The sequence below is a fragment of the Vigna unguiculata genome, chromosome 11, assembly GCF_004118075.2.
Source record: "Vigna unguiculata cultivar IT97K-499-35 chromosome 11, ASM411807v1, whole genome shotgun sequence".
Lineage (NCBI taxonomy): Eukaryota > Viridiplantae > Streptophyta > Magnoliopsida > Fabales > Fabaceae > Vigna > Vigna unguiculata.
In genome coordinates, this window is record NC_040289.1 from 23,636,068 (window position 1) to 23,708,156 (window position 72,089).

Below are 72,089 nucleotides of genomic sequence, written 5' to 3' on the forward strand. Positions count from 1 at the left end.
CAATTTTTATGTTCAGTTTTCAATTGTTTTGCTGAATTTGTGTGTTGTTCTCTTTTAAAATATATTTCTGAAATGAGATTGACTAATATATTATTAGACACTTCATGTATTTGGACACGTATATTACTGATATACTTCCAGTGTTAATGAAGAATGTCAACTCCATTTACAATACTGCTTGCATCATTTCAGTATGAATTTTATGCTTAAGGTAATTCACTACTCAGTTTTTTCTTTTGCAAATGATTTATGATATTGTAGTTGCTTTGAAATTGAGAACACTATTCGTTTTCTCAAAAAAAGCTGTCCAAAATTGTTATGAATCTGTGACCAGTGTCATTTCCACTGGTTACTGTTGAGTCAATATAATGTTGACTTATTCTGACTATAGAAATTGTTGGTCCATATTCGTATCCTGGTAAAAAGTTTCTCAAATAAACCAAATTGTCCACTTTAGGCTTTTACATTACATCTAAACTTTGAAAAGAAAAAACGTAAATATAAAAAAATTTTAGAAAAGAATTTAACTTTTTACATTTATAGGAGAATTCTCATTTTAACCTTTATAAGAGACTCTTCCTTTAACCTTTATAGGGAAATCTTCTTTATTCCCTATGACATTTTAGATAAAAAAAAACTCATGAAAAGTACTGTTGTTCAACATTACAATCATGTGCTTTAGTTGCTAATAATTTGGTGTTGGACATGTAGAAAGAATGGATCGTAGCTGGATGTATAATATGGTTGATCCTTCAAGGAGACTTAGACAAGAATTTATTGTTGGAGTGACAAAATTTGTATCCAAAGCAATGGATGAACCTAGCTTCATTTTAGATGGAGGGATAAGGTGTCCGTGTGTAAATTGTAAATGTCAGAAAATTCATAAAGCACCATATGTGAGGGCTCATTTGTTACGAGTTGGATTTATGCCTAACTACAACATTTGGGTTAATCATGGAGAACAAGGATCAAATGTTCAAAGCTTAGACAATGCATCTAGTAGCTACGAAAACATGAAAATAACCTATTTCAGCTTCTATTTTTGTATTTCGTGGGCTTAACCCACGCATACCCCATGCAAAAGTCAGAACATTGCGTTGAAATCTTCCTATTGGCATCGTATTGACCGACAAAAATTATTTGAATTTCTTTTTCTTTTTAATTTTTCGTGGGCTTGACTCACGCACAGAAAATTATTATTATATTTGTTATTCATTGTCGTTGGTTAAGCCGACCAGAAATTCGCAAAAATCATGCGTTCCTGTTTAACCAACGCAAATGATCTTTGCATCCAGGAAATGGACGTGGGTCACGTTGCGACGCTTGACCGACGCCAAGTGCACATTATCATCGGCTTTTTCGTTGTAGCGTAGGTTTTTAGCCTACGAAAAAATCACAAATTCTTGTGGTGGATGTTAATTGTCTTTTGTACAAGATGATGTGGAATTCGAAGATAACTTTCTTCGATACTAGTGAAAGATAATATAATGGGATCAAATAATTTAATTGATCCAAATGGTAATATAGTTACTGTCACAATCTATAACAGTAACGTGCTTACCAAGTCATTTTGTTTTGGTATAGAAATTATTGACCATGTATATTTTGAAAAATAGTCATTTTATAGTTACTCCTTACATAGGAAACGGTCTGTTTGAATTTATAATTTACGATATGATGTGGGAAGAGATTATATATCCTATTGGTAAGGAAATTACATTCGTTTTGGCCATAGGTTTCTCGAATAAATTCTTCAACTATTTTGGTACTGCTCTTAAAGTGAAGAAGGTAAATTTATAGACTATTAATTAATTTAATGTTAAATACATTATTTCAATTTTTTTTTATCAGCAAATACATTATTTCAATTAACATATTTGATTATTTGCAGGATTACATCCATCTAAATGATCTGATTGTTTAGTTTTGGAAACATAAAATGGTGATAGGTCAAGCTAAATTGATAGATCCAATGAGCAAAGAGCAGTTTTTTATTCTTGAGGAAGATGAGTTTGGGTACCGGCAACTTTGTAAAGGTGTTATAAAATTAACGCATTATTATAAATTGCAGCATCCTTACATTCTGCATTTGAAGTTCATAAGAGACAATACATTTCAGTTTAGGATGTATTTTGATACATACAGAGATATCTTATACTCCAATTCACTAGAAGTTCAACGTCATTATTTCAACCTCGACCATAATCTTGTAAATTTTTACTTTTCAACTAATAAAATTGTGATGGCAAACGATGTGAAATCATCATCATTGGTAAAGAAGAATGCTAAATATTTTGCTTGTTCATATTATCTGATGACTAACTATAAATTTTTGCTCCTATTAGTAATTGAAAAGTGAGTTTGGTAGTGTAAGGTTTCCGCAAAGAGTGTTATCTTACGTGCGGATGGGAAGAGTTCTTCCATGCAAATGGATTTCAAAAAGGGAACAACCTCAGAATTTGGATTTCAGTAGAAAGAAATGGTTACATGACAATTATAAAAGTCAGTTGATTGAGGTCACCTTAGATATATTATTTTCTATTTAAAAAGTGGGCATTACTTTTTATTCAATGTATTACAAACATCCTTATGGTACTTCAGTAGAGATATGGCAAATAAACCTGTCCCCGTGGGTATTGTCCGAACCCGTCCCCGTTTTGACGGGGAATCCCCGCATTGACTGGGTATGGGTATGGGTATGGGGAATCCCCGACTTTTTCAGTTGGGTATGGGGATGGGTATGGGGATGTACATATCCCCGCCATATCTCCGTTCTCGTTTAAATTATTAAAATATTCACAATTAATTAAGTAACCCTATATATATATATATATATATATATATATATATATTATTTCTTTTAATTATTTGGTTTGTTATGAAACTCATTCGCATCTTCAATATATTTTTTATCTTATCATAATCTTTATGTAATTATGTTAAAATGATGTATGTTAATTAAAAAAATTTTATGCCTCACATTTGAATATTTCTATTATTTTTTAATATTTTTATTTATCATATATTTTCCTTTCACATGAGAATGTTTATACTCTCAATTTAAGGTAATATAAAAAAAAATTCTTTACTTATTATTATTATTATTATTATTATTATTATTAACTTTTGTTTAATTTGAAGAACTCTTTTGTTTCATTAAAATAATTTTCGTTATTTTTCAACCATCGAGTATATATGTTGATATTTGAAAAGTTTTTTTAGTTCTCTAAAGTATTTTTCATCTTATCATACCTTAATTATACATTTGATTTCCTTTGTGCGATTTCTTTCGATAGTCTCTCAAATTATTTCTAAAACACACATTTGTTAGGTTTTTAATATTTTTATTTATTGTTTATTTTCATCATGTAGAATAATATTTCGATATATTCTATCTAATTATTTTTTATTTTATAACTCATTATTAATCATACTATAATTTTTTTCACTTTAAATTATGTTTGAAGTGGTTAAAATTATATATATATATATATATATATATATATATATATATATATATATGGGAATAATATATGATAATTCACTACAAAAAAACATGAAATAGTGACTGATTTAGTCATTAACCCACATCAGTCACTATTTTTTGTCATTGGTGGTAGTAATTGATTTATTGTCTGAATCAGTGATTAAATTAGTGACCAATTCAATGATCGAATTTGTACTTGATTTAGTGACCAATTTAATTACTAATTTATTTGTAATTTAATGACAAATTTTATGGTCACTAATGATATTTCTATTTAATTTTAACCACTTCAAGCATAATTTAATAATTAGTTCTCTAAGGTATTTTTCATCTTATCATACCTAATTATACATTTGATTTCCTTTGTGCGATTTCTTTCAATAGTCTCTCAAATTATTTCTAAAACACACATTTGTTAGTTTTTTAATATTTTTATTTATTGTTTATTTTCATCATGTAGAATAATATTTCGATATATTCTATCTAATTATTTTTTATTTTATAACTCATTATTAATCATACTGTAATTTTTTCACTTTAATTGTATAAATGTTTTGGTTCTCATAAAATTTTATTTGGTATTCTAATTTAAAATGTAGACAAATATAATTTATTTTAAAGTATTTGATATGGAAGAAACAATCATCCTCCTAATATTGAATATTTGATAATATTATGTTTTTTTTACCGTAATTTTTTTTCTTTTATAAAAATTAATATTGAAGTTGTTAAAACACGGGTACGGGTATGTGTACGAGATTATATCCGTTACCCGATGGGGATGGGGATGAGACAAAAGTTTGATATCCGTTGGGTTTGGGTATGGGATGAGAATGAATTTTTTCTGCGGGAATGTGTATGGGATAGCGAAACCCGTCCCCGTCCCGTCCTGTTGCCATCCCTGTACTTCAGTGTGTTGTTTATTGAGTATTTTGATGTTTGACAATACTGTGGAATCAATATATACCATAACTTGACAGTACCTATATATTAATGCTTTTTTCGATTTCTATTAAATATTTTTGTTATATATATTTCATTGATTGCTTAATATAGTATATCGTATAAGCTTAATATTCAAAAAAAAAAATAATGTTGTGGAATTAATAAATGTTTTTATGGTAAATAACATAGATAGGAAATAAGTAATTGTATTTCATAAGTTATTATAATTATAAGCACAAATGTTACAAACATAATCATGTATGTAAACTTTATATATATATATATATATATATATATATATATATATATATATATATATATATATATGTATGTATGTAATCAATTGTATGGTTATACGTAGTAGAAAACCACTTAATGTATTCATCATTACACTTAAATATTTCATCTATATTAATTAATATTTTAAATTAAGCACCGGAGGTGTATCTACTATATGTGTGTAAGTAGTAATAGTGAAACGAAATTGTTCAGTGTGTAATTGGTTCTCAGTAAAGTTTATGATACAGTCCAATTTTGCATCTCGATCTTCACACGAGGTGCCATTCATAGTTTACCCAGATGTCGAACAAAAGAGTCACTCAATTATACATGTCTAAATCTATATACATTCTACTCTTTCACCTGTAATAAACATATTCATCATTGTTATTGATCAACGAATACATCAACAAATAAGGTAAGTTTGTTGGTGTAAATTAGAGCTCTCAAAACGGGTCACTCGATCCGACCCAACTCGGCCCACGACGGGTTAACCACTTAGTGGATCAATCCAATCCGGCTCACTTATTAGCGAGCCAACAAAATTAGAGTCTGACCCGACCCATCACGGGTTGGCGGGTTAAACGGGTTGCCTCACTGGCTCACTTAATTAAAACAAAAATCCACAATTTTTTTTCTTCAATCTCAAGAAAACTAAATTATAATTCCGATTAAAATCTAAATAAACTTCAATACAATCCAAATAAAATCCCAAATTATGTTAAACTCCAAATACAAACCAAAATCACAAAAATATAAATTACTATCTAACATCAAATCATTTTCGTCACTTATCAAACTATAGTATTAGAGTCTAGAATATAATATATATATATATATATATATATATATATATATATATTAATTTAATATTTAAAGTTTATTGGCGGGTTGGTGAGCTAACCCGGCTCATCACGGGTTTAACCCGAATGAGCCGGGTTTTTAGTGGGTTGGGTTCATTTATCTCGTACTGAAATTTGTAATTTTTTTTCAACCCAACCCGACGGTTGGGTTCATTTATCTCGTACTGAAATTTGTAATTTTTTTTCAACCCAACCCGACCCGCACTCATGATAAGCCGGGTTGGCTCGTGGGTTATAACCCATTTTGACGGCTCTAGTGTAAATATATTTAGTACTAACATATTCTGATCTGACATTCAATCAATTCAATTGTATTTACTTAATATATGGTATTATGTTTTAAAAGCAAATATTATTTCTCTATCTGTTATTACAATAAATTTAAACATTATTTCTGATACAAATTGTCGAATACTTCCTTAAAGACAACATTTGTTGTAGTCGACAAAGGTTTTTTCTCATCATCATGAATTAAGATCATTAGACCACTTTTACTTTAGACCCTAGAAACTGTCACATACAGTTGTCCATGGCTAAAGATAATTAAGATCATTAGACCACTTTTACTTTAGACCCTAGAAATTGTCACATACAGTTGTCCATGGCTAAAGATAGGTTTAAAACCCTATTGATGATAAGGATTTTCCTTGATTTGTTTATAGTCATTGCATAGGACAACATTATTGGGATTGTCTTCTAATTAGTGTAAATGGTCATGGTGACTGTGATGGTGACATAAACATTTTTGGGATATAAATTTTGTTCCCATCCTTATTGCTTGATATAACCTTTTCTCCAATCACATGTTTTGCAAGCTTTGTTACTATTAACCTGCTTTCATTGCATAACCCTTTTAGTTTGATTAATTTTCCTCAACAACATTATTGGTGCTCCAATCTTGAGTTTAATTTTGTGACTTGCAATTCCTGGCGTTGTCAAGGATCTTATAAATTCAGAAGTGAGAACATTATAAGAATCATTCTCATAAACTTCAAATTCAACAACTGAGTGAGAGCTACGATATTCTTTTGCTTCCCCTGGACTCAAAAAAATATTTTATTAGATCTACAGTCCTCCCTCCTAGTAATTAAAGTAATGATATTCCACTTGATGATATTGTTAGTAGAATTTGACCTTTTGATCTTAGGGTAGATGATATTGTTTTCAACATGAATGTCTTTCTTGTGCCACCATGTCCATACAAAAAGAATATGCCTCCCTCTTTTTATATATGTAACAACATTGTTGATCTTGTGAAATATTTGCCTTTGCTCACCTAAAAAATTGTTTTCAAATCAACATATACAAACATATATAAACATCTCAATAAGGTAGAAATAGGCAAATAAATAATTTACTTGTCATTAAATTCAAATTTGATAGAAATAAATTTTGTTCTTCTTCAATGTTATAGTCAAGTTTTGTATATATCAATCTATTTCCATAATGGGCATTAACAAAGCCATTGGGAATAGGGATGGATGAAAACATTTTTAATGTGCTTCTGTTTAGTTGCAACAATTTCTCTATCTCCAATAAAGTTAAATTTTGCAACACCTCATTGCTAAATTGTAATTCTGCATTATGAAACATTTATGTTAATCTTTGATTGCAGCATGACATTTAACAAACACTATTTTATGTATGTTACCTGAAAATCCAACTACTCGTCTTTCATTGTATATGATTCCATCAGCAAGCAATTCCCAGGTTTTGTTCCACTAGTCCTCTTGTTTGCTAACGTTATTAGACAATAAAATAGTTACAAAAAAGTTTCTTAAAGAATGACCTAAAATCCTTTGCCTCTTTTATAGCTTCGACATATTATGTATCTTCTGCTAAGATTCCTAAAGCTAAGCAAGCTTCCCTAAAATTAGGGTAAATTGTTTTTTAACTATCCTAATGTTTGTAAATGATAAAGAGCCTTTGATATGTTAGCCTTTTCCTCAAATAATACAATTTGTCAAAGCTTAGAGGAACCAAAATAAGCCTTCCAATAGTTTTCCCATTTTTCTAGGTTTCTAACATCTATCTTTTTTGGAATACACAAATTTGGAGACAATTTGTGAATATGTTAAAGACTTTGCTTCTTGGTATTTGTTGTTACACTTCATCCAACTTTTAAACATTGATTATGCAAACGTTGCCATCCCCACAATATCATCAATACAATCATCATCTTTAAAGTATACACATTGTTCACCCGAAAGATGGAAATATAGTCTTTCAGCTAAAGAATTTCGAACATGGATAGGAAAAGAAAAAATCCTCTAGCTTGCATCACATGGGGATATGTACCTTCAGTCCAAATATTTCTTGATTCTGTCTATAGATTCATTATTTGAAAAAGATTCATCTAGATTAGTAGCTGTAATTCTGTCATAACCCTTGCTTATGTATTTGAATAAGTACTTGATAGAAGAACTTTTGTTACACCATTAAACATTTGTACGAGCTTGGTATTTCACTAACAACAATGGATTATAAGGTACAACAGATTGATTATCAAAGTAGATACTTTTTTTTCATTATAGTACAATCATTGTTCCTTCTATGGTAGTAAGGATAACCATCATCAGATATGGTAGTAATAGGGTGAAATTTTATGGGAAAAAATCTAGAGCATTTACCTTTTTTCATACAAGGTAATGACTTGTTTACTATGCCACATGGACCATGTATCATGTGTTCTATCATTTATTGATGCAATTATGGGTCTGTTATAGGACAAGGAATTCTAGCTAATATAACTCTGTTAATATAATCTGAATTCGGGTATTTGATGTCTTGGTGTAAGAAAATCAACAAGTGTGCATGAGCTAGGCCACACTTTTTGAAATTCAATAGTGTACATGTTTGCAATAAAATATAATATTGTTAATTATAATATATGGGATAATAATACACAGATCGTTCTGTTATTAAGTGTCACTACAAGAAAATCATCATTTACCTACCGATTATTACATACAGATAAAAATTTGTAGGTAAATTAATCATTACATGCAAATATTACCTGCCAATTATAATTTGTAGATACATTGGACATTACATACAAATATTTATCTACTAATTTTGATTCGTACGTAATTCAACCTTACATACAGATCTTACCTATGGATCCAATAGTTACTTTCTTGCTTTCTCGCTTATTCTCCCTTGCATTTATTCCTTCTCTCTCATTTTTTATTTGCCTTCTTGTTTCCACTTCCATTATTATTTTCCACAATCCAAACCCCTATCATTTTCCTAAACTCACTCTGACCCATCAACTCTCACTTCATATGTTATCTTATTTTTCAACTATCACATTGCCCCTTTTTTTCATTGTTCTCTATTTATCTTGTTTTAGATTTTCCACATGGTATACTAGTAACACGACTAATCAAGGTGAGGGGCTAACATGATGGAAGCTATGGAGCCATTGCTTAATGCTACTAGCATGGGTTTAGTTCTCACAGGTCATGTGCATACTTGTGAATGCTCTGTATGGCTACTCGGTTTAGAATTTTGTTTCTCTTAAGTTTAATTATATTAGGATTTTAAACTATACTTTGTTTGGATGACAGAAACATCATATAGCAAAAGAGTTAACTCTTGTGGTTCAGTCCATATAACCATTGGTGATGGATGAAACGAAAAAGGCTTAGCTCATAGTTAAGTTTGATTCAACATAAACAAGAATTTTATGGTTTTAGTGGTCATATCATATCATTCTTTGTTGACAGATATATAAATCCACACATTAGTTGGGCTTGAGACAGTAGCTTCCCTTTTATTTTAAATTTTAATGTTTTTTTGATAGATACTTGTGTTCGGAGGTGGAGCCTACTATAATAAGCTGATTTTTTTAATTCATTAAGGTTGAAATAGGAAAACTAGACAAAATTCGACCCCAAAGTTTGACTAGAGTATTTCATGTCTATGTTTTATATGTTATAAAGACAATCTGATATTTTTATAATCATTGGTTTTAAATTTCCATCGTTTTGCTTGTATCCTCATGAAAATAGTATGAATAAAAAATCTAATAAACCATATAATAAACCATTTATCAACCCTAAACTTTGATTTATTGTTCCTGATAAATGAAAGTCGTTCAAATTTTATCATTGTATAACTATCTACAATAAATTGTTGAAACAATCTTTGAGATCTTAGTAATGTAGATGCTTTTGAGTGCCTTGTTTGGATTTTGAAACAGAATCACTCACTCATTGTTAAACGATTCCTTTTAAGGGTTTTAGTTTACAACTTGTCATGATAAGTAAAGGATATTGATATCCTAAGTAGCTCACATGTAGCTCATTTATTCTTTGTAGTTTTGTGGATCTATTTTGCATTATAATGTCTCTAGAGAAGCATTGTCTACATCACCAACAATAAGAGTTGCTACTTCTAACACACTAGCGATATTATATAGCCTACCATCTATATTTATATTTTTTATAAGTCTCAATTCCAGATCATCATATGGGTGGTCTTGGTAACTATTCATTGCATTCTAAACAACTTTGCATGAACATTGAATTCATCTAGCATCTTGGTTAAAAATTTTCACAATCTCCACCGCAATGGTTAATTCATTTCTATATAATTAATAAATAACTATTTCAAATAAGTGTCATATATGAAAACAAACAATTTTAAGTACCTCAAAGATTGTATCCTGTTGTGAATTTTAGTGTTAGTATCATATATACAAAGTTTGGCAAACTAGGGTGCTCCACGTGGGAGTGTTAAAAGACTTCCTATTTTATGACAACATTGTCCATGAATACGTAAATTTGGAGGACTATGACCATTGTTAAATGTATTATCAACTTTGGTTCCAAGAGAAAACGTGAACATCATATTATATGTTCTTATATATTTTTGGTAATTTTTGCTTTCATTGGAATCATTATCAAATAAAAATTTTTGCAAAACAAATGGTGGTTCTTTCAATAATGGTAACTGAACTTTACCATTACTACAACATAATTGAAATTTTGGATTTTCTTTATGTTTATGCTTGTCGATCATTTCCTGATACAACATAAGGTTTGCATTTTGTACACATGAATAATGGATCACCTATATCTACATATACTATGAATAATGAAAATGGGTTAGTAAAAACAATCTATATATTAAACCAACACACTTATATACATATTTTTCTCATATCTTGGAATGAAAGATGTAGTGATGTGATTTTCCTCTTCTATTAATGAAAACTTTGTATAAATAAACCAACACACTTATATAAAATTCAGCATTATCATAAATAAATGAAAAACTGTATAAATAAAACACGTACATTACATTTTCATTCACCAGAATCATTTCCATATGTGAATTAGAATCACGGTTTTGAACAGACCAAAGGTCAGTTATCCTAACAACAAGCTTAAGAGTCTCCCTCTGTCCATCAATTTTTCTAATAAAATCAAGTTTTCGGGCAATCTATAACCAATATCGTCAAAATAGTGTACAAAATTAGATAAATAATGAATATATGAAGATAATTCTCAACAAAAAATAAAAAGAATAAAAGGTATAAATCAACATTAATATGAAGAAACATGTAATGTCACATAGCACAACTTAGAAGTTTATGCTCCAAGTGGATCAAATGAAATAAAATGGAGAATGTAATCACAAAATTAAACTGTCCAAGTGGAAAAATTTCAACAAATAAAACCAAAAAAAAAATGAACTTTCATTCAACAAAAAAACAAACAAAATAATGAACTTCAACTAAGCCTAACACCAAACATAACACAAGAAATCGTGAACGCACAACACAACTTACAATCGGACCATCTATAACCAAAATCTTCAACAGAGTGTAGAAAACTAGATAAATAATAAATATTAGATGAATCTAAACAAAAAATACAAAGAACAAAAGGTATAAATCATCATTAAGATGAAGAAACATACAATGTCACAGAGCATAACCTACAAGTTTATGTTCCAAGTGGAGCAAATGAAATAAAATGGAACATGTAACCAAAAAATAAAACTGTCTAAGAAAAGAACTTTCAACAAATAAAACCAAACAAAACATTGAACTTTCATTCAATAAAGAATAGCAAACAAAACAATGAACTTCAACTAAGCCTAACACCAAACACACCAAAAGAAATCATGGACCGCACAACAAACTTTATTTCAAAAACAAAAGAAAAAAAATAGAAGAATTAAAGTAGCAGAAACACAGTACAAAACAATACACTCATAGAAATAAATGGAAACCAAAACAACAAACAAACCACAAAAACAACACAAAAAACACAAAAGGAAAAATACAAATAAAATAACTAAGAAGAAGACACTAAAATTTCCAATTCGGTAAAATGCTAGAAAAAAAGAGAGAACAAAAGTAGCTCAAACAAAGCAAAACAAACTGAATAGATGAAGACAAGCGGAAACCAAAACCACAATGACAGAAAAATGAATGAGCGAAGGAAATGACTCTATAATCTTCCATTATATAAAAAGTAGATATATATCAATTAATCAATCAAAGACAAATGAGCAGTGAGAAGCGTAGAAGAGCGGGAAATCAAATTTGACAATAGTTTCATGAGTATGGGATAAAAAGGTCAAGTAAGTTCATGGGTGGCCAAAAGATATAGAAAAACCATAAAATGCACTACACCAATTTTTGCCTCAGGCAACAATGAACTTGCCAACACATAAAAAAGTGTTGCTTAAACATATAGAAGACAACAATTTTATTAAGGTGGTTTAAAATTTATCAAAGACCACACTTTTTTGTAGTTGTGGTTTAAAAATTAACAAAGACCACACTTTTTTATAGATGTGGTTTAAAATTTACCAAAGACCACATTTCATAAAATATTAACTATTTATACCATACTTTTTAAAATGTTGTCTTTAAAATATGTGATAAAAAAAATGATGCCTTAAATTTACAAATAACCTTACACAAAAAATCTTAAATCTTTTTACACATAATATTTATCTTTGCTACATAGTCCAATACAGTAAATATATCATAAATTTTTTCTCATAGAAAACGATATTTGATTTTTACTTTAAGTTTTTACTAATGTAATAATGTCAATATTTTACTACTTCACAATGATGTAAAACATAAACATGTTTTTTTTTTTTGCGTTAATAATGATAATAATGTATAGAAATTTTATGTTTATGACAATATTAAAATTTTTCAATTTTGTTCTCTACTCACGGTGTACATTTCTTCACATAAATTTTTTTTACATTAATAATAATGTATAGAAAATTTTCAAATTCACGTTAATAATAATATTGTATAGAAATTTAGTTTTTTTATTTCGTTCTCTGCTCACAGTGTACATTTCTTCACATTTCAATCTCGCAACTCCTTTTATCAACACCACACTAGTGCTTCAGCGTCTTCTTCTGATGACCATTGCACCACGTCTTCGCTTATCAACCATTCTTTGTTTCTGCTCCCTTTCCCTCCGGTCTGTTCAACTTTCTCTAAAATTCCTAAAACCTATGTTTCCTCTGTGAAAGTTAAGAACCTTCAATTTTTGTTGTGATTTAGATCTGTTTGTCACTGATTTTAGACCGACACTCGCTGGTTTAATGATTCCCTGAGTTTTTCTGACTATAGGTATGTGTTTACCCAATTTCTAGGGTTTTGACATTTTTAATTTCATTTCGATTCAAATGTAGATTGGAAATCATATCTTCGACTTCACCCCCTAATTGTTTTTGTCTATTTTGTGTGTGTGATTTTACCTTTATATGCTATCAAAGTTTTCATGTTTAGCGAATATATACGAGTTAAGAGGATTTTAAATGACAGAAGTGTTAACTGATGGTTTTTGTGAATAACTTGCATTCTCAAAGATTCAATGTTGCTTATGTTCCTTTTTTATATTTTAATTAAACATTGTTGTAGCGTTGTAAGCTTAGTTTCGTTAGTTTATCATTGACAGGAAATTGTTAGTAGAATATTATTTTAGAGCACCATGTATTGCTGTAGTAGTTTTAGAAGCTTTAAGAAAGTAGTTTAGAAGGAAATGAGAAAAACTAAAATGGAACTAGAGAATGATAATGGTGGGGCTGATGTATAGTCAATGAATTTGGGAAAGAATTACATTTTAGCTAATGATGAATGGCAATAGTAAAAGAAATTTAAGGTATGAGCGAGAGTACAAATATGGGTAACTTTAAGGTAAAAGAACTAAAAGTAGGAAGCAAAGGTATGAGAGGGAGTACAAATAGTAAAGTAATAACCTCCTACAAGCCAATAAAAGAAGTTAAAAATTTGTAATACGTTATTGAGCCAATACAAGTTGGATGCCATAATGATTATAATTTGAATAGATTATAATACATTATGGTGTTTAGAATGATTGACTTGAATTTTAATACTTTAATTATTGACTTGAAAAAGAGAGAAAATATGCTAAAAGATTGAGTTTAAGGAATGATGTAGGTTGTTGTACATTAAATTATCTTCCATTCTCCTTTATAACTTATGTGTTTTATGCACATAACTAAACATACATATATCATTAAAAATTAGTTTGTAGTTCTTGTTTCTTAGCTTTGACTTTGTAATGTGTCCATTTGGTAAACATATATATACCAATAATGAATATTTCTGGCCAATTCTTTATCTCAATTGCAGCTTGTATCCAAGGTGCTGCATTATGTTTGGCATGTCTCCATTTCACAATAAAGTTCCTTAAGTTGAGGCGCATAAGCAAGGTAATTCTTCTTTAGTTACAAGTGATGTTCTCATTCCTCCAATATTTGAATGCATTGCTTAAGGGCCTTGATGTAAAGAAATTGATAATCATTGCCTCGTAGAGGGCCTCGATGTGACAAAGAAATCAATGACCATTGTCGCGCAGAGGGCCTTGATGTAAAGAAATCGATGACCAATGACCATTGCTTCGTAGAGGGCCTCAATGTGACAAAGAAATCAATGACCATTGCTTCGTAGAGGACCTTGATGTAATAAAGAAATCAATGACCATTGGCTTGTAGAGGGCATATATATAAAAGGTGAACCTGGATTTTTCTCTTCAAGTTTCGACAAACACCGTGTGAATACCTAACATGGGTGAGACTTACACAAAAGAAAATATTCATTGCTGACATTTTTACAAATTTCCTTTTTTTAGCGATTCTTTCTTTGAAATGATTTTCAATGATTGTGTGGAGTATGATGAATGACATGAGGTGAATGTGTGTGTGTTGTATGGTATGATGAAACGAATTGAAGGAGTCTTTTTGTATATTTCTTTTTTTTCCTTTTTTCACCAATATAAGAATGTTGGTGGATTATGCTTATGCACATGTTATAAATCACTAATGATGTATGGCATGCTATGATTTTCTTTTTGAACCTAGATGATGATGCATGAATAATGTATGGATGCATGGGTCGAATTCATGAGACTCTTATTTGCTTTTTTTCATTTTTCATTTTTCCTTTCTTTTATTCTCCATTTATTCTTATTTGAGAGCAAGGAAAATTAAGCTTAGAAGCTAGAAAAAATTGGGCTTGGGGCTAGACAAAACTAGACTTGGGGACTACTGTGGAAACCATGCTTAGGGGCCAGTGTGGAATCTAGGCTTAGTGGCTAGAATGAAAATTGGGCTTGGGGTCATAGTGGAAATTAGGCTTAGAGGCTAGTGTGGAAATAGGGCTTGGGGGCCAAAGGAACTTGTCTTGGTTGTTGATAATCAAGAATTTTGAGTTGAACGAGTAATTGTATGTTCATGAAGTGGATATACTCGATGCACGCATGCATGACTTGATTTTTTTTTTTGCATTATTTTAAAAACTTTCTGAATGATTTGAAATATTTAACTGATTCCCTTTTTGTTGTTTCAAATTCATGGAATCATTCTACTTTGATTTTTGTACTTTTTGAAATAACTTCTTTGGTCTAATCAGTGCACAAATGAACCATTTCTTTTATTATTTCTTTTCAAACATTATTTGAATGGTATGCATGAAATTGCTAAGGGCTTCAAAATGCTTGGATGAGGTGATGAAGATTAACTAGGGAGTTGGCCCAATTTGAATTGGTCTCAAGACATAAAATGTGTTTGTACTTGCCCATGTTATTGATGGTATGAAGAAAATGATAGGGACTTTAAAATGTTGCCCCTAGTTGAATTTTAAAGCTTGTTTAGTTTTTCCCAATTTAGGAGGTGAAAAATGACGAGGTCTTCACAAATTGCCTCTAATGTGATGACAGTCTTCAATATAAATAAATGCCCCAATTTAGGATGAATGATGGGAATGTATGAATTACCAACAAAGTTAGGATTGACAAAGATGAACTATTTTAAGGTTAGTCAAGGTTTAGGCTTAGAGTAGGAGATAATGTAGGAGCAAAGATGGAGTTTCATGAAGAATGAATTGAAAAAGGGACAACCAAAATTTAGCCTAACAACCTGATTATCCGTGCTAATTTTGAAGTTTTGAAAACATGTCACCCAAAAATAAACTCCCCTAGTGTTTAAAAGAAAATCTCTGAACACACTTTTTCAATCTTGTTTTTTCATCATATTTTTTACAACAAATCTATTAGCAAATAAGAAATTTTCCTCTAAATTAAAATTTTTAAAAGATAACAACCAAACTTTGATCTATGTGGACTTTATTAGGCTTGTATCGTGGCCAAAACTAAGGGTATGAAAGAAAATGATAGTAAAGGCCCAAGAAAGTTATGTAAGGGTTGTTTGGAACAAGGACTTTATTTTTTTTTTTGCTAAAATTAAAGTTTGAAAATTTTGGAAGAAAATTTTATTTCACCATTTTTTATTTACCATTAACTATTTTTTTTTTTTGAAAATAAATTTTACAATTATTTTTATATATTATTCTTTTTTATGCTAAATGCTTTTATGGATTTGATTACGTTTTATTTAATTTGGATTTGATTATCATTTAAAAATGCATTTACATTTGTGCTAAATGCATTAAAAATGATTATGTAGATTTGATTATCTTTTAAATGTAGAAGCAGTGAGAAGTAATTAAAATTATAACGATAAAGATATGTTTATTATACGTCTTGTAACACCCCATTTAATTTATAACCCTAATTAAAGAGGTATCACACAGAAATATAATGGTGCGGTCCTGGAGTATAAACCTCACTCCACACAGTTGTTCAAACGGAGACAAAAGAGGAACTAGGCACACCACGATACCAATACAGAAATAAGTACAAGGACATAACAGTAGTTGATAATACACCAAAAGCCAAAATAGTACATGGGCCATAGCCCTAGGGAAAAACCTAAATAAAAAGAAGAAGTCCAGTCCAGGTAGACTATGCAGCGGAATCATCCTTTCCCTATTGACATCGAGTGTTCCTCGCATCTGCTCACATCAATAAATTGATGATTATCGCAAAAGAGAAGAACCACATACAAAGCAACCAAACAAGCAAAAGGGTAAGCTAGAGTATAAAACATTGTATCATACAGATACATGCTATTTCACAGACTAATGAATATATGTTAACCAATCATGTTATCACTCGTAAACAATACACTACGACTCAAACTGGACTCATCTAGATACATATAATTTAGTCAAATTCAGCGGATGCTTGCACTTGTGGTGGAATTCCCTGCTCACCCCCGAGCTAAGTGTTACAATGTTTCAACCCCCACACACAAGGTTAGCCTTTAATGGATTTCAGGCTTCTTGCTACTCTCACCATAAGAGTCAGTCCGCTCTAAGTGAGACTAATTGACTCCTTAGAGTGTCAGGATGTAACCTTACCTTGAATTCTTACCAAATTATATAGATGGGGTACCACCATGAACTCCCACTAACAAGGGTCATGGAATTACGTCCCGACCACTGAAGCACCACCATAAGGTCTCACCTAGAGGCTCATGGAATTACGTACTGACCAAATACCAATCATACTCAATCAATCAAGTATATTTATCATGCATATAAACCTAGTTAATCCCTTGCCAATTGAATAATTTATCTCCAGCTAATCCCTAGCAAATTGCATCAATATTATTTTTACTCCCACTTTGAGGATATTTTGTATAATAGACTTGTTGAGTTTGTCTAGCTAACACAAATAATGTAGAATAACCACTTTGTTTTCAAATCCAACATATGATAATTCTAATATGTCCTCAACAATACCATAATAGTCCAAATCATTTTCACCATATATGTTTTCTCGAACACAGATCCCACTATTCATGGTCGATTTATTACGTCCATAATCCTTTGTATGGAATCTATATCCATTAACAATCAAACCATTATAAGAAGTCACAACCTTCAATGGGCCATAACTTATCTCTCGAATCTTTTTATCTTGGACATAACCTGAACTAACCTATGAATGATTGTAAAAGTGAAAACACATTATTCTAACTAATGAATATTAAATTGTACATTATAAATAGTATGGGAGAGACTACTTACTTGATGTTTCAACCATCTACTAAAAACTCTTTCTCGAGCTATGAGTATTTCATACTCAGATATATTCAGATTTCTTTCCTTTAGTGAATCCTCGAATTGTCTAACAATACGCTAATTAATGACATAACTAATATAATTATAAAATGCATAAACATATAAATTAAAAGAAAACTTATTGAAGATATGATTCTGATTTTTACAATTCACTAAGATATATGTCTCAGCAATCTATGTTGACCTTTGTGATGAGTCATTATTTTCCTCCATTCCACTATCCTTTGTGTACCCATTTGACAGTTGTTCAGTGCTTAATTGTTCATCTTTAGTGTGTTTTCATCTGTTGGGCTTTATTGGGCCACTGTTCCAAATTTTGACAAATTTCACATTATTTAGCCTAATTTTTGTTTTTAATTATTTTTAGGTATTTGGGTGAAGCAATTTTGGAGCTTGGACATTAATATTCAGTTAAAGAGAGTTACCACATCATTTCCATGTCATTTGAGTGAATGAGGCAACATTTGAGGCCTAGTAGTGACATTTTTGTATTTCTGAGTGGCAGAGGGCAATTTTGTAAATATGAGTGGCAGATTGGATGTGACCACGAAATGAGGTCTCTTTTCCATGCACCAGCCGCATACTCTTCTTTTCTACTCTTCCCCAACCTCCATTTTCATTCTCCAAGCTTTGGTGGGTGTCTATGGAGGTGTTCCACTCGTTTTTTATGATTTTGCACTAATTTTTGGCATTTGTATGCACATTTGACAACACCCATTGTGGGATTTACGTTTTGAATACATTTGGTAGATTGGGCATCTCGTTTTGTAGACTTTATTGATTTGGAACAGCACCTATTGATGGGGTTTTCTGTTTTTATACCATTGCATCGTTTTCCATTCAATTGAAACTCTTAAATTTGTCTTTTGATGTTGAAATCACGTTTGGAGAGTTTAAAGTTAGGGTTTTTGATTCTGTTTTTGTGATTCCAGATTTGAAGAGTTTGTGTGCTCCATTTTCCATGTCTAGCTAAATTCGTGTATTAACTCCTTGATGAAAAATGCAATGAAACTTTGAGGTTGTGCTTGTTTTGTGAAATCTTCCATGTCTCTTTATTCTAAATTCGGGAATGCATGTGATGAATCTGTTTGTGCTTAATTTATAGAGTAATTGCATGTGTTTGGGTTAAGTTATGTTTATGCTTAATGTATGTAGCTTGGCTGTCACGAATTTAAGGATGTGTGCATTGCTTAATTGTATAATGAAGCTGGATTGTAATTTTTTCTAAGTGGATTATTATCTAGTAGATTGAGAGAAGGAAGAGGTCTTAATTTGGTGGCCTATGATAAGTAAAATTGTGTTTGAATCAAGGATGTCAATACGATTTTAATCATTGTCACTTTCATATACTGCATTTTATATGATTTAATTTGGTGTGGTATAGCCTCTATCACTTTGCCAATAGGGCGACATGGATGGTTAAAAATAGACAATTTATCATCCATTTTTTGTTCACCACCATCATCATTACGAGGAACATTAGTGTACCTTGTTTGAATGCTTGGATCAAAATATAAAGAAGCAAAGTTAGAAATTTCTTCCAAAATATATGTTTCACAAACAGATCCTTCAACTTTTGCCTTATTTCGAACCTTCCTTTTCAAGTGCAACAAACATCTCTCAAATGGATACATCCATCTATATTACACAGGTCCTCCAACCTTAACTTCATATAGGAGATGTATTACCAAAGGTTCCATTGAGTCAAAAAATGCTGGTGGAAAAATCTTCTCAAGCTTGCAAATTATTTCAATAATGGAAAGTCTGACATTGTCCATGATAGAAACATGTTTCCAATTGCACAAATCTCTTTGAAGAACAAACTCAGTTCAGTTAAAACTTTCCATATTGGCCTTGGCAACATGTCATGAAATGCCAAAGGAATAAGTCTTTGCATAAAAACATGACAATCGTGACTCTTCATTCCGTATATTTTTCCTTTATTTAGATTAATGCAATTGTGACCCATCTGGAAACTTCAGTTGTTTTATCTGTCCACACACCTTTCTTTGATCCAAATTCAAGGCATATGTTGCCTTTGGTTTTTCATACTTTTCATTCTCAACTATTTACTCTAACCTAGGACGGTTGCATATCAACTTCAAATCTTGTCTTGCATTTGCATTGTCTTTTGTCTTGTCCTTTATGTCCATAACAATGTTAAGCACATTCTCAAACACATTCTTTTCAACATGCAGAACATCCAAATTATGTCGAATTAGATTGGTAGACCAATAAGGCAATTCCTATAATATGCTTTTCTTTACCCAGTTATGAGTTCTACCAAAGCCAGGCTGCTTTATCTTGGTTGATTTCAAGCCAAAGTTAATTTCTTGAAGTTGATTCTCTCTGTTTAAGATATTTATACCACTCAAGTGTTTTGGAGGTAGAGTTTTCTACTACAGACTTTTTAAAAGAGTATCGATCATGACGAATGACAATCAAACCAACAAGGCTTCCTACCATACATCAAACCAAATGATTTACTATTCTCCATACAATATGGACAAGCAAGTCTCCCATGAGTGCTCCACCCGGACAACATTCCATATGCTGGAAAATCACTTATTGTCCACAACAATGCTGCTTTCATAATGAAATTTTGTTTTTTCCAAGAATCAAAAGTTTTTACCCCAATATCCCATAACATCTTTAATTCATCAATAGAGTTCGGAGATACACATCTAAACTTTTAACAGGTGACTTTGGTCCAAGAATCACAAGTGTAAGAAATACGTATTCCTTTTTCATACACATACTTGGTGGAAGATTATACAGTGTGACAAAACAGGCCAACATGAATATGGGGTACCTATATTGCTAAATGGATTAAAACCATATGTGCAAAGCCCAAGCCTAACATTCCGAGAATCTTGTGAGAATGTAGGATGTGTATGATTAAATTGCTTCCAAGCCTCTGCATCAGATGGATGTGTCATCACTGATTCATCTTGACATACTCTATCTGCATGCCAACACATGTATTTTGAAGTATTCATAGACATGTATAGGCGTTGAAGTCTTGGAACAAGGGGAAATATCTCAATATAGAGCAATGAACGTCTTTCTTATTTGTAGATGTCTTCGGCTTAAATCGTGGTTCTTTACAAACCGAACAAACATTCTTGTAATTATTTTCCTTGTAATACAACATGCAATGATTAGGACATGCATCTATCTTCTCGTATCTTAATCCCAACTCACTAACCATTTTCTTCGATCTATACAAATTTTCAAGCAACCTTTCTGACTCTGGAAGCATGCTTTTAATTATAGAAATCATTCGAACATAACAATTTACACTCATGGTAAACTTTGACTTGAAGTTTAAAAGTTGTGTTGTAGCTGAAAATTTTGAATGTTTTTTGCAACCATCCCATAAAGGTTCATCAACATCCCTTAATAAGTTGTAAAACTTTGCAGTTGAAGGATTTGGATCTTCTTCCACTTCAGAATTGATTCTACCCAAAGAAGCATTAATAATCATATCTACATATGGCCTTTTGCTCTCATCAATAGAATCTTGGATGAAAGATGTTGATGAGCTATCTTCCCATTTCTTCTCACCATGAAGAGTCCAATTTACATAACCAGCAACAAATCCATGATGATACAAATGTTTCTCCACATTAAATGATGTCTCCCAATAACGATTTCTACACCTTATACAAGGATAAGGAATGCGTCTTTTTACATTTGGACTTGTTAGGTATCTAGTAGCTATTCGAATGAAATCATCAACTCCATCTCTAAATTCTCCACTTATCATGCTAGATCGATCCTTTCTTTGTAACATCCATGTTCTATTAGGTCTCATGACTTGTCACTGGTGTGATACATTAAAACAATAATTATTTCAATTAAGCTAGCAATTAAAACAAATTGAATACCTAACCCCTCCACATTTAACTCTTACACAAAAATGGTACCACATTCTAGAAAAGATAAAGAAGTGAAACTAGCTACAGATGGAATATCATCAATCAAATCATGAAATATGACAATAGAAATGTTTAGTTTTCATTCTTTAATTATAAGAACAATAACTTAAGAAATTCACTTAAAATAAAATAAATTAAGTTTCAAAAAAGACCAATCTTACTTATCCTAGTATGATTATTTAACAAAGATAGAATAAATTAGAAGGATTTTTTTCAATTTTCTAAATAACCAAGCTGAGGAGAATAGGTTCGCTAACCTTGTACTTCAATCTTCCCCTAAATGAACAAGTACACATGGCCTCATATCAACAACAAATAGACACCGGAAGTTTCGAAACCTCTGTTGCAACAATATAACAAAGAAACAGAGATTAAGAAACTATAAAATTCCCCTTCACATCTAAATTAAATTTTAAGAAAAAAAGTTAAATTGATCAACAAAATTCATTATCAAAAATTCATTATCATACCTTTTGCAACTATTTTCTACTTACTAATACTCAAAAATTTGTATAGTTAAGTGATAGACGTGATATTTTAATGACATGATATGACACAATACGATAGAATAACGACAACACTATAAAATAATATGATAGAACATGAAAAAAGGAGTAACATAACAATTCAAGATAAACCGTAATCATATATGATGTTTATTGTCCAACTTGATAAACACTAAATATTAATAAGTTGAAATAATGACAGTATAGTAATTGGTGATATTTTTTTATAAGAACAATAATAAGATAATAATGACAATGTACTAATTACAATTATAACAATGGTGTAAATAATGAAAATGAAACTATGGAAACATTGACAATGCTACCCTCACAATGACTTATCCAAATTTATATAGGATAATTATTATAATAAATTCATAAATGTTTATATGTATTTTTGTACTTCTTTCTCATTTATACTCAGGTTTGATGTCAAAATATACAATGGATTAATTCAAATGCAATAAGTCACCTATGAGATTTTTTTTGAGGTTGGAATGTTTGAACAAGTTCTTTTTATAAATATTTTAAAGAAAGAATATAAGAATAATATAGGTAAAGCAACCTGGACCTTATGATTGAAAAGTTATGAAAAATCTAAAGGAAAATATTTTAATATTGAGTAATATTTTGTGACCAGGTAAATCCAAAATAAGTGGATGATGGTTTGAGCACCAATTTTAAAAGTAAAACAAATATAAGTGTAGAAACCGTTTCGCAATATTAATTCCGTAAAAATATGAAGAAGAAATCACCATGTTGTTATCATTCTCGTTGCTTATATTAGTTGTTGCTATCACGATAGCATTATACGGGAGGATTGAATTGAAAGTCTACTTTCTATACTATTGATCTGTATCTTAAAGCAACACCTGTTTTTATCTTTGTTTAAACACAAGACATGTACTTATTTGAGTCCAAAAGTCTACAACACAATGAAAATACTTGTACAAATAGGCTGGGTGGCTCGATGATCTAGAGGCCTGACGACCCATACTACACGATTGTGCTGTCAAGTTCGTCAATATGGCCCAGTCCAACCCGTCTAGGTCATTGGCCCAATGTTCCATACGGGTCCGACGACCCGAACAGCCAGACGATCAAGACAATTCCGACGAGTTGGACGAGTCCGACAATCCAGACGGGGCTGAATACCTAGACGGATTCGAATACCCGGACGGGCCCGTACACCCAAACGGGCCCAAAGAATCGAACGAGTCTGTGGACTAGGATGGGCCTGAGGACCCGGATGGGCCCGACAACTAGGACACGTCCGAGGACCCGGACAGTCCCGATGACCTAGACGGGTCTAAGACTCGAACGGGCACGACAACTCGTACGGGCCCTTTCAAACTGTCGGATTTGTTCGGGTCGTCGGGCATGTCTGGATCGTCCGGGTCATCGGGCCTGTTCAGGTCATCGTTCTCGTCCGAATCGTCGGGCTCGTCCGGGTCATCAGGCCTGTCCGCGTCGACCCACACTTCCGGGTTGTCGAGCACGTCCAAGTCGTCGACCTCGTCCGGGTCGTCGGGCCCAATGATTTGGAAGGGCCCGTCTGGGTCATCGGGTTCGTTTGGGTCGTCGGGCTCGTCTGGGTCGTCGGGCCTGTCCGCGTCGTCCCGCACTTCCAGATCGTCGGACACGTCCAAGTCGTCGGACTCGTCCAGGTCGTCGGGCCCAATGATTTAGAAGGGCTCGTCTGGGGTCGTTGGGCTCGTTTGAGTCATTGGGCCCGTCTAGGTCTTCGGGCTCGTCCTAGTTGTTTGGCCCGTCTAGGTCGTCAGGCCCGTCTGGGTCATTGAGCCTGTGTGGATCGTTGGGCCTGTTTGGGTCGTTAGACCTGTCTGGGTCATCGGGCCGTCTAGTTCGTTGGGCTTGTCCGGGTCGTCGAGCCCGTTTGAGTCGTCAGGCCCGTTCGGGTCGTCGGGCACGTTCGGGTCGTCGGGTCCATCCGAGTCGTCGTGCCCGTCCGGATGGTCTAGAATGTAAGGTTGAGTGAGAAGAATTTCAAATTCCACCTATTTTGGGGGTATTTGAATTTCTACTAATTTAGCTAATTGAAATCCTTCAAAAAAATGCTTGCATTTGAAATGCTTTTTAATTTCTCTATCCAAACAAAGCATTTCATTACAAAGAAATCTAAATTCTTCAAAAAAATGATTTGCTTCATTAAAATACTCTATCCAAACACACTCTAAAGCAAATACAAGTGGTTAGTATCATTACCCTCATATTCTTAATTTAAATTATAATTAATTTATACTAAATTATTCATTTTCTATTATTTAGTTATTGGCATTAGCAAATAACAAGTTGTTAGGTTCCATTACCCCCACATTCAATTACCTTTCACAACTTAGAAACATTACCCTTTATAACAACTCCTTTGAAGGACTACTACTCTGATTCACTCTCTCTTCTTAGAAACCTTAAAATCATAAACTTTTCCAATACCAAGTTCAGTGGTAGTATCTTTCCTCTAACTGCTTCAAATTCTCTCACTACTTTGGACTTGACAAACAACAACATCTCAGGTAGTTCTTTATGGTAGTATTAATATCAATATTTTCTTTTTGTTTTAATGGCTTATTGACACAAAAGTACTTTTCTCATGATATAAATAAGTTATACAATTAGCTAGTGATTGTATAGAAAAAAAATCCAACAGTGAGCATAAAATCACTAGTGCAGGGAAGGGAAATGACAACGGTTATTTCCAGCTTTTGGCTTTGGGTCCGCAACCGAGGTAAAAAGGTAGTACTTTATGTCTCAGTTACAAACTCGAGGAATATTTAATATTTACTGTCTCGGTTTTCGTCTAACCGAGACCTAATGGGTATTAGAAATTCAAAAAATAAAAGAAAATTTAATATACTTTCTGCCTCGGGTCTGTTTTAACCACGACAGAAAGCTACATTTACTACCTCGGGTTTGTTTCAACCGAGGCATATGACCATTTAAAAAAAAGAAAAATTTGAATAATCTTCTACCTCGGTTTTGGTTACAACTGAGGCATAAAGGTATTTTTTTAATTATGGTCCTATTTCATTCAAATCTCGCACATTTAATACTTAAATACAATTGATGGACTCATTACAATACTTAAATACTATTCATATTGTAGCACTCATTACAATATCATATGCTTCCATAAACAATAAGTACTATTGTACATTTGTATAATGTACTTTGCCAAAGCTATCCTTAAATATTTGATGGACTTGACGGGGATTGATGTACTGGTACCAAATCTCTGCACACAAGAGAATAATTTAAATTAGTATATAAACTAAGACAAAATTGCATATAAGTATTTGATATAGTGAAATTATTACCATTTCCCAACCACTTGTGATACGAGCATGTACAATGGTTGATATCCATTGCATTACATAATAAACGCACTCATATGAGCCGGTTTGTAAATTACACTATAATGAATGCACATTTATAAGTAATTGATGAAGAAAAGAAATTGAATAATTATAATACTATAGACCAAAATAGCAAACCTGGAGGCCCAATCATGCTAGCCTTTTTGTCATAGCAGTTGATTTTCCTAACAACATGCTATGTGCAGCGATTGAACTATGAAAAAGGTAAGGTGTTAAGATACAATTATATAAGAAAGAAAGTTCATAAAATTGAGGTTCTTACCAATCTATAACTTGTCTGAGATGGTTAGGAGGAGGCCTGTGCAAGGAAAAAAGCCACACAACAATGTTGTCCTTCATGGAAATCACAACTAGTTGTCAATGATGCCTGCAATAGAAACAAAATTCATTGTTATACCTTAAAATAATAGATTATAATTAGAAGTCAACAAACTACACTTACTGTTAAGACTTTGGCAAGAGTACCAAGTCGTGCAAGTAATAAAAATGGTAAGTCCAAGTATCGTTTTCTCACGGGAATTGCGTTTGTTTAGTTAACTAGGTGTACTTACTAATTTAAGCGTTGAATATAACCATAGAGTAATTCGAAACAAGTGAAAACATAAAGATTTCTAAACTTTAAAGTGATAAAATACCAAGGCAAAGACTCATTGGGGTTGGAATTCATGACCAAAACTCTAAGCAAGCATCTCATAATATATATCTCTCATCTACTCAAGCATTGACATCAAAGGTATGCAATCCCTAATCCCTTAGGGGTATGTTTTGAACTTTTATGTAAAAATACTAATTTCTTAGATGTTTAAACACAAAAGACACATTAAAAACGATATCTAGAATGACCAAAAGCTTTGGTCTATGTCTAGAACCAAACCTTTAGGTTGTTCTATCCATGTCTAGGGTTCCAAAACACTTTCCAATGATTAGATACTACCCAAAACATATAAAAAGAGATTTTATTGCATAGATGAAACTATAATGAGTTTAGGTACATTACATCCAACCCCAATGAAATGGAGTTTAGCTACTCCTATACATCTAGAGCACAAATGGAGTTGGAATGGTATAATGGATGAAGAAAGATGAATCCTTTAAGCTCCATAAGTGTTTATTCCTTTGTCTTGAGTTCCAGTAGTGTTCCTCCCACCAAAACTGCGTTTTTGTTCGAGTCTCGACACTTTTAATGTTTAAGCAAAAAGTGAAACTCACTAGGCCAACATTCATTCTCACTGGGCTACCAAGCCTTCCTCGCTGGGTTAGTGAATCTAGGTAGTTAGGCGAGTACGTCCAGCTAGCTGGGCGAGTGGCTCCAAGCAGCAACTAGTGATTTTTCTCCAATCTTCCATTCTTTTCTACAAAAGTCCACAAACATCAAAGTAAACATGTTTTTGAAATAAAATAACAAAATCCTAAATTCTTTCATGAGATTAACACAAAAATACATGAATAAAAGACAATTAAGAGGTTCTAAGAACTGTAAACAATAGGTAATTATCACACTTATCACTTACCCAGAAATATAAGGGATAAAATATATTTTCTTCCCTTGTCCAAAGCATTGGGTGGCGTATGCTTGAATGTAATCAAATTTATTGCCTACATGAGTGAGTTGGGGTTCTATGAACCCATATACATCACTCAACCCCATATTGTTACTGACACTAAACATATATCTCGACAAAAACGTTTATTTAATATAAGTTACTAGATAAATTAATTAAACATAATGAATAGTTTAAATGCTTACACCATCCATAATTGAATAAGGGTAATATTCAGTTTTTCTGTACCCGACGCAAGTTCTAAGACATCTTGCTTGTGGAGGTAAATTGGGATGTCACTATCTCTCCCAAATACATCAGAATCCCATGGAACTACCATCGGCTTATCACTAATGATGTCAGCAAGATGGTGTAATGCACCAAGAGGATTGTCCAAAGATATTGGAATCTTCATAGGTTCATGACTTTCCACTTCATGCGACTATTATTACATGGAAAAAATAATTTGATTGTGAACATAAATAACATGTAAAATTAAAATGCAGAGTACTATAAGGTGAGTTTGGGGATCCACACCGAAGGGTCAGAAATAGAACTAACTAAATCTTTAGGCCAGGCGAGGAAAGACTGAAATGCTTGTGCCATAGTATATACCTCATCTGTTGGCACAGGAACTAAAGCATCTGGTATAATAACTTCCTCTACCGTGACTTTAACCTCATCATCTGCCAACTTCATACCATGAAGAACAGTGACTGCCTCAAATTTTGTTCCACGGGCCACTAAAGTCTTCCCTGTACCATGCAGAACATATAGTTCACATCGATGAGCGTCGTCTGCATCATCCCCTGGTACAGTTGGACCCCAACAACTCCCATTTCCAAATTAAGTTTATCTCAAATGAGTATAAACCTAATTATGATTTTAGAGATTCTTTTATGAAATTTGTAGGAACCCTAATTATACTTTTTCCCAAATTATTATAACTGTTAATTATGAAGTTTAAGGATTTTGTGTTTTCTGCTGCCTATGGTAATTTTTTTTTTAAGTTTTGAATTTATACCGTGTTGCTTGTTTAATTAAAGTGGTATAAGTTTTGTTATGTCTTGCATTGTGATAATTGTGATTTTTGAATATAAATTTTATCTTTTTCTAAATAGGTGAGATGTCATAAATTTATATTAGAAAGATTTGATAAAGAGTAAAAAAATGATTCTTTTTTAAAGAAGAAGGTTTGTGATAAAGATGAAAAAAATGCATATATTTTAACTAAACTTTTCATGAGAATCAAGAATTCAAGACAATGAAAATCAAATTTCTAAAGTTTCTAGAATTATATATAATGAATTTAAAAATTCATTAGAATGCGATTCGGGAAAAATGTCTTCAATCTTGACAATACACACTAAATCAAATTGATGAAGTACAAAGGGCTGATCTAAAATGATATTCATAGTTTGGTATAATGATATAATAGCGAATAATAGTCATATTTTTTTGAATTTACTATTATGTGTGTTTATTTTAAGCAGAAGAAATGAGGAATAAAATTAAAAACCTTTTTTTCTAACTAAAAAAAATTATACATAAAAATTTAAGTTGGCCTGAGTTTTTCTGCAAGTTCTGGGACTGCTCATACATACTATTTATTATACGGGAAAGTAATTATCAAGACATAAAGAATATAATTCTTTATTGTGTAAATCTCACTTTATATTTATCTCTTTCAATCGTATATTATTAATCTGAAGCTACAGAATGAGAGTTTTACAGAAAATAGATTTGAAATGGTAGTGAATCTGTCAGCATCAAGTTGCATATGAAGAGATGTTCATCAAAGGCTACTCTTAAGAAAATGGCTTTAGGTGTGTTTATCAATTAAAACTTCATCAAATCACTTTTATCAAATCTATCATCTCTTACATTTTGCGCGTTTTCACATCTACGATCCAATTAAAAAAGTTCTGAGTGTTAAAGAGTAATGATTGAGTTACAGTCTCTCGATTTTTTCTTTTTAAGTTTTTAAGGCAGAAAATCTCGTAGATTAGAGTTTGTCAAACTCTAATTAAATGGCACTAACTTCTTGGGTGGTCCAATTTGTTTTAATTGCTTATTACCATTTTTCAGTTACTTGTAAAATCGATTTAGAGAGAACTTTATATAGAATTATGAGCAAAGTTGGTTCAAATCCACAATTACCAGTTTGAGTTAATGCATTAAGATTCTCATCAATTCCCGCACCTACCCCGAGAAATAAATAGCCATATTTATTCAGCGTTGTCTTTATAGTGCATCACACAAAACTAACAACAAATAAACACAGTCTTCACTTTTTGAATTTTCTTGACCGTATCCTAGGTTATGCTTGTTTCGTCTTTGTTGTTTATGTACCAAGTTCAGAGCGAACAACATTGTTTGTGATAGAAATCGTACCAAAATCAATGGAGAGCTTCGAAATGTTTGGTGTGTGCCTTTTGTTCCTCTCTCTGTTATCCATGTCCTCCACTTTGGAGATGATTACTCCGACCCAACCCTTGAAAGATGGTGCGAATGAGAATGTAACTCTTGTCTCCACAAACGGAACCTTTGAAGCAGGATTCTTTAGCCCTGCAAATTCCGGTAGCCGTTACCTTGGAATTTGGTACAAAACCATATCCCCAAGAACAGTTGTTTGGGTGGCCAACAAAGAAACACCACTTCAAGACCACTCCGGAGTGTTAGAACTAGACCGTGATCAAGGAATTCTTAGCATCAAAAGTGGCACAGGAGCCAAAATATGGTCCTCAAATGCATCACACACTCGAAGCAAACCAGTTGCTGTCGAGTTGTTGGAATCAGGAAACATGGTTGTGAAAGATGGCCACAATAACTTCTTATGGCAAAGCTTTGATTACCCAGATGATACTTTGCTTCCAGGAATGAAACTTGGAATGAACTTGAAAACTGGTCATTACCGAGCTTTAAGATCTTGGAAATCCCTCAACGATCCTACTCCAGGTGAATTTTCATTTGGTGTTGATACTCGTGGTCTTCCTCAACTAGTTATCACAAAGGATTCTAATGATAACATAGTTTTTAGACCAGGCTCTTGGAATGGTGTTAGAGTAACAGGAGTACCTGGACAAAGAACTCACCCATTAACCAAATCCCTTTTTGTTATGAATGAAGATGAAATCTATTATGAGATTCAACTCTTGAATAGTTCAACTAAACTGAGAAGCAGATTGGTCCCACAAGGATTGCAAATGCGTTTAATATGGTCAGATGAGAGTAAAATTTGGGATACTCCATACACGGGTTCATTTGATGAGTGTGAGAGATATGGTATGTGTGGTGCGAACACTATTTGTAATGTGAGTGGAGCAAATCAACACTGTGAATGTTTGAGTGGATTCCGATCGAACGTTGCAGATTCAACTTGTGAAAGAATTATACCTCTAGATTGCAACAAGGGAGATAGTTTTAAGAAGTACGAGGGAATGAAATTGCCAGACACATCTTCATCTTGGTATGATAAGAGAATGAGTCTTGAGGAGTGCCAGAAATTGTGCTTGAGCAACTGCTCTTGTACTGCCTATGCTCAATTGGATATGAGTGCCAACGGAAGTGGCTGCTTGCAATGGTTTAATGACATTGTTGACTTCAGGATACTTGCACAGGATGGACAAGATTTTTATCTGCGAATTACAGCTTCAAAATTGCAAGGTATGCTTTTTATTTTACAATTCATTCTTAATTAATTCTATCGTAACCTAATTCTGTGATTTCATTTAAACAGTTGTATTTCGAGAAATACAATCCTCAATTTCATTGAATCAACATATCTCAACATTTATCTAATTATTGTTTTGTACCCTAACTCAATATTTACCCAATCATAGTTTCTTTTTATATATTAAAACAAAAGAAAATATATATTCTTTTAATATTAAACCCTTAATAATATTATGTTTATATTGTTAATTTTTTAATATATTTTTATTAAACTATTTAACTAACTAATATTTTAAACATTTAAGGAGGGGTATGTGTACGGATGTTAAGTTACCCATATTATGCATATATAGGGACCACACCCACCCTGTTCTCTTGTCATCCTGGTTGTAGTTATACAAATGTCTGGCTCAACTCTTATGTATATGATTAATAAAGAATGAAAGGAAATAATTGTGAAAGAAAAGAAAAAATGTATGCAAAGGTGTAGAAAAATAATCGAAGTTAAGTGGGATGATTTTGTAAATCTGAACCTAATTTTACAAAATAGGTTGATCCCACCATCCGAAAAGTTTATCATTCCAAACGCAAACATTATGTCATTCTTTCAAAAAAAAGAAAGTCTTAAAGAATGAAATAAGTATGCCCCACATATAGTAGGGTAGGTTTAATATAGTATTTTCCATTAAGGTACAAATAATACAATCTGTCGCTACTAACTGTGCTACAAAAAAAGTACCTTCTATGGTCAGATTCACGAAAATCAATTTGTGTATCGTTTCATTTCATTACTTAAACTGAGAACGCGGTGCGCCCCTTCCCAAATTCTGCTCTATTCCTTTTTCCTTTTCACCCTATTGATTTTGAAATCAACTACAAAATAGTGACATGTATTATGACGTTCCCAGGGTTAAGTTGTACAAGAATTTCTATATATATAGATATATATATCTGTTTCTATCTATATGTTTTGTGAACGGTCCAATGTGTAATTGTGTATTTGTTGATTATTAGTTGGTTATGTTCTTAATCTTTCAGATCACGCCTTCAACAGTAAGATAGGAGGAATTATACTTGGCTGCACTGTATTCATCATTGCCATTGTAGTATTTGGGTCCATACTTTGCCTTAAGAGGAATAAACTCAAGCAAACAGGTGAACTCATCATAGTTAAATATTGCCCTCAGTGTAGTTGGTGTTATATTTTACTTTAAACTGCGCAATGATGGAATGTAATAACAACTAATCTTCATTTCTATTAATTTTGTTACACTTTACAGAAAATTATTTTCAATTATATCTTTGTTTTGCATAAGATCTGATACAATTTCAAGTAGCAGAAACAAATTACTGGAAGGACAAGAATAAGAAGGATGACATTGATTTACCAATATTCGACTTTTTATACATCTCCAATGCCACAAATAACTTTTCTGAGAGTAATAAATTGGGACAAGGGGGATTTGGACCGGTGTACAAGGTATGAATGAAATTTTACTTATCATATATCTTCACACAGAAATAACTTGAATGTTTTCAAATTATCGTCAGGGAATATTACCAGATGGACAAGAAATTGCAGTTAAGAGGCTTTCTAAAACTTCGGGACAAGGTTTGGATGAGTTCAAGAATGAAGTATTGCTGATTGCAAAACTTCAACACCGCAATCTTGTAAAGCTTCTTGGTTGTTCTATTCACCAAGATGAAAGACTACTAATTTATGAATTCATGCCAAATAGAAGCTTGGATTACTTTATTTTTGGTGGGGTTTTTGTTAGAATCTAATTTTTCCAACTTTTGTGATATTTTCCGTCAGACAGTTATGCTAACATGGTGGCGAATTTTCTCAGATTCAACAAGAAGTACATCAATAGATTGGGCTAAGAGATTTGAAATTATTGATGGAATTGCTAGAGGACTTCTCTATCTTCATCAAGATTCTAGACTAAATATCATTCATAGAGATCTCAAGACTAGTAATGTTCTTCTTGATAGCAATATGAAACCAAAAATATCAGATTTTGGTATTGCTAGGACATTTAACCAAGATCAAGATGAAGCTAACACAAATAAAGTGATGGGAACATAGTAAGTTTTTCTATACTTGTTTCTTTCTTATCCCTTTTACATACAATTATGAATAATGCTTCTTTGTGCAGTGGTTATATGCCTCCCGAATATGCTGTGCATGGATCATTTTCAGTCAAATCAGATGTATTCAGTTTTGGGGTAATTGTATTAGAGATAATCACTGGAAGGAAGAATAGAGGATTTCGTGACCCACACAATGAGCTAAATCTTCTTGGACATGTAAGTTAAAAATGACATTTAATAAACACCGAATATCTTTTTTGTTGGTATTTTTCGATATGGAAAATGAAATTATTTTTGGTCGGAAGTTTCACATCAATAAAATATAAAATTAATTTATAATATATAAATAGGTACAGATCTTATATTATAAATAAATTTTGTAATGTTAAATTAAACTGAAAATAAATCTTTTAACATCTATTAATAGTTTTCATGTGTTTTTTCATAGGCATGGAGACTATGGATTGAAAAAAGGCCAATGGAATTAATGGGTGAGTCAATGGATACCGGAGATGATCCATCTGAAATATTAAGATATATTCATATTGGTTTGTTGTGCGTACAATATAGACCAGAGGATAGGTCAAACATGTCTTCAGTTGTTTTAGTGTTGAACAGTGAAAAGTTATTGCCTGAGCCAAGTCAACCTGGATTTTACCCAGGAAGAAATAATTTGACAACCATGACAGATTCTTCTTCAAGAAATTTGGATGCGTATTCTCTCAACGAAATGTCTGAGACATTGCTTGAGGCAAGATAGATGATTTAAAATAAAATAAATGGTATGGAAAATAGAAAAGTTTCCGACAATCTCTACAAGTCCTATTATACATGTCTGGAAGAATATTATTCAGTTTGATTGTGAGATAACAATTTTAGAATCATGACATGTTATTATTCGTTGTTATTATTCGTGCATAAATATGATATTTGGACAGATACTTATGCTACATAAAATGTATATTTGGCCAACCCTAGTTGTTTGATATTTTATACAAAATATGTTTGAAAAAACCTGGTCTAATTAATCACCGTTGTCTTGAGATGTTTGATTTAAATTTTAAAGTTGTTCATGGTCATTCACCAAGTATTATTTGTTTACTTTCTTGTTTTCAATTATTTTATATGGCCAAGGTAATTGAAATAAAGACCACCTTTTTTTATATTCTTCATCAATCACCCTTTACTTTCTTTCAATATTCCACATTAAAGCAGCACCTTTTCACTCACCAGTGCAGGAAGGAGCGATTATTTTTCATATTCTGCACCAGTTCCCGGACTGAGGTATATTGGAGCGAAGCCAAAAGAGGATAGCCTTTGGCCTCGGCTGTAAATCGAAGCTATAGAGCCCATCTTTTGCCTCAGTTGTTAGGTCTAATCGAAGCCATATATGCTCACGTTTTTACATTTTTTAAAAATTCGCTCACGTTTTGGCCTCGGTTGTGGTATGACCCGAGACCATATGTCACTTTTTGGCTTCGGTTTGTGTAGTACTCGAGGCCATATGTCACTTTTTGGCTTCGGTTTGGGTAGTACCCGAGGCCATATGTCACTGTTTCTTTTCTGCTTGTACCGTGATGACCCACACTTCGGACATTTTTTCAAATCTTCAAATTCTTTTCTGTATAATATGCAATCATTAGGACATGCGTGTATCCTTTTATACTCCATACCCATCGGACAAAGAATTTTCTTGGCGTCATAGTTTCGAGTGGATAGAGTATTTCCTTCGGGAAGCATTTCATTCAAGAGCACAAGCAATTATGTAAAGCTTTTATCTGTTCAACCATTGGTCGCTTTCAAATTCATTAGTTGAACCAACATACAACGGAGTTTCCGCATCAACAGACATCGTCTCATACACATGCGCTTGTGCAAAAGCTTCTGCGCCAACATCCAGTATCATGTCCTCCATATTGTCTTCTTCTACTTCTACTCGCTCTTCAAATTGCTCTTCCCGTCGCTCTTTCATGGAGGAATTGGCAAGATATTCAGTCCGAGAAACAGTTGGAATGTGTATTAATTCGCCGTGCCATGTCCATATTGTATAACTTCTAAGGAAACCATCACAAATAAGATGTTCCCTAACTTGAGTTGCATTCAATTTTCTTCCATTTAAACAGTTGACACAAGGACATATGAACTTCACCTCATCATCACTTCTCCTCTCATAACGTTGCGCAAATTTTATAAATTCCTCTACTCCATTCTCATACTCAGCGCTAATACGTGGTAAATTAATCCAATCTCGATCCATACTGAAATTGCGTGAACAATTTCAGTAATCTTTGAATCAATGCTCACGTAAGGTGTGACCCTATCCCATTTAAGAAGATTCACTTTCTTTATTTTATTGGTACATATTACTTTTAAAATCCATATCTTAAATTTCACGAAATTTTGCCAGCATTTCGCATTGGCCTTCAGGATACACGAAATGAAAGTGATTATAAATCACAATCAAATATGCACTTGAAGATCAATACAAAACACAATTGACAAATATTCATGAATTTTAAGATATGTATTTTAATATATATATATATATATATATATATATATACACTAATAAATTACTAGAAAGTGATTAATCTTCTTAAACTGTCCAATCGGACAATTCAAGATTCAATACATTTAAATTATTAGTATTGTATCCCCTTATATTTAATTTAAAAAAAATGTAGTTTTTTCAAAATGAAAACTCGGGGACAATACATAATTTTCGTATTTAATCTCAAATGGGAAACTAAGGCTAACTCACATATAAGAAAAACAAACAACATGTTTTAACAAATAATTAATAAAATATATAAACCAAACAACATATTGGCATCATAGGAAAATATTAGAATTAGGAACCTGGGAGCGCATAAAAACCAGATGACAGTGGAAGATGATGCAATTCAACGTGTTCAAGAGCTACAAGAGATAACAAAAAACACAAGAGTAAGTCATAAGTAACAAATAAAAGCAAAAACAACAATTTCCTTAACATCATATATTACCTATTTAAATATAGTGTTCTTACAATTTTCTTAAATTCAGACTTAATGCTCTACATTTGAAGACACAATGCTCTTAAATTGAGACTCAATTCTCTCACAAAATTAATCAAAACACTCAAAACAATTTCAATCTCAATGCAAATTAACACTCACAATAACTAAAATTGAAAATTAACATACACAAAACAGAAAACAAAAAAAAAACGCGTTAGAAATTTACCTTAAAGAAACCGCAGCGCGACAGTTGTGGCAAAATAAGGAAAATGTTCGCGCACGAAATGGAGGTGCAGCGACGGTGGTCGAAGCAAAGTGGTCGGAGGCGCGAAAGTTTGGTGGCAGCCCGTTGGTGGAAGAAAACGAGGGTCTCGCGTGGTGGTGGAGGGATGCCGGAAAAGTTGCAGCGAGACAGAGAGAGGGACGACTGTTGGAGCAGCGTGGCCGGAGGCGAGACGAGACGGCGGCAGGGGGCTCGCGTGGTTTTTTCGCCGGAAGTCGCGGAAAGAGAAGGAGGAGACAGCGACGGGAGACGATGGCAGGGGGCTCGCGTGGTTTTCTCGCCAAAAGTCGCGGAGAGAGAAGGAGGAGACAGCGACGGGAGACGGTGGCAGTGGCAGCACGGGAGCAGCGCGCGTGAGGAAGAAAGGGGGTTCAGTTTTGAGCCCTAATTAAGCTATATGGCCTCGGTTCAATTTAGAACCGAGGCATATAACCCTTTTTGGCCCCGGTTCCCTAACACCCGAGGCCTAACATCCCTTTTGGCACCGGCTTTTTCCCAGCCGAAGCCTATAAGTCAAAACGAGAATGGCATTTTTGAAATTTTGGGTAACCTTTTTGGCTTCGGGCCTTCTTAACCGAGGCCTAACACCCCTTTTGGCACCAATTTTTTTTGGGACCGAGGCCTATAACTGCTAAGGTTGCAACACCTAAGCTTACTGGAAGAAAAAGTATAAAAATGGTGAAAGTGATTTTTCCTCGGAAATACATCTTCAATGACGAAAACTTATTTTGTTGAAGATATTGTAAGTACAAAGATTTATGTGCTAAGTGCTTGGGGTACACAAAATGTGCATATAAGTGTGTAAGGCAATGAGGGTAAACAAGTAAGAAGAGCCTTAAAATAAGCTATTTGTAAAGCTAGACAAAGACAATGGTTTAAAACTACCAAAACATCTTAGGAGGGGACCATATGTTTCTTCATCAACAAAGACTACTTCCATCAACTTTTATTGAAACCACGATAACTCACATATTGGACACACCTTTAATACATCAAATTCATCTTTGTACAATATACAATTATTAGGATATGTATGTATCCTTTTGTATTCCAAACTCATGGAACATAAAAAAAAAAATTCACCTCATTCTTACGATTTGGTAATATGTTATTTTCTAAAAGTATCTCTTGATAGTGCAAATGGCTCTAGATAGGGGGGATTGAATATAGCCTTTACTCTTTCTCACGCAAGTTGTATACGTTGAAAAACTGATGTATTGAGTTCTACTGTTTGAGTTATCTAAAGCCTAAGTCATCTAACGGCTTGAGTTTCTTTGGGTCGTATAACACCTTGAGTCATCTAGCGCCTTATGTCATTTAGTTACTTGGGTTGTCTAGTGCCTTATGTCATCTGATGCTTTTACTTGGTGGTTCCTTTGGTATACTTGTTTAATGCACTGACTTGTCCACTGCTTGCCAAACTTATGAAACTTGAATATGGTTAAAATATATATTTGGTCCCTATTTTTGTTTAGTTTTGTCATTTTAATCCTAATATTGTTTTTTTGTTCAATCAAGTTCTAATATTAATCAATTTTGTTCAATTTGGTCATTTTTTACTAATGTCGTTTAAATAATTAATGGTGATGAACAATGTTTGCTACATCTCACTTCGCATTTTTTTTTTAATTTTATTTAATTTTTTTAATTTTTTTTAATTTTTAATTTTTTTTTTCATTTTTAATTTTAAAAAAGATATATTCACATGTCAACCCAATAACGTGTCACGTGTCAGAGTTAATGTTTTATATTCAATTTGGTTACTGTATTCATTATTTGTGTTCAATTTTAGTCCCAATTTTTGTTTTAAATGGAGTAATTTTGTCCTTTTTAAAATTGAGATCAAATTTAATTTTTATATAAATGTTATAATGATGTTTTTATTCAAATTCACATTTTTATTAAATATTTGGGTTTAGGATTACGATAAGTTTAAAATTATAACGAAAATTTTAAAGATGATAATTAATTTTAAAATTTTAGATGTATTAATTGTCATCCTTAGAAAATTTAATCTTTTTAATTATTTTTTTTGAATTTTTAATATAAAAAATAAAAAAACAAAAAGCAGAATGGATCAACCGACAAGGGACGGACGGGTTCGTCTTTGATCATCAATTTGACGAACTTAACGGAGACTAAACTAAACAAGTGAGTTAAAATTTTAACTGGTCCTCGAACAACGATCTATTTTGACACCCTAAGAGAGAGTTTTACTTAAAAAAGATTTGAAATTGTAAAATCCTCTTTTTATTCTACCCTATTTTTTAAAGGGCTGCCCCTAATCAATAAGGTGTCCAAGGCCCCTAAGGCAACCAAACCCCTTTCATTTTTGTCATTCTTGCAGAAACAGTACTCTCACACTCTCCTTTGCCCCCATAGAGGCTCTGCTAGGGTTTAGCCCCATTCTTGGTCAAGTAGCTCAACCTCATTCCTTGCTCCATGTAAGTTATTCTCCAGCTCATACTTCTCCTCTCTAGGCATATTTTCGTATTTTCTAGTTAGGGTTTCATAGTAAACTCATTTTAAAATCTGTTCCGCTATCTTGTTCAGTTCATAAATTTGTTTCGTGAGCTGTCGAGCTCGGCTGTTGGGTGTCGAAGTCCTTGCTAGCTTATTTCCAAGTAAGGGAAGCTATGGTTTATGTTTTTAAGGTTATTTTGCCGATTTTGGTCTGTTGTATGGTTGTGATGCTTGAATGAAGTTGTTGGTCGAATAAAAATGTATGGTGTGCAAGTATGTTTGATTGATGTGGCGCTACTCTTTTTCTACACTGCACACTTTTTGTAAAATAACGATTTCTACTACGTTAACCGTTGGATCGAGCTAAAATTTTAACAACTGATTCTTAACACACAATACTTCACTTTGACTGGTCGGATGTTTAATCGGAGCTCTGTAGTGAGAGCAATTTTTATCGCAAGGTCACTGAATTTGTGTTATTGACAACACTGCACACCTTTCGTAAAATAAGAGTTATTACTTCGTTAACCGTTGGATCGAGCTGATATTTTAACAGCTGATCCTTAACACATAGCTTTTGACTTTGACTGGTCCGATCTTGAATCCGAGCTCTATAGTGAGAGCAGTTTTTATCGCAAGATCGTTGTAGTTTGTTGTTTCTCTGATCTTGAATGGTTATTACTGGCTTGAATCTAATTGTTATATTAAAAGCATGTGATAAATGATTATGCATGAGTGATGTGATTCATGGATTGTGGATGATGGGTTTGGTATGAACTTGGCATGTGATTTAAATGAGATGGTTGGTATCAAGGAGACATGCTATTGATATGAAATACAAATATATATTCATTGTTTGGGAATGATGAGTTAGTATGGATTCAACATTTGGTTATGAATGAGAATGGGTTGTAAAGGTTGGCATGAGATATTGTGTATGGTAAACATTACTTGATTGATTGAACATGATTGGTCTGTGGTCAGTGCGTAATTACCTGAAATCTTTAGGTGAGATTTTAAGGTCGTGCTTCAGTGGGCGGGACGTAATTCCATGGCCCCTGTTAGTGGGTGCCCCATCTATATAATTTGGTAAGGATTCAAGGTAAGGATTGCATCCTGACACACTAAGGAGTCAATTAGTCTCACTTAGAGCGGACTGACTCATGTGGTGAGAGTAGCAAGAGGCCTGAAATGCATTAAGGGCTAACCTTGTGTGTGAGGGAATTGATTCATTGTAACACTTGTAACACAGCTCGGGAGTGAGCAGCTCGGGGTGAGCATAGGTATCTGCCACAAGTGCAAGCATCCGCTAAATCCAACAGATTATATGTATCTGGATGAGTCGAGTCGAGTCGTAATGTATTGATTGGAGGTTCATAACATGTTTGGATGATATATACTGATTGGAAATATGGAATGACATTGTTGTATGTCTTGCTTGTGTGATTTTCTCTTCTTGCGATGATCATCAATTTATTGATGTGAGCAGATGTGAGAAACACCCATGGTCAACAGGGTGATGGAGGTTCCGCTGCATAGTCTATCCGGGTTGGATCTCACTGATTTGAGCTTTCTTTTCGGGCTAAGGCCCATGTATTGTATTGCCTTAGGACTTTATTTTGAATATTGTTCATCTTTTACTCCTTTTGGGTTATAGGCATTGTAGTGAGCCTTAGTATTTTCCTTTTAAGTATCTTGGATGACTGTAAGGAGTGACTTTATACTCCGCAACTTGGCTCTTTACATTATCCGGTGTAAGATTTCATTTAATTATATTATCATTTAAATGAGGTGTTACGTTAATGGTATTAAAGCAGTTCGTACTTAGGATGACCTAAGGTTGTAGGTTTGTCATGCCTCGTAGGTGTAAGTAGTCATGTCTAGTCGAGTTGTCAGTGAAACCAGAAGTTTTAGGAACAGAAAATGTCTTGATAAAGTAATGAGGGTGCACACTCATGACTAGATTAAAGGTTGTTTTCCTTTCTTAATTCTAAGGGTTTAGGGAAAGAAGGGTGATAGACAAAAGGGTTGGTTGTCTGTAAGTAATAGAGTGTTGCTTTGTATGAAGTATTTTTCCTTGTTGCGTCTTTCTGCTTTGTGTCTAGTGTCTACGGAGATAAAGGAATGCAGATTGAATGTCAACTTGGTCTGCTCACCTTTATTAGTGTTGGATGGGGTCTTTGAGACAATGTCTTGCCTCAAAGATAGAAAGTTGATGTATGATGTATATAATTGAGCAAGGAAAGCCAAGTTTTGGGTTAATAAACTAGAGAAGATGCTAGAGTTCACAAAATAACGTTTGGTCAAAGGGAACTTGAAGGATAGACTCTCGAAAACAAATACTACAAATTTTCTAAAAGGAGTTAAGTCCAAAGATTAAAAACACTGAAAGGTATCAGTGCATGCAAGTGCCACATCGTTTGAGGAAAATCAACCTGATTCTACATCCCGACAATGTTGAAGTTCAGAGTCATGCAAATACATAGTGTTAGGAGAAGTGTCATTGAATATAATCATATGGTCACACCTAGCGCTTCTTGGAGTGGTGGAAGAGGAACAATTGGCAAATTCTAGGTTGCAGAAAGTGGAAAGATTGCTTAGCAACGAGAAAGCTAGGAAAGGAGGAGATCGCAAAGTGCGAAAAGATAACAAACCTCTAGTGAGAGGCTGAGATGGATAAGGGTTTACTGATTAGTTAGAAAAGATGACGTTCCTAAGTAGGGGAAAGAAGAATTTATGGTTAGAGAAGAAGTGGCATAATGGATTCATACTATGATTAATAGTCAGCAGGTGAGGATGAATCTTTTCAAATTGTTAGTGGGATGTTTCAAGGAAAAGTAGTCCCCATGAGCAGGACATTTGAACTTGGGTATAAAGTGGAAGGTTTCATGCACCAAAAGGAGGGGCACACCTTTAAAGGTTATTCTCGTATGGTAGGACAACCCAACTGATGTTTGAGCACAATGATGGAGGGGATGGAAAGAAAAGTTTTGAGTTGTTGACATGGTGTCTACGATGGTTGATGCGAGATTGGTTAGCACGAATAATCTCCTCCAAAGATGCACCTTACAAAGTGATGCTTGGACTAAGAGCCGAATTTCTTGGGATCGTCTACTCCTTGGTGTTGCCAGTATGGTAAAGGAGTCATGGTTGTCTTTAAGAAGGGACTGCGATTGAGATGATGGTTTTTGCTACAATTACGACCAAGTGGAGACTCGCTCGGGTGTGTGGTGCCTTCGTGGTGATCAAAGTATTTAAATTCAAACCCAATTCGAATTATTCCCTTTGCAAGGTTGGAACATAGTCTCAAGGGTGAATTAGTTGTTTTCTCAATCTCACTCCGATGAGCTGGGACAACCAACGAGGTGGTGTTCTTAGATTAAAAAGAGATGAGTCAGTGGTTGCGTATGAAGTATGAATCAAGCTAAATAGTGGGGGCAGAGCTTTATTGGAATCAAAGACATCTGGCGAAGGAAAGTGAATAATAGACGAAGGGGATCTAAATGGTAAAAGGATTATAGACGTGTTCTGAAACATGTACTAGAGTTTTGACCTTGGTGTGGTGGAATTCACTTCTGCGTTGGTGTCTGAGGAAGAACCTGTGACAATAGTTCCTAATGGAATGATTACTATTATGAATTTGAAGTAAATACGGAAGTGGGGGAGATGTTGGAGAAGTAGTGGCTTATACTAAGTATAATCACAAGGATGACTGCAAGTACGGTGAATCTTAGAGGAAAGGTAGTGGTAGGATAGACTGTTCAAGGATAAACGTTGGATAAGGGAAGATTGGCTTTTCGGGCCTATGGTTGTAAAGAGTGGAAACATGATGAAGGTAAGAAATTTCAAACAGGTTAGCAGTATCATCAAGGTTTAGCGACGAGTTTCCAAGTGCGCACAAAGTCTTTATGATGTGCAAGAAGGGTATTGACAAAAGTTGGAGTGACTAGTAGGACATATGGTTTAGAAAGGGGTGGATACACTGTTAAGAAAATTGGACGTTAAGACTATAAAAAGGTAAGTCCAAAGAGTTTTGCAAGTTCCGTAGAGGTTTTCGAGGAAGGTTTTTAAGCGATGATTGTTTCCTTGTCACGGTAGACGTGGAAAGAGCATCGTTTTGAGTGAACGAATGAGTGACTTGTGTGTGTGATCATAGTAGCGCAGCGGGATGGTGGGAAGTGATACTTGTGAAGGGTAAGAGGTGCGTGGAAAGCACTATCTTACTCATGACCTAGTGATTACTACGACAACCAGTTCTTCATAAACAACGAAAGTATCGTTCTTATGAGCATCAAGTAAGGATGTTCAGTGATCATTTAGAGTTGGAATTATGGAGTTACTCAGAGAAAGTTGTGCAAGAGAAGTAGGAAAGGGTTTGAGTTTTGATTTCAAGTTAGGGTCCCAACTTGGAAGTGAGAAAGCAAGAGTAGATGTTCAGTCGGAGAAAGGAATTTAAGATCATCGATTTGACGGGATAAGAGTGAGAGTTGGTTGAGAAACATAAGTGTTTGGGTTGGGAAGAGAATAGGTGAGGAGATTGCATTAGTCTAGTCATCTGACTAGAACTAGTGAGTCTCTCAACAAGGTTGGAGAAAAAGCAATTCAGAAAAATCTTAATTTGAGAAGTATCTTAGAGTTGATAGGTATATATCACACTAGAAATTTCAATTCAAGGAAGACATGGTTCTAAGGCTTTTGGGGAAGGATGGTTACAAGTTAGTGAATCAGAAATGAAGGTGAGATGCCAAAATGAATTTGGTGGTTGTAACAGAGGAAAGCTTAATTTGGAAATGGAATGACTTGGTTACGGACCTTGCTACCATTGGTGGAAGTCAGTAAAGGAGGCAAGATGTTATGAGTGTCGTTATGCATAAAAGTGGTCAAGAGTGTTGATGGTGAGGCAGTAGGCTAGAACTCAATCGTGATCAAGTCAGTGGAGTGATGCATAAAGGAGTGAACAAGGTGACGGGAACTGATAACGAACATGCTTTAGTTTGAGACTTATAGTGATCTGAGGGGTAGTGGAGAGCATACGGTGGACGAGTCAGTATATCAGATACAAGTTAGTTGGGCAGGTATGAAGCAGCATTCCAGTGTTAAGGTTACAAGTTGGAAGTTAGTTCGAGTGTAGTGACTAAACCAATCTACATTGTTGAACACATATCGCATAACACTAAGATAAAATTTCCAATGGCTATAGGTGTTAGAATCATCAAACCTGTCATGTTGAGGCGGTGGTTGTCGGAGGGCGTGAGGAAAACGTAGTTTTCTTCCTATCCTATCGGTGAATTTTCGAGGATGAAAATTTTTGTTGTTGGGGAGAATGTAAAATCCTCTTTTTATTCTGCCCTAATTTTTAAAGGGCTGCCCCTAATCTAATGGGCCTAAGGGTTGGCCCATAAGGTGTCCAAGGCCCCTAAGGCAGCCAAACCCCTTTCATTTATGTCATTCTTGCAGAAACAATACTCTCACACTCTCCTTTTCCCCCACAGAGGCTCTGCTAGGGTTTATCCATAATCTTGGTCAAGTAGCTCAACCTCATTCCTTGCTCCATGTAAGTTATTCTCTAGCTCATACTTCTCCTCTCTAGGCATATTTTCGTATTTTCCAATTAGGGTTTCGTAGTGAACTCATTTTAAAATTTGTTCCGCTATCTTGTTCAGTTCATAAATTTGTTTCGTGAGCTACCGTGCTCGACTATTGGGTGTTGAAATCCTTCCTAACTTATTTCTAGGTAAGGGAAGCTATGCTTTATGTTTTTAAAGTTATTTTGCCGATTTTGGTCTGATGTATGGTTATGATGCTGGAATGAAGTTGTTGGTCGAATAAAAATGTATGGTGTGCATGTATGTTTGATTGATGTGGCGCTACTCTTTTTCTACACTGCACACTTTTCGTACAATGAAGATTTCTACTATGTTAGCCGTTGGATCGAGCTGAAATTTTAACAGCTGATTTGTAACACATAATTCTTGACGTTGACCAGTCGGATCTTTAATCAGAGCTCTGTAGTGAGAGCCGTTTTTATCACAAGGTCACTGAATTTGTGTTGTTGACAACACTGCACACTTTTCGTAAAATGAAAGTTACTACTTCGTTAACCGTTGGATCGAGCTGATATTTTAACAGCTTGTCCTTAACATATATCTTTTGACTTTGACCGGTTCGATCTTGAATCAGAGCTCTGTAGTGCGAGCCGTTTTTATCGCAAGATTGTTGTAGTTTGGTTGTTTCTCTGATCTTGAATGGTTATTACTAGCTTGAATCTAATTGTTATATTAAAAGCATGTGATAAATGATTATGCATGAGTGATGTGATTCATGGATTGTGGATGATGGGTTTGGTATGAACTTGGCATGTGATTTAAATGAGATGGTTGGTATCAAGGAGACATGGTATTGATATGAAATACAAATATATATTCATTGTTTGGGAATGATGAGTTGGTATGGATTCAACATTTGGTTATGAATGAGAATGGGTTGTAAAGGTTGGCATGAGATATTGTGTATGGTAAACATTACTTGATTGATTGAACATGATTGGTCTGTGGTCAGTGCGTAATTCCTTGAAATCTCTAGGTGGAAATTTAGGGTCGTGCTTCAGTGGTCGGGACGTAATTCCATGGCCCCTGTTAGTGGGTGCCCCATCTATATAATTTGGTAAGGATTCAAGGTAAGGATTGCATCCTGACACACTAAGGAGTCAATTAGTCTCACTTAGAGCGGACTGACTCCTGTGGTGAGAGTAGTAGGAGGCCTAAAACTCATTAAGGGCTAACCTTGTGTGTGAGGGAATTTATTCATTGTAACACTTGTAACACATAGCTCGGGGGTGAGCGTAGGTATCTACCATAAGTGCAAGCATCCGCTGAATCCGACCAGATTATATGTATCCGAATGAGTCGAGTTGAGTCATAATGTATTGATTGGAGGTTCATAACATGTTTGGATGATATATACTGATTGGAAATGTGGAATGACATTGTACTTTATGATAAACTATTTTACACTAGCTTACCCTATTGTTTGTTTGTTGTATGTCTTGCTTGTGTGATTTTCTCTTCTTGCGATGATCATCAATTTATTGATGTGAGCAGATGTGAGAAACACCCATGGTCAACAGGGTGATGGAGGTTCCGCTGCATAGTCTATCCGGGTTGGATGTCGCTGATTTGAGCTTTCTTTTAGGGCTAAGGCCCATGTATTGTATTGCCCTAGGACTTTATTTTGAATACTGTTTATCTTTTACTCCTTTTGTGTTATAGGCATTCTAGGGAGCCTTAGTATTTTCCTTTTAAGTATCTTGGATGACTGTAAGGAGTGACTTTATACTCCGCAACTTGGCTCTTTACATTATCCAGTATAAGATTTCATTTAATTATATTATCATTTAAATGGGGTGTTACAGAAATGATAATGAATCTCTCAACTTGAAGTTATATATATATATATATATATATATATGAAGATCTTCGTTAAAGGCTACTTTTAAGAAAATTACTTTAGATGTGTTTATCAATTAAAACTTCGTCGAATCGCTTTTATTACACATTGATTCGTGATAACTGTCAAAAGTTTTTAATCCTTATTACCATTTCTCAGTTACGTGTCAAATCGATTTAGAGACAACTTAAATATTGAGTTATGAGCATAGTTGGTTCAAATCCACAATTACTCGATGGAGTTAATGCATTAAGATTCTCAATAATTGCCGCAACCACCCGAGAAATAAATAGTCATTAAAGTACTTATTTAGCCCTGTTTTCTTTATAGTGCATCGTCCTACACTAACCACAAATAAACACAGTCTTCAATTTTTGAATTTTCTTCAGCGTGTCCTAGGTTATGTTTTTTTCCTTTTTGTTGTTTATGTACCAAGTTCAGAGCGAACCACATTGGTTGTGATTGAAATCGTACCAAAATCAATGGAGAGCTTCGAAATGTTTGGTGTGTGCCTTTTGTTCCTCTCTCTGTTATCCATGTCCTCCACTTTGGAGATGATTACTCCGACCCAACCCTTGAAAGATGGTACGAATGAGAATGTAACTCTTGTCTCCACAAACGGAACCTTTGAAGCAGGATTCTTCAGCCCTGCAAATTCCGGTAGCCGTTACCTTGGAATTTGGTACAAAACCATATCCCCAAGAACAGTTGTTTGGGTGGCCAACAAAGAAACACCACTTCAAGACCACTCCGGAGTGTTAGAACTAGACAGTGATCAAGGAATTCTTAGCATCAAAAGTGGCACAGGAGCCAAAATATGGTCCTCAAATGCATCACACACTCCAAGCAAACCAGTTGCTGTCGAGTTGTTGGAATCAGGAAACATGGTTGTGAAAGATGGCCATAATAATTTGTTATGGCAAAGCTTTGATTACCCTGATGATACTTTGCTTCCAGGAATGAAGCTTGGAATGAACTTGAAAACTGGTCATCACCGAGCTTTAAGATCATGGAAATCCTTCAACGATCCTACTCCAGGTGAATTTTCATTTGGTGTTGATACTCGTGGTCTTCCTCAACTAGTTATCACAAAGGATTCTAATGATGACATAGTTTATAGACCAGGCTCTTGGAATGGTGTTGGAGTCACAGGAGTACCTGGACAAAGAACTACTCATCCTTTAACAAAATCCCTTTTTGTTATGAATGAAGATGAAATCTTTTATGAGATTCAACTCTTGAATAGTTCAACTAAACTGAGAAGCAGATTGCTCCCAGAAGGGTATCAAATGCGTTTATTATGGTCAGATGAGAGTAAAAGTTGGGATCCTCTATACACTGGTTCATTTGATGAGTGTGAGAAATATGGTATGTGTGGTGCGAACACTATTTGCAATGTGAGTGGAGCACATCAACACTGTGAATGTTTGAGTGGATTCCGATCGAACGTTGCAGATTCAACTTGTGATCGAATTATACCTCTAGATTGCAACAAGGGAGATAGTTTTAAGAAGTACGAGGGAATGAAATTGCCAGACACATCTTCATCTTGGTATGATAAGAGAATGAGTCTTGAGGAGTGCCAGAAATTGTGCTTGAGCAACTGCTCTTGTACTGCCTATGCTCAATTGGATATGAGTGCCAACGGAAGTGGCTGCTTGCAATGGTTTAATGACATTGTTGACTTCAGGATACTTGCACAGGATGGACAAGATTTTTATCTGCGAATCGCTGCTTCAAAATTGCAAGGTAGGCTTTTCATTTTGCATTTCATTCTTAATTAATTCTGTCGTACCCTATCCTCTCGTCATCCAAGTTGCAGTTACAAATGTCTTGCTCAACTCTTTGTTATATGATTAATGTGTAATTGTGTATTTGTTGTTTTATTAGTTGGTTATGTTCTTGATCTTTCAGATCACGCCTTCAACAGGAAGAAGATAGGAGGGATTATACTTGGCTGTACTATATTCATCATCGCCTTACTAGTATTTGGGTCCATATTTTTCCTTAAGAGGAATAAACTCAAGCAAACAGGTGAACTCATCATGATTAAATATTGTGGTAGGAATGTATTTCTAAGTGCTTAATAACACCAAAAATATACAGAATAAGGATTGTTATTGAAGGAAGAAGAAAGATACAGGAACTTACAAACTAGTTTATTCACACATAACTACAGACAACAATTATTATTTATTGGACTTGACAGCAAACATTCGCACAATTCTAACTGATACGTTACAGTTATTTCATAATAAATTGCATAATAACGGACACATTACAAATATTTCATAACAATACCCCGCCCTGGAAAACATCCTTATCCTCAAGATTAAAAAAACATAAACTTCTTCTTCAAATCATAATAGAATTCCCAGGTATAGCATCTTCTCGTTATTAGACCACCCATTTCTAGTCCCACGCACAAGATGAATATACCTCGACGTGAAGAGATGTGTTGAAAGTCCCACATTGACTAGAAATAAGGAAATTTCATAACATATAAGTGAACACTATGCTAAAATGCTCAATAGATAGTGCTTTTTTTGCTAATAGATAGTGTTTTTTAGGCGCTGTTTATTGGAGCGGTATCTATTAATAGATAGCGTTTGTAAAAAAGCGCTATCTAATGATACCTAATAGATAGCGTTTTTTAAGCGCTGTTTATTGGAGCGGTATCTATCTAATGATAGCGTTTATAAAAAAGCGCTACAAAAAGTGCTGCCTATTAGTGCTTTTATAGGCACCGCTTGGAAACACAAGCACTCTCTATGATCATCAATAAATAATGTTTTCTCAAACAAGCGTTGTGTATTGGTTCGATTATTTTTTTTTTATAATTTATTTAATTTTCCGTTTATTCTTTCGTATTTTAGTGTTATCTCTCAAAAAACATCTATGACAACTATAACGATCAATAAAAACCTAACCAAATGCGATTCAAAGAAATATGCATACATTAGCTAGACAAGTGTTTTCTTTTAAAGATAGTAAACACTTATACAATAAAAATTAAAGATAGTTAACAAACTTAAATGAACACTTATACAAAAAGAGCCTAGCAACCAACATCAAATCAAGCATCTAACTCAAAGTGGCCAAGTAGCCAACCAATATCAAGCTACAAAGGAGTAACAACATTAATATAAGCTTGAACTAACACACTAATTAACTAAACTAATATAAAGGTCATTTGTCTTAAGAATATATTTACACGAACCTAGTTGATATGACACCGCAACACTTTCCTACCAAACTTGGTTAAGTCTTAAAATTAATTTCCTAAATTCCATAAGTTGTTGTACTAATAAAGAATATTTATCAAAATAATCTCATACAAGGATCAAGTCTGCAAGATATTTGATTCTGTTTATAGATTCCAAGGTTCAGACTATTCATTTTAATCAACTGGGTGGGAAAGTTCTATCAGAGTAAATTTTGAACATACTAGTCCTTGTTTATATACTTAGTTAACAAATACAAAACTTAGATTCAGCTCAATATATATTATTGAAGATATTGTTTAATTAGAATTATAGTTTTACTATGTTAACCTTTATTATCCACATAACCAAAGTGAAATACTAATATGACTGGAGAATGGTACCAAGTTAAAAACACCTAAGTACCAGAGTATGAGATAAATAATACTAACAAGTCACAACTAAAGCATGAAGTGTTTGATTGATCATTCATGTTTTTGTATCAGTCTTATGCCTAACTGAGGCATTTTTTTTTTGTATATATGTAAAATGGTAAAAGAAAAATATACTAGAATTATTAAGGGAAAAATTGAGAGATTGAAGATGTACAACTCGTACTACTGCTGAACCAATCATTACTTGCTCCTACCAAAAGATAGCAATAAGTCTCACAGCTAAATAGGCACTATAATATAAATCTCTAAGTACCCTTTAGAAACTGTATAAATCAAATTTATATGTCGGTAAGATATTTTAACAAGTTTGATTGTATTTAAATGCCATGTAAAATCATTTTGTTGTGCACTCAAACATAAATGTGCATATGTATAATATACACTAACGTTATAAATTTCAAGATATGTTGATTTACCTCAACTGGTTCTAGGAGCCCTTCCATTGCATTTTGTACGTCATCAATTAATTCATAAATAACTCTATATAATCTAATCTCAACTGCTTTGTTATCTGCATAGCTTTTCACAGAGCCTGGTCATTAGAGTAGCTACTGTGTTTGTGCAGTGCTATCAACTGTAGCAAGCTCTAAACTTTTGTCTACTGAAGTTGGAAGTGCCTTATTGGTAGAGGTCGGTAGAAGAGCCTTTTCCAATGTCTTAGTGTCCCAAGTAGTTCAATTCAAAGAGAACAAGGTGAGAGGAAGAAGGATAAAAGGTTCACAAATCATGCATGTTATATACTTTCAAGAACATGTATAATATTTCTGATTAAAAATTTATGCTCCAAGATGCATCACACCATAACTACAGTTAGTTTATTATGATACAGATAAATAAACCTCAAGTACCTTTATTTCATCGTCAAGTTGTTTCATAATTTTCTTTCGGTCCTACCATCAAATAAATTGAAATAGAGAGAAAAATAAGGTTGAGATTTATCCATATAATTGACAAGAAACGAGAAAAGAAGGGCATGATGACCAATGAAACTGGTTTGATTGATATGCAATGTTCAGCCTCAATTTTAACTCAATGTATTTCTTCTATTTTGGTAAGCCATTTTGCAATTGAGATTAATAGTAACCTTTACCATAACCACATTTTTGTCAATATAAACACAATTACACAAACATCTTTTGCCCTTTGACAAAAGAGTGGAGACCAAAAGGAGAAGAGACACTACTACACCATATAAAACTCAATAATCTGAAAAAAGAACCTAATTTCACTGTTAAAGGGGAACCATCAAAAACTAAACAATGCGCTCCATCAACAATCACTAAGACCAAAGCTTGTAAGGAAGAGAAAATAAATGTTGGACTTAGAATACTAGTAAATTTTATAGACAAACTTTAAAGCATAAGGAAATTAACAAAACCAAAGCTTAGTGAGTATTTGTTACTAAGACTGATTTCCTGCATATTCCAAATTATTAAATTTAACAAATTAAAACTCAAACCAATCGTTATTTATCAACATAGGTTCTATATGGCTGTAAACACCTAATTTCGTCCGGGTAAATGTATTTGTTTTGTTAAAAAATAATAATAAAAAAAATAATATATAAAATAATAATAATAAATAATAAAATAAAATAACAAATATGTTTTGGACATATTTTACCCCCACTGTTTGTTATTTACACTCTTCACATGGAAAAGGACATTTCATAGTTTCTGTTTTTAGAGAGAGAAGGGTATAATATTAGGAGCAACATTTTTTTTATAATAATTTGAATAAATATCTTGCATTTACACTTATGCGGTGTGTCTCTTTGCATAGTCAGTATGAAAAGGTATTATTTTAATTAGAAACAAATATTCCTGATAATAATGCTTTTAGAGAATAGTACGATTTTAACAATTGGAAGAAAATATTCCTCGTAATAATTAGAATCAATTATATGAATAATATGTTATGATTTGATCACGATCTTTATGTGACGGAAGATATGATTCTAGTAATTACAGACAATATTTCGTTAATAATTATAATAAATACCGTGGATATTATGCAACAATATAATAATATGTTTCATCAAGACCTTCCTTCCTCATATATTATATTATAATTATAGACTAGGAATTCAGGGGTACCCCAAGGTGCGTATATAAGCACAAAATTTCTCCAATGCAAGACACCGGAAAAAAATATTCTCTACACTTCTCTAATTCTTTCCCATCACCACTCTCATACAGACCCCATTTTATCTCTCTTTCAAAAAAAAAACATATTGGAGGAGTTAGGAAGAATAAGAAGATAGTTAACAAAATAAGGAGATTGCTAAAGAAGAGGAGAAACTGGAAAGTTTAAGAGGTGTGTGACTGCCAAATTTTTTTTCATTTATTCATTTTCAAATTTTCACTATATTTTGTTTTAATATTATATGTTTTTTTTTTCACCTACTTTTGGGCTTCTTTTTTTATCTTATTATAAAAATCGTAACAAAAAATAAATTTTCTCATTTCTTTAGTGTTTGTCTAACATCAATTTTAAAATAATACTAAAAATTTAAATAAAAAATGTTTTCAAAATTATTAAAAAAATCAAATCATTTTTCAAATATTTTTCCAAATAGGTTTTCATAAAGAACTACGTAACCCTAATTCTCCATTGTGAATGGAGATACGTAGGAGCGAGGATTAATCCTCGTCGGGCCCAAAAAGCTAAAAAAATATTTTTGTTTCTTTTGTATATTCTTTTATTATTATTTTTGGGGGAAAATAAATATTTTGAAAAATCATATCCTTTTTGCACGTTTAATTAAAGGTACTGTCATCGGATGAGCGTTGTGGGGTGCTAAAACCTTCCCCACGCGTAACCGACTTCCGGAAAAATCATATTCTTTTTGTAGACCTTGTCTTATTTTTTTGGTTTTTCCGTAGTTTTCCAGAATAAACTATGGTGGCGACTCCAAACTCTATTTTTTTTTCAAATTTAATTTTTGGTTCGTCGTCCCGTCATGATCTCGGTTGCGAGAGATGGCGACTCCACTGGGGATGTTAGAGAGTCAGATCATTTATTTGAATGTGAAAAATTGATCTAGTTTTTCTTCATATTTTTTCTTTCTCATTTTTTTTGGGTATGTGTTTTTTTATCTTTTTTTTTATATTTAGAATAATTGTATGTGTATATTCTTCTTTATTTTTGCATTTGGAATAATTGCTAGGTGTGGGTTTGGGTATACATTATGTTCTCCCTTCACACACACACATTTTATTCATTACATAAGTGAGGCCCTATACCCGGGTTTGAGTTGCTTAGAAATAAAGGGGATTGTGTAGCAGTGTCACAATGGATGTACTTCCCAAGTGGTCATTGTGAAAATCCCAGCTAGAGTTTGTTTGCTTCATTGGTACTCCCACTTCTTATTGTTTACCAACCGTCGTGGGAAATGCCATGAAGTGGGCCATAATTTTAGTGACCTTGATATTTAGGTATTAGGGAACTATCCTTGTGAGTACATATACTTTCCCTTAGAACTTTAAGCATCAAACCCATGTTAAATAAAGGCACTAAAGGGAGACTATTTGCGTCCTTTATCCTCACCTTTCCTTATATATAATAATAAATTCATCACAATCACACCATTATAAAAAAAAGAAAAGAAAAAAAATGCCTTTTAAAACATAAGCATGCATTTCATCAGCATTCAAACACATAACATGCATCAACATAAATTTTAGAAAAATAAAAAAACAAAAAAATTGAACTAAAATAAATTCAAATTGTTTCCAATTTTTCTTGTCACCAATTTCTTGGATCTTACTTACGAAAAATGAGTAAATAATAAAACATTCTTTGGTCAAATCAGTGGATTGAATAAAGAAATAAAATTTGTTTGTTATCATGTCTTTTGAAGCATTAGATAGTCTTGCATACATGAAATTGCTCAAATCTATTTCTCTATCCATCTCTCTTTCATCATAAACCTTGTTTTCTTTTCCATAGAGAACTATCATAAAGGGGACACATACCTTAAAAATGATTACAAGAAACTCTCTGAACAAAAAAAAAATGAAGAATAATTAGCTAGGCTGAAAACTCTGATGGACAGTCTAGGCAAAAATAAGACAAAAAAAAAGTGAAAAAAAAGAACAAAACAAGGGACATCCTGTCTCATGAACTAGATTATTTTTCTGTGAATTAAAGTTTTTGTTGAGAAAAAACAACCATGATTTGAAATGATGTGTGGCCATGTTTCTTTATCCAAAAAAACATAGAAGTAATTATCCTTTGCTACCCAATTTGAGCCTTTCAACAAATTTCTTTCAAATTATCCTAAACAAGGGTCACCCTCACTAAGGGTTGACATAATGTTTGAATTTGTTTCATCCGACTGGTAGTTCACCAATACAAAAATATCAAAAAAAGAAAAAAGAAAAAGAAAGAAATGATATGGTTATATAAAAAAAAGAAGCAAAAGTTTGAAGAATGAGAATAAAAGGTCAAAATATAGAAAGAAAAAGCAAAAGGTGAACAAGAAGAAGTCAAACAAATTCTGAATGAAACATTATTCAAAGATCCTTGTTGAAACAATCCTCACATCACTTGTTTGGGCCTTAACTATCATTTACTTCCATACCCCTAGCCTTGGCCACAATACAAGCCTAATAAAGTCCACACAGATCAAAGATTAGTTGTTATCTTTCGAAAGTTTTAATTTCGAGGAAAATTTTGATTTGCTAACAACTTTGTTCTAAAAAAAATTAAAAAAAAAGATTAAGAAAGTGTGTTCAGAGATTTGCTTTTAAATATTGGGGCAGTTTATTTTGGGGGTGACATATTTCCAAAGCTTCAAAATTAGCATGGGCAATCAAACAATTAAGCTAAATTTGGGCTATCCTCTTTCAATTCATTCTTCATGAAACTCCATCTTTGCTCCAACAATAACCCCGCTCTAAGCCTAAACTTTGACCAACTTTAACATAGTCCATCTTTATCAATCCCAAACCCAAACTGGGGTAGTCACTTTGTTTGTGATTCATATATTCCCATCATTCATTTTGAATTTGGGCATTTAATTACATTGAAGATTATGATCACATTAAGGGCAACTTCTGAAGACCTCGTCATTTTTCAATATCTTTAATTGGGAAAAGCTAGACACGCTTTTGCACCCTAAGACCATCCTAGGCTCTCACACTAGGGGCAACTTTTTGAAGTTCCCATCATTTCCTTCATATCATCAATAACTAGGGAAAGCCCAAACACATTTTGTGCCCCGAGACCAATTCAAATTGGAGCAACTCCCTAGTTAATCTTCATAACCTCATCCAAACCTTTCCAAGCCCAGTTTCTTACTAGCCCCTTTAGCCTAGTTTCATCTGGCCACCCCTAAGCCTAGTTTTGTCTAGCCTATAAGCCTAGTTATATATGGCCACGCCAAGCCGAGCTTTGTCTAGCCCTCAAGCCTAGCTTTGTCTAGCCCCTAAGCCAGTGTCGTACTGGCCCCCTCAAGCCAGTTTAGTCTGGCCAAGCCTAGCTTTGTCTAGCTCACAAGTCCTGTAAGACCCAACAAAATTAAATAGTTAATTTAATAATTATTTAATAAATGCGGGTAATAGAAGTCTTTAAGGCAATTAATGCAGAGTGCTATGTCGTGGAAAAGTACTAGCTCAAGTGGTTGAGAGTACTTTGGTTGTGTGAGAGGACTTGGGTTCAAGTCCTATGTATGCCAATTGTGTGTTATTATAATCTGTGCATTATTTTATAGATATATTTGAATGTGAGACGTGATAATGTAATCCTAAAATTATAGGAATCATCACAAATATGAATTGGTTGAATTGCTTGTGCATTTGACTTAGTAATTGATGGGTTGTAAGTTCAAACCTTGCTAAGAACAAGAACTAAACTTTATTTTTGCCTAATTTTATTTTTTGCATGGAGACAAAAGGATAGAAAACCCTAGCTACCAAGGGAGATAGCTTGAGAGGCTAGAGACAAAACCATAATGATATTTGATTAACCATTAAACCAAAAACTTAATGGTATTTTCGTTTTTAGTGTTAATCTCATTTAATTAGGGTGGTAATTGTGAGAGAGAAGATAATTGGAAGGGAAGGGGTGCCGCATTGTGCGTGAAATTCAAGCAGTGGTTTTCCAGAAGTGTTTCGTGGTGAGTGCTGAGAGAATTGAGAGTGGAAAATATTGTTGGAGTGCAAGAGAAGGCTAATAGAGCTTTTGCTTTAGAGACACATCAAGAATTCGAATTTGGAGCAAGGAATCCAGGTAAAGGGAGCTACTTTTACATGTTTTAAATCCTTTATGATGTATTGTTTCATTAAACGAACCCTATTGCATGAACCCATTTCCTCGCTGTGCTGTTTTCGTGATTCTGGGTTTCTGTCCAGAAACTGCCTAGTAGTAAAGCTCGAGCCGCCAAGCGGCTCATTTATATGTGCATTGTTTTTATTTCTGTTGGCATGAACCACTTGGCAAGGATGGATATTTTTGATGTTGTTTGAACGGAAATCAAGGTGGTTTCTGTAATTAATGTGTGTAGACCCTATTGGGGGTATTGTTAATAGGAAATTAATTAGAATTGTGGGTATGGTACAGTTTTGGGACATACTCATGTAGGAGAATCTGTGGTCATATGCTCTAATGTGAGAAGGGAATGAATTGGGGTGGATTCCAAAGAGCAAGGGTTGAGTAAAATTTAAGAATCTCATTGAGAGGAGAAGTCCATCCTATTTTAGGTAAATTGTTATAGTTTGGTTTGATTGACAATAGGGCTGTATATTGAAGGAGGCTGAAATCACTGGCAGGGATGGAGAAGCCTAGGTTTAGGCTGAATATTGGTGTACCGCCTGACGGCACTATGCTTGCCGCCAAGCGATGGCGAGGTGCAGTCATTGGGTTGCGAGTTTGAGCAGGGGAAAATGAAGAGAAGAACCTAGGCGAGTGAGTGGTACTCGAAATTTATTGCTGAAATTGTAAGGAACAATATAATTATAGTACTGAATTATGTGAATTGGAAGAGGTTTGGAAGTATGAGTATATCATTGTGTAATTGTAGGAAAGTTAATTAAAGAAAGAGAGAATGATGATTCTAATTCAAAGTTTCAAGTTTGGGAAGTATAGGTTTGCTTGGGGGTGTACAATAGGGACATGAGATAGTGTGTGTTAGTGAGTTAAGGTATTAGCTATGAAGTATGTAATATGGATTGGAAAGTAAATGAGTACAAGGTGTATTACTGTTGTAATGCGATTAAGGTAGGTAATGTGCTATAAGGAACTGTACTTTGTGGTCTCATTTGGGGTTAGGTTGAGTCATTGGATAATGATGGAAGAAATTGGTAAATCCTAGGTCTTGTTATGAGATTGGGAATGGGAATTATAGGTAATGGGATTGCTTGTGGGGTGTTAGGGAATCAAGAATGAGACTTTGATGAATAAGAGTGCCTTGTTACCTTGGAGGAGTTAAGAGAGTGTGAGATAATCTATTTGAGGTGCGAAAACAGCAATTGGTACGCTGCTCATACAACGTCTGGCGGCTGGAGCATGCGCGCCAAGCGATAGGAACTCCAGGAAGGGGTCTACAACGGTTGGCGCCTGGCGGTAAGGTAGGATCTACCAGGCAGTAGCGGAGAAGTAGGTGTTTTGTTCATAGACCTGGCGCCTGGTGGCATGGCTTGAACCACCATGCGGTCTGCACTGGTTTCGCCTGGCAGTGCTTGTGGCTGCGTCAGGCGATAGTGCTATAGATTATGACTTATGTGTGTTGCTTTTAAGCGATAATGCTATACTTGGATCAGAGGATGTTGTGCCATGAGCGGGTAGGTTCATGGATGGTGGTGAACATGTGATGATATGAGCGGGGAGGTTCATATCCAGTTACTCTCGTGTGGGGATACGAGCGAGGTAAGTTTGTATGTCCGTGCTCACACTTGAGAGATGTTATGTGCGAGGAGGTACGTGGCTGGTGGATCACATGTGTTGGACTACGGGCGGGTAGGTTCGTAGAGCAGAACTACGAGTAGGGAGGTTCGTAGAGCAGGACTACGAGTGGGGAGGTTCGTAGAGGTAGGACCACGAGCGGGCAGGTTCGTGGGAGCATCATATTCCTGAGTCCAAGGCTAACTATCTGTGTGTGATTAAAGGTTGAAAAGCCTTGGGATTTAAGGTCTTGGCCAAGAACTAATTAGGTTAAATAAGATGAATGTCTTATCATATTCTGTGATTATATATGTTATTTCTATTTTTATCAGCTCACCCTTTCTGTTTGTGTATGGCGATGATCGTGTGATTCGTTGCACGGGAGCAGATGATGATACAAGTGATATTAAGGATGCTCAGGCGACGGAGTGAGTGCTAGCTGGGATTAGAGCTAGAGATTTTTATCATGTTTTCTTTTATGATTAAGGATTTTGGAAATTGTAATGCTTTTAATACTACTATTTTATAAATTTTGGCGCGTGTATAAATATTTTAAATTTTTCCTGCATTTGGGAATAATAATATTTCATCTATTAAATTCCATTTCATTTTTTTTATTTATTTATTTAAGTAATATTCCCTAGGGATGTTACAAGTCCAGTTTTATCTGGCCACCCCAAGCCTAGCTTTGTCTAGCCCTCAAGCCTAGCTTTGTCTATCCCCCAAACACAATGTCGCACTGAACCCCCTCAAGCCCAGTTTAGTCTGGCCTAAGTCCAGTTTTGCACTGGCCCCTTTAATCCAGTTTCATCTGGCCACCCCAAGCCTACCTTTGTCTAGCCCACAAGCCTAGTTTTGTCTGGCCCTAGCCTAGTTTATCTAGCCACCAAGCTTAGTTTTGTATAACTCTCAAGCCTAAATTTTTCTAGCCCTCAAGCCCATCATTATCTTATTTTTGGCATTAGTCAAGGTTTCTACGCCTTTTTATGTTGCCAAGGTTTCCACACCTTGTTTTTGTGTTAGCAAAGTTTCTACACCTTGTCAAGGGTTCCAGGTCTTGTTTCTGTATTGGTAATTTTTTTCACTTTGTTGATGTGTTAATCATGGTTCCCACACAAATCCATCTGAGTCATATCTTGTTCTTCATGTTTCTAACTTAGGGAAACTTTTTGGGTTTCATTTTTTTTCCCATCTAGAGTTTTAGCATACAGTGTTCACATAATCTATCACGAAAAAAATGAGTCTCTTTCATTCATGCGTTTTGTTTCTCACAAAATTCAATTCAACTTTCACATGTTGATTTCATATTAGAACCCTCTTCACAAAATGGTTACAAACATCCATTTAAATATCGGCCATCTGCGAGGCAATGGTCGAGTTTAGGTTTTCTTTTGGCATATCGGCCCTCTACGAGGCAATGGTCGAGCTCAAGTTTTCTTTTGGTATATCGGCCCTTTGGGAGGCAATGGTCGAGCCCAGGTTTTATTTTGTTACATCGGCCCTCTGCGTGGCAATGGTCGAGTTCAGGTTTTCTTTTCGTATCTCGGCCCTCTATGAGGCAATGGTCGAGCCCAGGTTTTCTTTTTGTATCCTGACCCTCTACGAGGCAATGGTCGAGCCCAGGTTTTCCTTTGTTATATCGGCCCTCTGCGAGGCAATGCTCGAGTTTAGGTTTTCATTTGGTATCTCGGCCTTCTGCAAGGCAATGGTCTAGCCAAGGTTTTCTTTTGTTATATCAGCCCTCTGCGAGGCAATGATCAAGTTCAGATTTTTTTTGGTATCTTAGCCCTCCGCGAGGCAATGGTCGAGCCCAGGTTTTCTTTTGGTATCTCGGACCTCTACGAGGCACTGGTCGAGCCCAGGTTTTCTTTTGTTATATTGGTCCTCTACGAGTAAATGGTCGAGTTCAAGTTTTCTTTTGGTATCTCAGCCCTCTACGAGGCAATGGTCGAGCCTGAATTTTCTTTTGGTATCTCGGCCCTCTACCAGGCAATGGTCGAGCCTAGCTTTTTTTTGGTATATCGACCCCCTACGAAGCAATGGTCGAGTCTAGGTTTTTTTTTGGTATATCGGCCCTATGCGATGAAATGGTCGAACCTAGGTTTTCTTTTGGCATATCGGCCCTCTACGAGGCAATGATCGAGTTCAGGTTCTCTTTTGGTATCTCGGACCTCTACGAGGCAATGGTCAAGCTCAGTTTTTCTTTTAGTATCTCGACCCTTTACGAGGCAATGGTTGAGCCCCGATTTTCTTTTGTTATATCTGCCTTCTACGATGCAATGATCGAGTTCAGGTTTTCTTTTGGTATATCGGCCCTTTGCGAGGGAATGGTCGAGCCCAGGTTTTCTTTTGGTATCTCGGCCTTCTATGAGACAATGGTCAAGCCCAGGTTTTCTTTTGGTATATCGGCCCTTTGCGAGCCAATGGTCGAGTCTAGGTTTTCTTTTGGTATATCGGCCTTCTGTGAGGCAATGGTCGAGCCTAGGTTTTCTTTTGTGACATCGACCATCTGTGTGCCAATGATCAAGTTTAGATTTTCTTTTGGTATCTCGGCCCTCTGTGAGGCAATGGTCGAGCCCAAGTTTTCTTTTGGTATCTCGGCCCTCTGCGAGGCAATAGTCGAGCCCAAGTTGTCTTTTGTTATGTCGGCCCTCTGTGAGGCAATGCTCGAGTTTTGCTTTTCTTTTGGTATCTAGGCTTTCTGCGAGGCAATGGTCAACCCAGGTTTTCTTTTGTTATATCGGCCCTCTTCGAGACAATGGTCGAGTTCAGTTTTTTTTTTTTTGTATCTCGACCCTCTACGAGGAAATGGTCGAGTTCAGGTTTTTTTTTTGGTATCTCGGCCCTCTACGAGGCAATGGTCGAGCCTGGGTTTTCTTTTGGTATCTCGACCTTCTGTGAGGCAATGGTTGAGCCCAGGTTTTCTTTTGTTATATCGGTCCTCTGCGAGGAAATGGTCTAGTTCAAGTTTTCTTTTAGTATCTCGGCCCTCAGCGAGGCAATGGTCGAGCCTAGGTTTACTTTGGGTATCTTTGTCGTCTACGAGGCAATGATCGAGCCCAGGTTTTCTTATGGTATATCGGCCTTCTACGAGGCAATGGTCGAGCATGAGTTTTCTTTTGGTATATCGGTCCTCTGCGAGGCAATGGTCGAACCCAGGTTTTCTTTTGGCATATCGGCCCTCTACGAGGCAACAATCGAGTGTAGGTTTTCTTTTGTTATCTCGACCCTCTGCGAGGCAATGGTCGAGCCTAGGTTTTCTTTTAGTATCTCGGCCCTCTACAAGGCAATGGTCGAACCCAGGTTTTCTTTTGGCATATCAGCCCTTTAGGAGGCAATGGTCGAAGTCAGGTTTTCTTTTGTTATATCGGCCCTCTACGAGGCAATGGTCGAGTTCAGGTTTTCTTTTGGTATCTCGGCCCTCTTCGAGGTAGTGGTTGAGGCCGGTTTTATTTTGTTATATCGGCCTTCTGCGAGGCATTGGTCGAGTTCAGGTTTTCTTTTGGTATATTGGCCCCCTACGAGGCAATGGTCGAACCCAGGTTTTCTTTTGGTATATCGGCCCTTTGCGAGGTAATGATCAAGTGTAGGTTCTCTTTTGTTATATCAACCCTCTACGAGGCAATGGTTGAGTGCATGTTTTCTTTTGTTATATCGGCCCTTTGCGAGGCAATGGTCAAGTGGGGGTTTTCTTTTATTATATCGGCTCTCTACGAGGCACTGGTCGCGTTCAAGTGTTCTTTTGATATATTGGCCCTCTACGAGGCAATGGTTGAGTTCAAGTTTTCTTTTGGCATATCGGCACTATGCGAGGCAATGACCGAGTTCTCTTTTTCTCATTTTTGAATCCCGAACGAAATTAGTGTTTTTCACTTTCATATTATCTAGTCAAATCTAAGTAAAGAGGGACAGTTGTCAACACTCAATTTCGTCCAAGTAAATGCATTTGTTTTTTTTAAATAATAATAATAAAAATAATATATAAAATAATAATAATAATAAATAATAAAATAAAATAAAAAATATATTTTGATTGATGGTAGTTTTTTTAACTTTAATTCTACCATGAGAAAACAGGAAAAAAAAACCAAGAGAATGGAGAATCTAATTTATTTTTAATTATCACACGCTTTTCATGAGCCCAAATGTTTTGTAAATATTTTTGTTCCCACTGTTTGCTATTTACACTCTTCACATGATATGTCAGAAAAGAACGTTTCATAGTTTCTATTTTTAGAGAGAGAATGGTATAATATTAGGAGCAATATTTTTTTTATAATAATTTGAATAAATATCTTGTTTTTACACTTATGTGGTATGTCTCTTTGCGTAGTCAGTATGAGAAGGTATTATTTTAATTAGAAACAAATATTCCGGATAATAATGCTTGTAGAGAATGGTACCATTTTAACAGTTAGAAGAAAATATTCCTGGTAATAATTAGAATCAATTATATGAATAATATGTTATGATTTGATCACGATCTTTATGTGACGGAAAATATGATTCTAGTAATTACAGACAATATTTCGTTAATAATTATAATAAATACCATGGATATTATGCAACGATTTAATAATATGCTTCATCAAGACCAATTCCTTTCTCATATATTTTATTATTATTATAGACTAGGATTTCAGGGGTACCCTAAAGTGCCTATATAAGCACAAAATTTCTCTAATACAAGACACCAAAAAAAAAAAATTCTCTACACTTCTCTAATTCTTTCCCATCACCACTCTTATACAAACCCCATTTTTAATCTCTCTTTCAAAAAAAAAAAAACATATTGGAGGAGTTAGGAAGAATAAGAAGATAGTTAACAAAATAAGGAGATTGCTAAAGAAGAGGAGGAACTGGAAAGTTTAATAGGTATGTCACTGCCAAATTTTTTTTCCATTTATTTATTCCCAAATTTTCACTGTATTTTGTTTTAATATTATACGTTATTTTTTCACCTACTTTTGGGCTTCTTCCTTTTTATCTTATTTTAAAAATCGTAACAAAAAATAGTTTTTCTCGTGTTTTTAGTGTTTGTTTAACACCAATTTTAAAATAATACTAAAACTTAAATAAGAAATGTTTTCAAAATTAAAAAAAAATTAAATCATTTTTGAAATATTTTTCCATATAGTTTTTCATAAAAAACTATGTAACTCTGATTCTCTATTGTGAATGATGATATATAGGAGCGAGGATTAATCCTTGTCGGACCCAAAAAGCTAAAAAAAATATTTTTGTTTCTTTTGTATATTCTTTTATTATTATTTTTGGGGGAAAATAAATATTATGAAAAACCATATCCTTTTTGCACGTTTAATTAAAGGTACCGTCATCAGACGGATGTTGTGGGGTGCTAAAACCTTCCCCACGCGTAACCGAGTCCCAGACCAAAAATCTTGTTTTCTGTAGACCTTGTCTTATTTGTTTTGGTTTTTCTGTAGTTTTTCAAAATAAACTATGGTGGTGACTCCAAACTCTGTTTTTTTTTTCAAATTTAATTTTTGGTTCATCATCCCGTCGCTATCTCGGTTGCGACAATGACCATTATCATGCATGTAGCCGTATATTAAAAACCCATGTATCTCCTTCCAACTTATCAAATGAATGGAACTAGGCATATGCAAGGATGAGTGGAACTAGACATATGCAGGGGTGTAACGTGAACAATGTTAGGCCCCACCACCTCAAAATGAGAAACCTCCTTTGTCCAACCAAGCATCAATACTATACACAATACTGAGCATTCCATGAAACCCAAACATGATATTAATCAAAACCAAAAGAAACAATGAGGACACCAAATGTTACATTCACGGAACCATTATACTTCAAAGTGAACAAATAAAATCCTCAATTACAACAAGTATATTATCCGTGGCCTTCCATAACTTAAATCCAATTACCCTAAACAATTTTCATCAATTATGTTTGGTTTCAACAACACATCAATGGCCAAGAAAAGAGGGAGAATATTCATATATGTCTACATATAATCACTCAAATACACAAATCCCTAAACCCCAATAAAACCAAATTAAGTACTCAAAACTCTGTGATTACTCAACATCAGAGCCAAATAATCTCCAATCAATATCCAATCAGCAAAATGAAATTGTAGAGTAATCAAAAGAGGGAAGGAGAAATAAAGAAGGGGAATATGAACCTGTCGTTGGCGCTGATACTGTGAAGGCAAGGAAACAAACCTCGTTGATGCCGCAACAAGGGAATGTGAACCCCAAGAACAAATAGCAAGCCAGAACAAAGGTGATTGCGGTGGCAAAAATGGAGGTCCATCCCTACGAGATTCAGCAGTGGACGTTGGTCGAGCAAGAGAAGGAATCTCACCTCTGCTTCGCGCATAGTAAAGAGAACAAAAAGACCAAAGCAAAGATAGAGAAAATGTGAGTGATCCCTCCGTTCGTGTAGTTCGTGTGTCTCCTAGAAGAAGAAACCTGGAAATCTCCATGTCGTGGTCATCCAAAAAAGTTTCTCTCGTCAAGCGTTAAGGTTGAGAGAAGAACAGTGAATGTGAAAGAAACAAATGTGAAGAACAGCGATCTTCATCGAGCCAGCTCCGCCGCGCCGTCTACGTCGTGTCAGCTCTGTCGCGCCAACTCCGTCCCGCGGTCTTCGTCGCACCAGCTCCGTCGAAAAACCTAAGTTCAGAGTGCCAATCGATTCCGCTCCGCGATTAAGCCATGCCGTAGCCTCCGTTGCAGTGATCTTTGTCGCGCCAGCTCTGTCCCGCGGTCTTCGTCGCACCAGCTCCGTCTCCCCCCATTTGAAGGTGTTTTTCTTCTTCTCCCCCATTTCTCTCGTATTTGTATTTTTACTTTGTACTCTATGTACATGTTTCTGTAGATAGAAAAAAAAAGATGCTCAAGCAATTATATTGGGTATGTAATCATCAATAATACAATCACACCAATCATCATTTTTCACAATAGGCATTATTGTCACTTGGTAATGGTTTGATTTGGACCCTCTTTTCTTGATTTTGTCTAATCCAGTGGGAGCCGATTAGAAATGGCTTTCTCATTAGTCGACGAATTGGTGCTCATAGTCCAAATATTGCTTGATTTTTAGGACTTTTCTTTATATATTATACACACACAGAACAAAACTCTGGTAATTTTTCTAGTTGGTTTTGGTGTTTTTTAATAAGAATTGGTGAACTAATCCAAATTCTATCTCTATCAGTAAGATTAATCTAGTCCACTCATGATCAACTTGGTTATCCATAATACTGTTTCAAAGTAATAATGACTATGATATTTTAATGGGTTATTTAATTTCTAGTGTTATCTGTTGTAATAAGTGTCTAGTGGTGGAAAAAGTAATTGTTAATTAATTTGAGACTCTTGTGAAAGTTTACTTGAATTGGTATAAAATGTAAGCAGAATCATAGGTTTCATCTTCTTCTCTTTTTCTTCCCCTTTTAATTCCTCTGCGTGTACAAAAAAAACCATGTTGTGTGTTTTTCATACAGGAATTCATTAAACTATTTCAGTTATGTGTTTTTCACTGATTTTTGGTGAATTAAATCCCAAAAAATTCATCAACAAAACTTGTTTCATTGGTGCTCCAGAATGCTCACAATGTGTTTCTGAGAGTATCACTTATGGTCAATTAATGTGTTTCTTCACTTTTGTTTTTACTTGCAGTTGTCAATGGACTCATCACCTAATCTCAACTAGCATCCTGGTTTTATTCTCTATCTCTTTATTCATTTGTCATTTGTCACGTTTATGTGGCTTATATTATTAAAACTAGCATTATTTGTGTGGCCTACATAGAACAACTACCATCTATGTCTTTATTCTGCAGAAAATTTAAAAACTGATCTAAAGTATATCGTAATACTAAAACTTACAAAACACTATTATAACAATGATAACAAACCTAAATTTCCCTTTAGAGCATATTCTATAATTTGTATTCAGTTCTTTGTCATTATGCATTGGGCATTGGCCTTTCAGTTACTTCTGCAAATAGTTTCAAATATTGCTAATTCCTGGGAAAGTTATGTTGATTTGGATTGGTTTGGTTAGATGAAAAGTTTGGACATTTGATGTTTTACTAGCTGGTTGGTGGTAATCTTTTATGTTAGCTGGTAGTAGCATAAATTTCAGTTATGGGTTCCTGATAGAAAATTACACTAATCTCCCGTGCTTTGTATCTAGAACCATTTGTAATGCTTTGTAAATAAAAGTAAGATAGTGTATGAAATTCATTTGTCTAAATAATCATTGTTAACGAATACAAACAATAAGATGTAGTTCAATGACTACTCTTAAACTTGCATCCTTCTGCATTACTATTATTTAATATGTCTTTTATTAAAGTCCATGAATTGAACTGTTCAATTCAGATCTTAATTTTAGTCAACCAAAATAACAATTGTCATTTAAAGCCTGATCTGGTTTGACATATTACTTCTGACCAACAACTTGTCATTCAAATAACACAATTTTTAATGTGGTTATGAGTCTATAGTATATTGATTCAATTACAAAAATGGGGATAAAGATAAGCAATAGGAATGGAAGATTGTCTCTATCCCTAAGAATGAGGAAGCAACACTATTGGAAAAATCCTGATTACAGACATATATTTGTATGAAAATATTTAAGAAAGAAACTCATGCATATTCTTCTTTTAAATGTTTTTGGCATGAAATTCATTTGGTTTTTTATAAAAAAAAAAGTATTTAGCAAAAAATTTAAAAATTGTAGTAAAAACTTTTCTGCATCAAATATAGATTTTCTTATTTAAAATTATTTGCAAACAGAGATGTTATAATTACCTACAAATTAACTTATGTATATGTCTATTATATAACTTCTTTTTCTAATAAAACTTTGCAGGAAAAGTATTAAAAATTGAGAATTATTTATTAAATATAAATTTGCAGATAATCATATTGTAACAACCTAAGAAAATAGAATATTTGTACTCTCTTTGATTCTTACAATTAAAGTATTAAGTAAACCTGGTTCTATGGAGTGAAGAAATATACACAAGCATGATAATAGAGTGTAATTGGAGTCCTTTTACTATTTAAAGTATTTCCAAATACATGAGATTGATAAAAGCTTTCAAAAGGCAAAATGGGACTAATAATTTATACCATATTAAATACCTAGGTACATTACTTCCAAAAGAAACTCATTCCATTGCACTCAATATACTAGCTAGCATCATCACCATGCACCATGCTCATTGGAATCGATCATTACAAAAGAGACACGACCCCACAAACAATGCAGTTAGTGAAAACTTTGAGTAAACATGACATTTAATAAAATGCGTGTTTAATTATATATTAAATTTACGTAAAATTAATTAGAATTGATTTAATATAGAATTTAATTTTTAAAATCAATTAAATAGTAAAAAAATCGCAGGAAATTAAAAACAACTTATTATTGTTTAAGCATCGAATCTCTTTCCCTCTTTACCACTAAGATTAGACATAGTATGCCTGCATATTCCCTACTCTTCTTCTCTCTCTCTCTTCACATTTCAAATTCGTTTCACTCTCAATAATAATTGCTCCTTTCTGGATGCCTATTTTGCTCCTCCTCCTGGATACCTATCAATTTGAATTATGGTGTGCGACTATTCAATTTTGGATTGCAGATTCTAGTGGTTTTGTTTAACATCATTTCAATGAGGGAGCGGAACTAAAGCAAGGATGGGATTTCATGCAGAAGGACATCAGTAAGCTCAAGAACATTCTGGAAGGTCTACCCGAACTTCAATTCAGCTCTTGGACTGCATGATCCTAGTGAGCTCAACAGTTAAACTCGTGATTTCAGTCTTTTACGGTAAGCTGTTGCATGGGTTTGATTGATCCTGATTTCACTCCAATCATTAATCATATTTTTTTAACACAATCAGCCAAATTAAATTCTGATATATAGTGTATAATCATTTACTTCATTCACAACTCATGTTACTTTTTATTTGGTGCAGTATGGATTTTCATAAACAGGAATCACATGTTAGTGAGTTCTCATTAATCTAAAATTGAAGGTAATTAAGTTTCAATAAACCATGATTCTTTAAGGAATTGGTACAGTTCTCCCCATGCATTCTTTATATCTAGTTTTCACTATTGTGATTCACTTTTGGTTTCTCATAAATATATGTAGCCATGCCAAAGGTGAAACGTTTCCAAAATCCACATAAATCATTACTTCAACCTCCAGCTAATTCTTTACCATCAACAAATCCCGTACCAACAAATGAAACGTCATCACACACTTCAATGAGCATTACACCACCAATAGATTCCTCATTGCCCACTGAGAACTCACAACAACCCAAAACATCTACAAAATATGTTCAACGTGAATCTTCATCATATTGGACTGTTCATGCAATAGGTATATGTCATATTTATTTTTACATGACCATAATTTTTAAAATTTTACTTATGGTTAAGTAAGTTGTTTTATGGTTAAAGACTTAGAAGGAGTTATCAAGAAAATTAAGGTGAAGGTCAGAGAAGTAAATAACTTACCTCGTGGGGAACGCATCATTGTGGACTTTGATGAGTTAGGCATGGCAATTGGTGAAGGACAAGGCGTGCTTGCAGGATATTGTGGTACATTGGCAATTGATTCTAATTTGTTTCCAATTAATTTTGAAAGATGGTCTGGGAAAACAGGCATGCCTGACACTTACTTCTTGGAATGCTTTAAGGAAATATTACAGGTACATCTTTATGCATGTTTGACCTTATATCTTTTGTAAATGTTACATTTACTCAAATGTTTACACACTAACTATGTCTTCTTTTTTCAAAAGCCTCGATTTTGTTTTAAGACTGGTGAAGCTAGTGCACAACGGTATTGCAAACTAACTTTTAGTAGGAAGTGGGCTGCACATAGGCAGAATTTATGGAATGAGTTTTATGATCCAACGAAAAGCAAAAATGAAATCATAAGTAATGTGCCAAATGGTATAGACAGAACTCAATGGGCTCATTTTGTTACTTATCGTCTAAAACCGGAAACATGGGTACAAGTTACATTATTTTGAATGTTGTGAATTGTTTGTGTAGATATTTTTGTATTGTTGTGTGAACCTACAATTTTTTTGTTCATAGGAGATTTGTAAAAAAAATAGAGAAAATCGCAAAAAGCAAGTAATTCCTCATACCGATGGTTCTAAACCTATGTCAAGAAGAAGACATGAGATGGTAATGATATTAATTAACATGACACTTTACTATTTTTTAATTTTCACTATTTAACTTAACTTCTCTTTTTATTTAGTTTTTGGAAACTGGACAGTTGCCTAGTCGGGGAAAGTTATACATTGATACTCATAAAAGAAAGGATGGATCATTTGTAAATGATGCGGCAAAGGCTATATCGGTTAGTTGTACCATAATATGATATTTTCATGCATTTCCTTTCAATGTTTAGCATTTTCACTACATATTGTTGTATGCCTATAGGAACAAATTGAAGTGGGTTTGACTCAAAGCACTAATGATGAATTAGAGGTTTCTCCTAATGATGTTGTTGGTAGAGTGTTAGGCCCAGAGCATTCTGGGAGGGTGCGATGCATGGGTTTAGGAGCAGCTCCTACTAACTCATTTAGAAATACAAGATTTTGACTTTCGGATTTAAGCATTGCTTCATCTAGTGTTGCCACATCATCAACATCTTCTGATCAGTGGCAACAAAAGTACACTAATTTAGAATCCCAAATTCAAACCACCTTGGGTGCACTAAAAGCCTACATGATAATGAAGGAAGGAAAGATCCCTGATGAATTAACTGCCTTCTTTGATCCTCAACCACAAGTAAGTTATGTCCAGCCTTTGAAACTAATTATCTTGGTACTTATTTGTGATGTGATTTTTGATACAAGAATTATACTGTATCGGTGTGAGTTAATCATCGATACCAAATAATCATGATTTTTGTGCAGGTCAATGATCTAGTAATAAACTATTTTAGTATATGCATGTTAATTTCATGATTTGAGGTTGATGTCCTTCTTGCAGCTAATATTTATCTTTTATAATTTCAGATAACCGGTGATGCAAATGAGCCTGAGTCTTCTATGGGTACAAGAGGATCATCTAGTGGTAGCAACATTTAAGGTGTTGATGATGTTTTTTAGGATGAAACTATTTTAGTGTATTATGAACTTTGAGTAAGTTTGGATTAAGTTGTAATTGTTTCAATTTAAATTGCTTTCATGTTAATATGTTGATTTTGAGAATCAAAAGTTTTAATGATATATATTTGAGTACTTTGGTTGAAGTATTTGATTGAAGTTTACAAAAAATATTGTTGATGTAAAAATATAAGTACCTCAAATGATGACATACATTGTCAAGTATAGTAGGAAATTCCAATTACAAACAAAATATTGTTTTTTTATGAGATTTGAATAATGCAAGAAAAATATAGTAATAAATCCACAAATTAAATAATACAAACGAAACAGGTTAAAACTTTTACAATATAATCCTCAAATTGAGGAGGGTATTAACCCCCACAAAAAAATGAAAAATAGGAATTTTGGAATCAAATAGGTTTATGGAAATAAAGGAGGTTTTAAACCTCCACAAAATAATAGTCATGAATAGGAGAGGTTATAACCCTCCATTAAAAAACTTTCACAAAATAAACTTGGTACCACGGGTTATAGAAAACCTCCACAAATAACTTGTGGGGAACCTAACTGTGGAGGTTTGAAAAACTCCTGCAAATTATTTTGTGGAGGGTAAAAACCCCCGATAAACAAAATTAAAGCCTCCGCAATTTAGTTTTTCTTTTGTAGTGCGCCTCAAATAAGTCCCTAAGAACTTGTTAACAACCTCTAATTGACCATCGGTCTATAGGTGGTAACTTGAGGAAAGATGGACTTGTACCCCTTGATAGGCTAGAAATTCTTGCCAAAAGTTGTTGATAAAAACTATGTCTTGATCACTAGTAATAGAATTAGGGAAACCGTGCAATTTGAACACATGATTCATGAAGGATTATGCTACCTCCTTAGTAGTATAAGGGTGACATAAGGCCATAAAACGAGCAATCTTACTTAATTTGTCCATCACCACAAAAATAACTTCTTTTCCCTAAGAGTTAGGTAAACCTTCAATAAAATACATGGTAACATGTTGCCATGTATGATTTCGAAATGGAAGAGGTTGCAAAAGACCAGGAGGTGTTGAAGTTTTGTATTTGCTTTGTTGGCACACATGACATTGCACACTAGTGCAGTTTTAGGATTTAGCCTCACATTATAGGCTTCGGTTATCCCGAAATTAAGGATTCAAAAACGCGAATGCACTGTTCTTTGTCTTCCACAACATCACCTTTGTTTTTCTCCTCTAATTTGTGCCTCCATTCACAACCACCATCGTCCAACCACATGTGCATGACAAATTGTTTAATATCCTTAGTCATATCCTTCCAATAAACCACAACCTTGACCTTGTGCATAGTAGCATTTATGCCTGAATCACCACCCATAGTTCAAGAATGTAACCACTCAAGGATCTCTTTCCGTAAGTTGGAATTGTGACCCACCACTAATTTTTCTTGTCTCCGGAACTCCCTTTGGTGCCATTGATAAAATTTGTGGGAAGTATGATTAGTTTGGACGTCTTGAATCACCTGTTGTACATTCACATCACTAACACAGGATTGATAAATCCTATTTAACAATTCTGCTTGCATTTGGTGTGTATACAAGGCCTTGCACTTAACTTGTTCAATCTTAGACAAAGCACTCATTACTACATTTTCTCTTCCCTATAAATATTCAATGGAGAACATTGTTAGCTTAAGATGAAGTTTAAGATAATACATACACAAGCAAACAGAAATACAATGCAGGAACAAAAGACAATAATTAAAATGACTAAAAGCAACAATACAAATCAAGAAAACTCCATGTTCTTTGTTGGACGAGTATAGATGACTCGATGGGCGAACTGCCTCGAATCTTTCAAATTCCAAAAATATTTGCCACTTATTCCTCGTTGGCCAAATCTAGTCTGCTCGTTGAGCGAGTGAATTTGCTGAACAAGCAAAAATATAGAGAGCAATTGTTTGTTGGGCGAGATCCTTCGCTAAATGAATGGATTTGCGAA

At 34.1% G+C, this 72,089-nt stretch overlaps 3 protein-coding genes across 6 annotated transcripts; all 3 read left to right on the forward strand.

The window, feature by feature from the left end:
* The first annotated feature begins 29,683 nt into the window (after positions 1 to 29,683).
* On the forward strand, positions 29,684 to 33,982 carry LOC114169298 (G-type lectin S-receptor-like serine/threonine-protein kinase At4g27290). The gene is made up of 7 exons (XM_028054384.1): positions 29,684 to 31,119; positions 32,167 to 32,283; positions 32,445 to 32,608; positions 32,680 to 32,890; positions 32,979 to 33,216; positions 33,288 to 33,438; positions 33,671 to 33,982. The coding sequence occupies exons 1-7, from the start codon at positions 29,856 to 29,858 to the stop codon at positions 33,980 to 33,982; spliced, it is 2,457 nt and encodes an 818-aa protein (XP_027910185.1). The 5' UTR covers positions 29,684 to 29,855.
* Positions 33,983 to 46,768: 12,786 nt separating this feature from the next.
* LOC114170595 (G-type lectin S-receptor-like serine/threonine-protein kinase At4g27290) lies at positions 46,769 to 48,614 on the forward strand. The gene is made up of 2 exons (XM_028056105.1): positions 46,769 to 48,162; positions 48,328 to 48,614. Exons 1-2 carry the CDS (start codon positions 46,896 to 46,898, stop codon positions 48,498 to 48,500), a joined length of 1,440 nt encoding a protein of 479 aa, XP_027911906.1. The 5' UTR covers positions 46,769 to 46,895; the 3' UTR covers positions 48,501 to 48,614.
* Positions 48,615 to 68,118: 19,504 nt separating this feature from the next.
* On the forward strand, positions 68,119 to 69,809 carry LOC114169024. Of its 4 annotated transcripts, none has more exons than XM_028054033.1 (6): positions 68,119 to 68,352; positions 68,433 to 68,683; positions 68,777 to 68,989; positions 69,078 to 69,170; positions 69,247 to 69,348; positions 69,432 to 69,809. In XM_028054033.1, the coding sequence occupies exons 1-6, from the start codon at positions 68,121 to 68,123 to the stop codon at positions 69,591 to 69,593; spliced, it is 1,053 nt and encodes a 350-aa protein (XP_027909834.1). In that variant the 5' UTR covers positions 68,119 to 68,120; the 3' UTR covers positions 69,594 to 69,809. The 4 variants fall into 4 exon arrangements, with proteins under 4 accessions (XP_027909834.1, XP_027909835.1, XP_027909837.1 ...); XM_028054034.1 differs by having other exon boundaries at positions 69,514 to 69,809; XM_028054036.1 differs by having other exon boundaries at positions 69,508 to 69,600.
* The last annotated feature ends 2,280 nt before the right edge of the window (positions 69,810 to 72,089 follow it).

Bases quoted from the DNA above. Each gene is read 5' to 3' on its own strand.
- LOC114169298 (XM_028054384.1), top strand. From the start codon at position 29,856: ATGGAGAGCTTCGAAATGTTTGGTGTGTGCCTTTTGTTCCTCTCTCTG. The intron at 31,120-32,166 runs GTATGCTTTTTA...TTAATCTTTCAG, and splicing joins TACAGCTTCAAAATTGCAAG to ATCACGCCTTCAACAGTAAG. The intron at 32,609-32,679 runs GTATGAATGAAA...AATTATCGTCAG, and splicing joins GATTTGGACCGGTGTACAAG to GGAATATTACCAGATGGACA.
- LOC114170595 (XM_028056105.1), top strand. From the start codon at position 46,896: ATGGAGAGCTTCGAAATGTTTGGTGTGTGCCTTTTGTTCCTCTCTCTG. The intron at 48,163-48,327 runs GTAGGCTTTTCA...TTGATCTTTCAG, and splicing joins CGCTGCTTCAAAATTGCAAG to ATCACGCCTTCAACAGGAAG.
- LOC114169024 (XM_028054033.1), top strand. From the start codon at position 68,121: ATGCCAAAGGTGAAACGTTTCCAAAATCCACATAAATCATTACTTCAA. The intron at 68,353-68,432 runs GTATATGTCATA...TTATGGTTAAAG, and splicing joins TTGGACTGTTCATGCAATAG to ACTTAGAAGGAGTTATCAAG. The intron at 69,349-69,431 runs GTTAGTTGTACC...GTATGCCTATAG, and splicing joins ATGCGGCAAAGGCTATATCG to GAACAAATTGAAGTGGGTTT.